Below are 72,089 nucleotides of genomic sequence, written 5' to 3'. Positions count from 1 at the left end.
CAGTTGGCCCCTCTTGAGGTTTCCACTTCCATGTCTTTTGTATCTGCCATGTTCTCTCCATTCACACAGCTGTTGGCCCATCACCAGTTTTCTTGACGTATGTCTTGCTGCTGGACCCCAGTGCTCCTGAGGAGAGAATGAGGCTGATGACCTTGCAGAGCTCTGTCTTGCTTAAATCCAAGTCACTTGCATGTCAAGACATCATCACCTTCCTAATGTCATTGGTCCTCTTTGAGAATGAAGGATAAACAATTCACATAACTATCCCTTATTTCAAGCTGTCATCACCATTCGCCTAAGTTATTGCAAGAACCTCTTAATTGGCCTTTGGGTCTCTAGTTTCTCCCCACTCTAGACTATCCTACCATTGCTGCCAAAGTAATTTCCTTAAGCACAGATCTGATCATGTGACTCCCAACTCAATCAACTCCAATTGCTTCTTATTACCTCTAAGATAAACTACAAACTCTGCTGCTTGTGCTTGTAAAGACCTTCATAAACTTCCCAAATTTATCTTTCCAACCACATTGGACATTGCTCCTCCTCTCATACTCTGCTCATACCAGTCAAATTGATCTCTGCTCACTAAACACACAGCAGATCATCCCCCCCAAGTCCCACATACATGGATTTCCCCATCATAGATTCCCTCTCTTCCTTTAAGGCAACTCAACTACTACCTTCTGGATGAAGCCTTTCTTGAAACCTCCAACCTTGTATCCTAACTCTCTGCATTTTCACCAACTTTCCCCCAGAACTGGAACTCTCTCCTGTCTCCTCCTGGCCTCTCTCACTCAAAACAAAGTAAAGTGCAAGTCATGCTATCGTTTTTCTCATGTCTTCTTCAAAAATGAAGGACAAACACAGATAGACAGACAGGCTTCCTACAAGTCTTGGCCAAAGTACTACCCTTTGCAAGAAGCCGTTGGCATTGTCTTTATCTCTGTGCCTTCCCTCTGAGATGATCTCCAATTTATTTTGTCCATAGCTTGTTTGTGGAGCAGTTAGATGGTGCAATGGATAGATTTCAATTGCAGAGTCAGAAAAACTCATCTTCCTAAGTTCAAATCCAACACTTACTAGCTTTGTAAACCTCTGTGACCTTGACCTCTCATCTCTAAAATGAGCTGGAGAAGAAAAGGCAGACCATTCCAGCATCTTTACCAAGAAAACCCAAAAAGTAGACTCACAAAGAGTTGGACACAACTGAAACAAGTGAACAACAACATAGCCTGTTTGTACATAGTTGTTTTGTTGTCTTTCCTTTAGACTGGGAGCAACTTGAGAGCAAAGACTTTTTTGTCTTTCTTTGTATCTTCATCAATTAGCATGATGTTTGGTATATGGTAGATACTTAATAAATGCTTTCTTATTTTCATTTATCTTCTTGGGAACTTGTAGGTTCCGTTTCCCTCCTCTGTGTTACAAAAGTACTTCCCAGGTCAGTATTTTCATTTTAAAGACCACATCTACATTAATCAATCAAAGCGGAAAATCCTTAATGAGCACCATACTTGTGGATGCTGTGGATAAAATAAACCATGAACCATATCCCTGCATCCAAAACCAATGGCCTTTTGCTATTGGATGCCCAGCTTCACTGCCACTAAAACACACCACTCAGGTCTCCCCTCTTCTCCCCCAAAGCAAGACTCCTTCCAGGGAGTATGATGTCTGCTACTAATTGTGCTCTAGTGGAGAGCCCTGAATGAAGCAGTAGAGGACCTCCTTGACTTCTTTTAAGCAAAACTCCAGGAATGGCTGATAACAGATCTGCTATTGTCTGTCCTTTAGTAAGGTTTTCTCCAGGAAATCCCAGATAGAAAACTGAGAATTTTGGCTCTTTTACTTGATACCTGGGCACAATTTTCTCAAGTTATCAGTTTTCTTATGTGCAAAAGGGGGTTGAAATTGATTTTAAAATTCCCTTTCAGTCCTAAATTGGTCTCATGGTTCATAGGTACCAAAGTATGTTAATGATCTTTCATGTCTTGCCACTCCAGAGGGAAGGATATGTGTATGCACATATATATATGTGAGTATATATGCACACATATGTATATGTAACCCAAATAATGAATATATAAACCGTGTACATATACATGTACCTGTGTACATGTATGATGTTTATATATGTATAAATGTGTGTATGCATAGACATACAGATATACAGATTTTTTATAGACCTTTTAGAACCATTTGAATTTTTAAAAAACTGTGTATTAGTGGAAGACCTGCATGACTGACAAAGGGACATTTTTCAGCCTCACCCTCTCCCCCTAGAACCGTACCATGAAGGCCAATTCTCCTACTTTCTTTAGGGAGGCTGCATGTTCATATGAACATGATGAGATAATCACAGCTCTATTATTATACTTTATAATTATATTATTCATATTTTATATATTTGTATATAATATAATATACTTATGTACTTCTATTTTTATATTTAAAATATTCATATTTCATATATTTATTTATACATACTTTATATTTATATTATACTGGAGCAAAAAGAGTTGACAGCATGAGATGCCAGTGGTTTGAGGGTGGGAACAGCCATCAGGTGGTTTAGGTCACACAATGATGGCTTGAGCTAGTGCTGAAATGTGAGGTGGAGTATGCTGGTGCCATGGGTAGAAAGCATTTGACCCCACTGCCCTCCATATAGGCACTCTGGGGCAAACCTCTGTTTGCTCTAGGCTAGTTATAACTCTGGAGGACCTTGAATGCCTAGCTGAGGAGTTTCGATTTTATTTAGTAAAGCTATCTATTATATATATATTTTTAAATCTTAAACATTACTACAGAGTGCATGCTGTGCCTCGGCAGGAATCAGGAGTGGTGTTTGCAAAACTTCTTAACGACTTGACTTTAGCATATATCAGCACTTAAACTTCTCCCCAGTGGGGTAAACTGCATGATAAGGAATCCAGGAAGTTCAACAACCTCCTGGCACCTGTACGTCACTATCCAACTTTGCCAGAATAAACAGAGCCTAGTGGCTGGGCTGGAAGAATGAATCGAAGAAAAAATGTTTCCTGGTGCCAAAGAAGGAATTGTGTTTTCTACAGAAGTGTATGCATTTGGGGTTGGGGGATGAGGGAGGGTGGATGGCCTGCCAACCAATCCTGCTACTTTGCGGGGGTGCTTTTCCTATGAAAGTCTGACATCCGCACTTACTAATATTTGGGCCTGCAAAAGGTTGGGTTTCTTCTTAGCAAGGAAAGGATTTTAGATGCATTACTTATAAAAGGAAATGGTAAAAATAACATAGGCAATGAAGATCTCCAAGATTGATAATGGTGAGTTATTGGGATGGCATTTTAAAGTTTCAAAATGCTTTCAGTACAATCTGGTTTGAGCCTCCTAACAGCCCTGGGAGGTAAACAGGTCAGGTATTACTAAACCTTGATTCAACAGTGGTTGGCCCTTCGCTGTTGAACATTTTGGTCAATGACTTTGAAAATTAAAGGGGCAGACAGCACTTTCATCTAATTTGCATATGACAAAGTTAGACAGAATAACTACCATACCAGATCACAGTAAAAGAGTTTAAGTCTAAAACACTGAGTCAAAATGAATAAAATTAAATAGGAACAAATGTAAAGTCTTAGGCATGGGTTCAAAAAATCAATTTCACAAGTACAAGGTTAGAAAGACAAGCGTAGAAAGATAGTGGAATATCTGAAAAATATCTAAGATCCTAGGGAACTTCAAGTTCAACAGGAGTGAATGGTGCAAGAGATATGAAATGTAATATGCAGAATATTGAAAATCATTAAATATGGGAGAGTGAGAGTGAAACTGATGACACTAAAATAGTAAACATGGGTGACTAAAAGAACAGTGTTGATCTCAACAAAAATAGGAAAGTTGTGGGAAGAGGTAAGTTTAGGGGGAAAGAGAATAAGCTCTATTTTGGATATATTGAGTTTACAGTGCCTATGGAGCATCCAGGTCATGTGTCTAGCTATCAGTGGAGATGCAGTGTTAGATCTCAGGAGAGGAATAAAGACTGATACGTAGATGTTAGAGTCAACTGCACAGAATTGGTCACTGAATCCAGGGATCCAATGAGATCACTAACTGAGAAAAGAAGATAAGGCCTAATACAAAACCCTGATAGGCAGCTACATGGCACAGTAGATAGAGTTCTGGACCTGAAATTAGGAAGACTCATCTTCCTGAGTTCAAATTCAGCCTCAGACACATAGTAGCTATGTGACCCTGGGCAAGTCCCTTACCCGGTTTGCTCATTTTTCTCATCTGTACAATGAGTTGGAAAAAGAAATGGCAAACGACACCAGTATCTTTGGCAAACAAAAAACTCCAAATGGGGTCATGAAGAATCAGACAAGACTGAACAGAAACAGCGGCTACTACTAATACTACAACACAGAGCTCTGAAGTACATCCAGGGATAGGGATATGCTGGAACCAACCTCAGCAACTCGAGAGCTGATAATTAAATTTTCAATGTGACCATTTCCACCTGGGAAATAGGCAAATATTACAAATTGGGGCTTGATTGGCTGGCTTAGAGTGATTAGTAACCGTTTCTCTTTCTCTCTCAGAATGATTTAGTTATTTTTTTCTTTTGTTCATTTCTTAAAGAGGTCTATTCACTCAATGGGCATTACCTCCCTCTAAGTGAGTACCTGAAAAAGCCAAGGTCTCCCATTGCATCCTGGACTATCTCCAGTCATCCTGATGAATATCTGGCCACTGGACCCAGATGACTCAGGAGGAGAAAGTGAGACTAGTGACCTTGCACAGCCCTCCCTCACTCAACATCAAGTCAAGTGCAAGTCATGTCATTATTTCTCTGATATCAGGTTCTTCTTGGAAAACGAAGGATGAACACAACAACCTTTTGGTTGTCTAGACATAAGAAAGCAATGGAGAAAATGTTAATGCAGATTAAACTTAAAAATATGTTGGAAATGCATTTTTTCCCCCAGAAAATCAGTTGTTAATGCAAAGTTGTTAAGATTTATCAGCATACAGCTAAATACATTCATATTTTACAGATAGGATATGGCTAAAAAGTGAACAAAAGACACTGAGAAGGATTGGTCAGACAGGAAGAAATAAGGTTGGGTTGCTGTTTTTTTAATTTTGAGGTACCAGTAAGTAATTAAAGTGGAAACATTCTGTAAGTAGTTGAAGATGCAGGTCTTGGGATGTCCTTTGGCAGAAGTGTCAGACACATGGTCCAAGGGCCTGGCCCACAACACTCCCAAATAGGCCAAACCAGATTAAAATGTAATTTGGACATATTTAAAAATAAATGAAACCACAATAAAATAGATATAACATTACCTTTTAAAATTAAGTCAATATGCAACCACCAAAGGTCTTTACATGTGGGTTGGTGAAACATAAATAAATAGTTTCTATGTCTTCCAGTCATCTAAAATTCAACATGTTCAAAACAGAACTCATTATCTTTTCTCCCAAACTCTCCCCTCTATTTCTTTTGAAGGCACTATCATTCTTCTAGTTGCCAATTGATAATTATCCCCTCAGTTTCCACTTCTTTGCTACCTCAAAAAAGAGCTGCTGTAAATATTCTGTACATTCTAAGTTAGTTTGTTTTTTACTCTTTTTCTACTTTAATCTGCCCTCCCTCCAGTTCCCCTTTTTCCCATCTCCATGATGTTTTTCTGTGGAGTAAAATGTAGTTCTGTACCCACTTCAGAGTGTGTGATCGTGTGTGTGTGAGTGCACGTGTGTGTAGAGACAGATACTGTATTCATCCCTCCTTTGACCAGTTCAGATAAGAGTGAAGTTCATGTGTCAGCTGCTCTTTCTACTTCATTTGTGTGAATATTTCCTTGGGCCCTCTGATTATGAGATAATTTTCCCTAGGGGGCAGCTAGGTGGTGCTGTGGGTAGAGCACCAGTGCAGGAGTCAGGGGGACCTGAGTTCAATTCTCACCTCAGACACTTGACACTCACTAGCCATGTGACCTTGAGCAAGTCACTTAACCCCAATTGCCTCATCCTGGGTCATCTCCAGTCATCTTGATGAATATCTGGCCACTGGATTCAGATGGCTCTGGAGGAGAAGTGAGGCTGGTGACCTGCACAGCCCTCACTCACTCAAAACCAAGTCAAGTGAAGGTTATGTCATTATTTCTCTGGTGGCATGGTCTTCTTCAGCAATGAAGGACGAACACACACACAAGAGACACAACCTGAATCATCTTCAACTCTTCACTCTCATTCATCTTTTAAATCTATTTATCTGCAAAATCTCTTTGACTTTATTTTTTAAATTTTAAATTTTTTTTTTAATTTATGGAATAAAACAAGCACCTCCATAACAGTATAATAAAAAAAGATGATTGGAAATGAAACTAAAAATCTATTATGTACAACTTGCTATTCCTTTAAATATATAATAGTTATCATGCAAGTTTCTTTTTTTTCCTTCCACCATCCCCCTCAAGATGGCTATCATTAGACACAGATATGCTTTCTTTTTTTGTAATATATAATTAATATATTTTTCAGTTCTCAACATTCACTTCCACAAGAATTTGAATTCAAAATTTTCTCCCTATCTCTCCCAAACCCCCACCCCAGGACAGCATGCACTCCATTCACCCTTTTCTCCAGTCTGTCCTCCCTTCTATTACCACCCCCCCTTCTTCCATCCTCTTCCGCTCTATTTTCCTGTAGGGCAAAATAAATTTCTCTACCCCATTGCCTGTATATCTTATTTTTCAGTTGCATGTTAAAACAATTTTTAACATTCATTATTAAAGCTTTGAGTTCCATATTCTCTCCTTTCCTCCCTCCCCTCCCATCCTCACTGAGAAAACCAGCAATTCAATATAGGTCATACATGTGTGACAATGCAAAATACTTCCATAATAGTTATGTTGTGAAGGACTAGCCACATTCGCCTCTGTCCTATCCTGCTCTCCATTTCCATTCTCTCTCTTGACCTGTCCTCCCACAATAATGTTTGCTTCTGATTATCCCTTTCCCCAGTTTGCTGCTCCTTCTATTATCTTCCCTCTCCTATCCCCTTCCCCTGCCTTCCTGCAGGATAAAATACATTTTCATATCCAGTTGAGTGTGTGTTATTCCCTCCTTAAGCCAAATCCCATGAGAGTAAGGCTCACTTATTTTCTTTCATCTTCCCTCTCCAATGGAAAAGCTCTTTCTTGCTTGTTTTATGTGAGATAATTTGTTACACTCTACCTCTTCCTTTTGCTTACTCCTAGTACATTCTACTCAATAGTAAATTTGTTTTTAGGTATTCTCCCTTCATATTCAGTTCACCCTGCAGTGTGTATTTATATACATACACACATCCATCCATGTACACATACAAACCCACATACACACACACATATATATATATTATACACATATATATGTACCCCTACATATATATGTATATGTATGTGATTCCCTCTAACTACCCTAACACTGAGGAAGGTCTCATGAGTTACAAATAACATCTTTCTGTGTAGGAATGTAAACTGTTCGACTTTAGTGAGTTCCTTAAGGCTTCTCTTTCCTGTTTATCTTTTCATGTTTCTCTTGATTTTTGTATTTGAGAGTCAAATTTTCTGTTCAGTTCTGATCTTTTCAACAAGAATGCTTAGAAATCTTCTATTTTATTGAAATTCCAAATTTTTCCCTGAAGTATTATACTCAGTTTTGCTGGGTAGGTGATTCTTGGTTTTAATCTTATCTCCTTTGACCTCTAGAATATCATATTCCAAGCCTTTCAAGCCCTTAGTGTAGAAGCTGCTAAATCCTGTGTAATACTGATTGTATTTCCACGATACTTGAATTGTTTCTTTCTGTCTGCTTGCAATATTTTCTCCTTCACCTGGGAGCTCTAGAACTTGGCTACAATACTCCTAGGAGTTTTCTTTTGGGGATTTATTTCAGGAGGTGATTGCTGAATTCTTTCCATTTCTATTTTACCCCTTGGTTCTAGAATATCACGGCAGTTTTCTTTGATAATTTCTTGGAAGGTAATGTCTAGGCACTTTTTTTGATCATGGTTTTCAGATAGACCAATAATTTTTAAATTATCTCTCCTGAAACTATTTTCCAGGTCAGTTGTTTTTCCAATGAGATATTTCATATTGTCTTCTATTTTTTCATTCTTTTGGTTTTGTTTTGTAATATCTTGGTTTCTTATAAAGTCATTAGCTTCCATCTGCTCCATTCTAATTTTTAAAGAACTATTTTCCTAAGTGAGCTTTTGAACCTCCTTTTCCATTTGGCCAATTCTGATTTTTAAAGCATTCTTCTCCTCATTAGCTTTTTGGACCCCTTTTGCCATTTGGTTTATTCTATTTTTAAAGGTGTTATTTTCTTCAGCATTTTGGGGGTCTCCTTTAGCAAGCTGTTGACTCACTTTTCATAATTTTCTTGCATTGCTCTCATTTCTCTTCCCAATTTTTCTCCCATCTCTCTTACTTGATTTTCAAAATCCTTTTTGAGTCCTTCCATGGTCTGAGATCACTGCATTTTTTTTTAGAGACTTTAGTTGCAAAATCCTTTACCTTACTGTCTTCCTCTGATGGTGTACTTTGCTCTTCCTCATCCAAAAAGATGAGAGAAAATAACTTTTCATCAAGAAAATAGTCTTCTATAGTCTTATTTTTTCCCCTTTTTGGGCATTTTCCCAATCAGTTACTTATGAGTCCTTTATCAAGTGGAGGGTATACTACCCTAGGCTTTGAAGATTTTATGTAGCTATTCTCTGAGATATTTCTAGGGATCTGTAAGTTCTCAGTTCCTCCAAGGTGGCACAATCAAGGGAAAGGAGTTACTCCTCTCCTGGCCTGCACTGTGGTCTGTGAGCAACCAAAAGCACTCTTTTCTGCCCTGGAACTGTGAGTAGGATTTCCTCTCCACAGCATCTACCAGCTCTAACATGCCAGCACTCCTTCTCACCCCAGGACCTCCAATTAGGACTGAGACCCAGATCAGTCATTTGATTCTCCCAGTGTCTTTAGGCTGAGGGCTCCAAAAGTGGATGCTGTTGTTGCAGTGGCTGCTGCCACCCTGGGGCCAGGAGTGAGGCCAGACCTTGCTCCCTCTCACCCAGGTGAAATGGCTTTCTTACTGACCTTTTGAAGTTGTCTTTGGTGTTTATGGGTTGAGAAATCTGGGAACCACAGCTGCTACCCATTATTTCGCACCTAGAGTCTGCTCCAGTCCTGTCTGTACCATGCAGCTCACACTGGGCTGTGCTCTGCTTCGAGCTGGCAAGATAGACATTTATTGCCAGTCTTCCTAGCTGTCTTGGGGTGGAAATCTGTTTCACTCTGTCATTTTGTGGCTTCTGCTGCTCTAGAATTTGTTTAGAGTAATTTTTTACAGGTATTTTATGGGCTATTGTGGGTGAGCTAGAGGATGTCCATCCTTTTACTTCACCATCTTGGCTCTTTTCCCCACAGATATACTTTCACAATATACCTAGGATCCATGACCTTTCTCCCTATTCCCACAATGACCACACTCTGGTTCAATTCGTTACGGTTTAGTGGAGAGAGCTAGACCAAGGCAAAGGAAACCTCACATTTTAGTGGCGTAGTATTGGGCAAGAGACTTAACCTCTCCCGACCTCACAAAATGAGAAGCTCAATCTTAAAGATACCTTCCAACTCTCAATCAATGATTCTACAAGTGAACTTCTCATCTGAACTATTGCAAAAATTTAATCTAATCTAATTAAAAATCTAATCTAATCTAATCTAATCTAATCTCAAGTCTCTCTTCTCTCCACACATCAGCCAAATTGATATTTCTAAAGCACAGGGTTGATGTCACTAATATGCTCTGGATTCTCTCTCATACCTATACAATGAAAGTTCCTCTGGCTTTTAAGTCCTTTATAGTCTGGCTCAACTCTGCTTTTTTCTGGCTTATTGATTACTATTCGCTTTCATACATTCTATATTCTAGCCAAAGTGGATAATTTGCAATTCTCTGTATGTGACATTCCCTCTCCCATCTTCATGTTTTTTTCCATAAGTTATCCTCCATGTCTGGCACACCCTCACTCCTCACCTATGCCTCATTGAATCCTTTACTTCCTTCAAGTCTGGGCCCAAGTGCCACTTCCTACAGAAAGCTTATCATGGTGCCCAGGTACTAGTACTTCCCTCCCAGGAATATTATCTTGTTGTGTATGTAATTTTCTGTGTTTAAAAGTTTAGTCAAGTAACTCCATTTAAAACAGAATGAATTTCCATAAAGAATAATAGCCCCACTCCAAGCTTCTATGGTTCATTGTTCAGATTTTGTTAACTTAGAATGAGTGTAAATAGCAATTGTTTTCTATTATGGCCAGAATAATTGAGTGTCCTACCTTCCCAGATTGACATCTTTGTGATATTTGCCATCTTTTGTCTCAATTTTAACCTAGCCTTTAGTCATGGAATGGGCACAGCCTTAGATAAACTGAGACTTGGGAAAGACCTTCATTTAGAAGGGCTGAAGTCACCCACTGCATCCTGGGCCATCGTTGATCTTTGTCTTATCTTTGCAGTCTTACCTTTGTCTTGTCACTATATTTGGATGACTCTGGAGGAGAATGTGGCTAAAGACTTTGCACAGCTTTGCTTCTCTGAAATCCTATATACAAGCTAGTCAAGACATCACCCTCATGATCCCCCAATAGAATGTTAGCTTCTTGAGGACAAGAAATGTTTTATTTTGTTTTTGTCTTTGTATTCTGGTGCGTAGTATAGTGCCATAGTGAACACTTAAGTCCTTCTTTTGGTCTCTTATTGTTATGGAAGTGAGATTGGGACTGAAAACAGAGAGTTGAGAACCATCCTCATAGATATTACAGTTGAAGTCATGAGATTCCCTAGAGAGAGAGAAAACAGAGAGAGGAGAGAATTAAACTCTGTCCCCTTAGTACAGAATCTTGAGGAATATCAACATTAAAAAAAAATTGGGAAGAGGAAGATGAGCCATTCCATTCCTGGCCCTCTCCTTGACTTTCTCTCAGCTTCAAAACCATGACCCCTCTAGTGCTAGCTGTATCAGCAAGGACCCCGACATACACAGGAGAGCCTGCTGTAGAGATCTGTTTTTCTAAAAGGAAAGCAACCTTTGAGGGGTCAGCAATCTCCTTTAATCAAGCATATATCATTCACTTAATTCAGGGGGAAAAGTCGGCACCCTGAACTTCAGGGAAAATATAAACAGAGGAAATATAGACCAACAGACAGGGCTTCCAACTGTCTGACCATAAGCAATATATACATCACAGATCAACAGACAGATCCACCTGTCTGACCATTACCTACATACATAGTTACCAGAGAGAGAAGTGCCAACATCTGGGTTTTCAAAGCCAGAGAGCTTCTTAGAAGCTTCCCAGAGTCTCTCACAAACCTTCTTCCAAAAACTAAGCCCCACAACAAAACCTCACCTCAGAGTATTTATACACTTTTCAGTGCCAGAGACCAGGACCCTCTGACCCAATGCCTCAATAGAAATTAACAAAAAGTATAGAAGTCTATTAATGGGCAGAGAAGATCTTAACTCTTTCCCCCACCTACCATTAACCTTAAATTACCATTACACCAGCTCATCCTGGAACTTTTCTTAGTACTTTGAACGTCTTCTCCCTAAATAGTCTGCTCATCCTGGTACATTCCTCTGAAAGGCCTGCTACCCTTCTCTCATTGTTGAACTACAGATAGATCCTCCATTTTATGGAGCAATCCAAGATGAGCATAACTTCATTCTCCTCCTGAACCTGTTCTTGACTTTCTCTGCACTTCAAAACTGACAAGTTCAGGGTGTACCCCAAGAATGTTGGGGTGCCACCAGAAAGGATGAGGAATAAACGGGAGGGTTCTAGTGTCCTGAAGAATTTGTTTGGACAGTCTCCAAGTTGAAGAAAAGTATTTATTGAGGTGACAACCCAAGAGGGCCCTGCTTCCAGGTGGGAAAGACAGAGTAGCCCTGCTTCCCGTAGAAGGCAAAGCGATTGGCCAGGTTAAAGATCTGGTTTAAATACAATTTTACAGAATAGGGGGAAAGGGAACAAGAGAATGGGAGTAGAAGTGAGCCCAGCTCTGGAATGCCTGGAATATTAGGTAGTTCTGAGGTGCCTTTGTCATACAGATAAGCAGAAAGAACAGGACAGGGGGAAGAGAGTCACTCCTCCCATGTCCATACAGATAAAAGAAGGGAATAGGAGGATTTATTCTGGAATGTCAGGTACTTGGGGGTGCTTTGTGAAAGCACACAAGTTAAGTGTTTGATGGAGGGCTTCAATGAATAGTCTTCTTTGAGCACTTTCCCAGTTGGTCCTATCCACTGTCTTATATCTCACATCCTGCATCCTGCTTGCTCCATCTGCCTCAAGCACTCCTTTCTACCCCATCAAAAACCATGTCCCATCTCTTTCATCTCTTCTACACATTCTTCCTCCAATTCTCAGCCCTCCTTTGTGTGTCTTCCCCCGTTAGAAAGTAAGCTTCTTGACGGTCAAGACAGTCTTGCTTTTTACTTATATTTGTATCCCCAGGGCTCAGCACAGGGCCTAACGTATAATTAGTACTTAACAAATGCTTGTTTTTTCCTTCCCTTCACTCCTTCTTTTCCTTCTTTCCTTCCTTCCTTTCTTTCCTTCTTCCTTCCTTCCTTCCTCTCTCCTTTCCTTCCTCCTTCACTCCACTGCTTCCTTCCTTCCCTTCCCTTCTCTCATTCCTTCCCTTCTTTCATTCTTTCTTTCCTTTTTTCCTTCCTTTCTTCCTTTTTCCTCCCTTCCCTCCTCCCTCCACTGTTTCCCTCCTTCCTTCCTTCTTTCTTCCTTCCTCCCTTTCTTTCTTCTTTCCTTCCTTTCTTTCCTTCTTCCTTCCTCCCTTTCTTCCTTCCTCCTTCCTTTCCTTTCTCCCTCACTCCACTGTTTCTTCCTTCCTTCATTCTTTCCTTCCTTCCTTCCTTCTTCTTCCCTTCCTTTCTTCTTTCCTATAAAGGATATAAAAAAAGAATCAGTTGGAGAGGCAAGAGGATAACCAAAATAGTGTAGAGTCTTTGAAGAGATTATTTAAAAGGAGAGGAAGGGCAACAGTGTCAAATAAGAAAGATGAGAATGGAAAGAAGATTCATGGATTTGATGATAATGGGGTCATAGGATTTAAAGCTACAAGGGACTTAAGAGATTTCCTGATTCGTACCCCACATTTTGTCAAACTGAAGTCCTGAGGAGTTAAATGACTTGCTCCAGATCACACAGGTACAAGCCTACCTCAGTTTTATTATATTTCAAAGATACTGTGTGTGTGTTGTTGTTTTTTTACAAATTGAAGGTTTGTGGCAACTCTGCATCAGAGAAGTCTATGGGCACCATCTTTTCGGTAACATGCTCACATAGTGTCTCTGTATCACATTGGTAATTCTCACAATATTTCAAACTTTTTAATTATTATTATATCTGTTATGATGATCTGTGACCTGTGATCTTTCATGTTACCCTTGTAACTGTTTTGGGTCACCATGAACCATGCCCTTATAGGATAACAAACTTAATTGAGAAATGTTGTGTGTGTTCTGACTTCTTCACTAACCTGCTGTTCCCTAGCTCTTTCTTTCCTCAGAATTCTCTGTTCCCTGAGACAAAACAATATTGAAATTGAGCCAATTAATAGCCCTATAATAGTTTTAATAAATGTTTAAATGAAGGAGAGAGTCAATTTTATTTTTAGAAATTTTCTCAGCCATTCCAACCTTCAGAGACCAACACCCTGATCAGTCAGTTGCCATTAACATCAAGACAAGAGCCTCCACAAGCAAAGAGACTACAGCCTGCTGATGGCACAGATGATGGTTAATACTTTTTTTTTTTAGCAATAAAATATTTTTAACTTAAAGTATGTACTTTTTTTAGATATAACACTATTGCACACTTAATGAACTACAGTTTAGTGTAAACATAACTTATTTGTGCTGGGAAACCAAAATATTCATGTGCCTCACTTCATTGCAATATTCACCTTATTCCAGTCTAGAACTGAACCTGCAACATCTCCAAAGTATTCCTGTAGTAAGAAGCAGAGCTGAGATTCAAACCAAGACTCTTTGACTTCAAATCCACTACCTTTCACCGATTACCTTGGAGAGAGTAATTTTTAGAAGCCTGGTGGGCACAAAGGACAAATTACAAGGGGTTGAAGAGAGGGTGGCTACTGAAGGAATGGAGGCACTGAGCCCACACAAACTCTTTCAAGAAATTTGACAAAAAAAGAAGCATTTCTTTTACAAAGAAGTTAAGTCAACCAGTGAGTCAGAAACAGGGACTTGGACTCACAAGTAGAATCTAGGCTCAGAACTACTCATGCCCAAAGGGGGAACAAGAGAGAAAGAGACCACACTGCATTGCCAGCTCAAGAGTTAGCTTAGTATAATATTCTCACAAGTTATCATAATAGTATCAGAAGCCTAGTTTGCATACTAATGCATTATGATAACGGTACATTTATGAACTAATATTAGTACAAGGGAGCCAGTGTGTGTTAATTAGGGATAATACTTGAGCTAAGTCATTCATCATAACAGATTCTTTGTGGCCCACAACAAAGTAATTAAATGCTAATGATGGAATTTATGCCCTCCAGTGCTCATTATTAATGAGAGTTAGATTAATTTCTTGTAAGAAAGTAGCAGGCAATATTTGCAACAAATCCAGAGGAAGAATATTATCAGTTGCTAGATGCATGTAGCAGAGAACTCATCAGCTCTTGCTTGTTGGTCAAGAAACAGCTGCGATACACCAACGAGTAATCTATCGTGATTGCCTATTTAATTAAACATTTAACAGTTTTCACAACTGATCCTTAAAGAATAAGGAGGCATTTGTGAGATAAAGTATTAAAGATTAAAAAGCCTGCTCACATTCTCCCTTATATAAGTTTATATATATATATATATATATATATATATATATATATATATATATATATATCCTTCAAATATACATAAAAATATCTAATACACACACACAAACACACCCTCTTTCATATACACACCTACTATAGGTGACCCAGTGGATAGAACCCAGGGCTTTGAATCAAGAAACTTCATCATCTTGAGTTCAAATTCAGCCTCAAATACTTACAAGCTGGGTGACTGAGAAAATCACTTAACACTGTTTGCCTCAAGTTTCCTCATCCGTAAAATGAGCTGGAGAAGAAATTAGTAAGCCCTCCAGTATCTTTTCCAAGGAAACCCCAAATGGGGTCACAAAGAGTTGGACCTGACTGAACAACAACATACCTCACACACTTCACAACATTCTTGTAGTTACTTCATACCAGAGCTATATAACTGGGAATTCTGGAATCTGGAACAAGAATGAGAGAAATCACAATGAAGGAGAAAAAGCAGTGGCGTAGAGTGGAAGGTACAGAAGAAGAACTCAACTACAGTGTAAGAAGGTCTTAGACTCCTTGCTCTACACTAGCTTTCACTTTCATGGTGCCACTTATAGTCAGATGAGGTCCTCCAGAGGGAGGAGCATCCCATCTCACCCCACCCCACCCCTAAGACTCTATATTACAGTCAAGAATTTCTGACCACAATCATCCCTAGCCCTTGGGAGGAAGATGGGAGATCAGTTAGAGTTTCTTATAAGTTAGGAAAGGGTGGGGGGAAAAGAGATAGGGTGAATGGAGGATAATGAACACATACATATTTATATAACATTCAACCAATACGGAGAATGAATTTTGCTGGGAAGGAGAGTGAAAATTGACATCTGGAAGTTTGCTCCCCAGTGGATAACTAAGCATTTATTAAGTGACTACTGTGTGCCAGGAAGTATGCTGAGTTCCTGAGTTTCAAAAAAGGGAGGAGGGGAGACAGATATTTTCTACTCTAAAAGACCTCCGTCTCATAGAGAAGAAAATATGCAAATAACTATGTACAGACAACTTATACACAGGATAAATTGGAGATAATCTCCAATGGAAGGCACAGAGATTAAGGAGGACTTTCTTGAAGAAAGTCAGATTTTAGCTTGGATTTGAAGGAAGACAGGGAGCCTAGGAGATAGAGATGAGGGGGAGAGTATTATAAGCATGGGGAACAGTCATTAAAAATGCCGAGTCTGATGATGGAATGTCTTGTTGAGGTGGAGGGAAGTAAGGTGTAAGTACATTGGGGAAGTAGCATATAAGAAGACTGGAAAGGTAAGAGGGTCTATGAATGCCAAATAGAGGATTTTAGGTGATGGGGAGCCCCTAGAATTCATCAAATGGGGAGTGACATGGTCATATGTGTGCTTTAGAAAGATTAATTTGATGGCTGAGTGGAGGATATGATGGTTTAGTATAATGGAAAAGTATAATGGAAAATGGGACTTTGGGTCAGGACACCACTAAAGGATGACCTTGAACAAGTCTCTTCATGTCTCTGAGCCTTAGTTTCCTTAGTTCACCATGAGGGGGTCAAATCACAAGATGCCTTCGGGCATCTTTCACAGTTTCCATGGTTTTAGGATAGGTCCAGATAGTCAGGAAGGGCTTCCCTGAGGAGGTCTCTGTAAACCTTTCTGCTAAGGGCCAACTTCTACAAGGTCTACATGACGTTGCCAAGAGACTGTCTGAGGGTAAGGAGGATGTACATGACTTAGATGACTCCATGAACCAAGAATGAAATTCACAAACAGCCCATAGGATTGTGCAAGCTCAGCGCTAAGCCTGACAATCAAATCTGGGCACGGAGGAGGAGGGCTGTTTACAATTGGCTAATTGTGTGCCCTAAAATTAACTCTCCCTGTGTATATGCATAACCAGCATGTACAGGCTTTGAGTGACAGGCCCCCACGTGTAGATTTCCATAGAGACACACAGGGCGATTTAAACATCTACTGTCAAAGGTGCCTATGTAAAAGTTTTACCTGTTGGGATTTTATTTACGTTTTCCTCCCTCCTTCCCTCTTTCCTTCCTTCTTCCTTGTCCTTTTTCTTTCTCTCCTTCTCTCCTTCCTTTTTTCCTTCTATCCATTCTTCCTCTCTTTTTTCTTTCCTTCCTTCCTTCCTTCCTTCCTTCCTTCCTTCCTTCCTTCCTTCCTTCCTTCCTCCCTCCCTCCCTCCCTCCCTTCCTTCCTTCCTTCCTTCCTTCCTTCCTTCCTTCCTTCCTTCCTTCCTTCCTTCTTTCCTTCTTTCCTTCTTTCCTTCCTTCCTTCCTTCCTTTCTCAGCAGCAGCCTGTGAGGTGACTATCATACCATATTCTCATTTATGGTATCTTCTTTTTTGGCTTATTAGGAAAAGAAATTACTGTTGTACAGGTTACTGCCTGCTTTAAAATAATAATAGCAATAACTTTAGTATATGGGGGGAAATTCAGAGAAACAAAGGAGACATATTAAGGACATTTACTTACATTTCTTCAGGCAACATGGCCTAGTAGATAGCCCGCCTTAAGAATAAGGGAGACTAACTCCTGTTCCCTCATTTATCACATACTTGCTGTGTTATACAGAACATCTCAGTGCCTCCAAGCAATTCTCTAGGACTATGGATTACAGAGAAAGTATTCATGATCAATCTGGAGAGAGTTCTTCCCTAGGAACTCTCTACACCAATGAAATCACAAGACTGGCCAAAGACAAAATATTTGGTTTTCATAAAAAGTCACTGGAGCATTGATGTCTGTGAACTTTTAAAAATAAAATTTTGATTATTTTATTTCAATATAATTAAATTCCTTTGTATTGCTATGTATTTTGTTTTATGCATTTAAAAACATCGTAGCACATGCCTAGAGCGACCTTAAGATTAAAAAAAAAGTTTGAGAAACTCTGCCCTGGAGTATTGCTTTAAGTAGAAAATTGTCTTTAAAGTATAGATCAGGGCAGCTAGGTAACACAGTGGATAGAACACTAGCCCTGGTATCAGGAGGACCTGAGTTCAAATCTGACCTCTGATACTTACCAGTTGTGTGATCCTGAGCAAGTTACTTAACCTAATTATCTCAAAGAAAAAAAATAAAAATATGGTTCAACTCATATAAAATCTACACACAGAATTTTCTGGAAGACAGGGCTGAAATAGATCTTTAGAGCTGGAAGGGAAGTCCTATAGTTATTGGATCTAGAGGTAGAAGGAGCCTCAGAAGCCATCTAATCCGATCACCTTATTTTACAGATAAGGAAACTGAGGCTCAGAGAGATTTAGGGACTTGCCCAAAGTCATATAGGTAGTAGTAGCATATCCATGATTCAAAGCCATGATCTCTGACTGCAAGTCTAGTATTTCCTATTAGACCACAATATCTCCATATTCTAAGTCCCCTCCTACCTAAGGGGAGACACCAAATCCTGATGATGTGACATTCTAACTGGATCTCAGCGTTGGAGCTCAAGATTGAACAACTGGTCAAACCAGGTGAAGAGAAAGAGAGGGAATATTTGATCTGGTTACTTGGCACTAACCAGACCTGATTCTGAGTGATTTTTGGCAATTTCTGAAGCCTAAAATCACTCTTGGAGGACAATGATTTGCCATCATTAAGATCATTCAAAAGGATGTTCCACAAACAGAACCTGAGGTAATCAGAACATATTATTAATTAGACAGCTTTTTGCCCTTGGCACTAGCCTGAAGACCATATGGACTGAGTCAAAATTACTATCCTCTAGAACCTTACAATATCAAGCTCTTTCCTTGGGATGTAAAGCCTCTAGATGGAAATTTTTTTAAATTCACTGAGTTATGCAGGTATTTCCAAATTCAGTGCATAAAAATCACAGGCTCTTGCCTTGAATTTTTCTGCTTTTATGCAACCTAAGTCCTGTTTCGATAAAACAAATGGCATGAAGACATAAAGACAATGTACAAGGCAGCTTGGTATGGTGAAAGGATCCCTGGGCCTGGAGCCAGCTGAGTATTTGAGGACTAACCCTTACATTTATTAGCTGAATGACTATAAACAAATCTTTTAACTTTCCTAAGCCTGGGCCTCATCAACTGTAAAAATGTTATATGCATTACACCATGTCCATGCTTCCTCATCATGCAGGTTGTTGTAAAGGAAACAGTTTATAAATCAAAAACACTACGTAAGAGTGAGTTATTATTATAAGGAATATGAATTAAATGAATGAATGCTATTTGCACTAAATAAAAGTCAGTGGAAAAAGAGGGTCCAGCCCTAATTTCCTTTGTAACTATTAAATGGGTATCTAGCAGTTTGTTTAAATTTAAAAATTATTTCTTACCCCCTTTCCCCCATGAGAGGATTCCAAAGATCACATAATATAAGAATCATTGGAATGAGTGTACCCATGTTGAGGTTACCAGTTCATATGAGGCAGCTCTAACTCTGATGACGTGTTAGATGAGTGGGTATTCCTACAGAAGGCCTGGTACTAGGTAAGATCTAATCTGAACTCACCAGAAGAAAAACTAGAAAGTGCTCTTAATTTCTCTGTAAATAACTATATGATATGATGTGATAGTCCACAATGATATTTCTAGGATTTAGCAGTTGGTCTCCAACTTAAGTGGAACTCAAGACTCCCAATATCCCTGTCCCATGGCCATAAAATTACCTTAACAGAGCATTTAGTTCAACCTCTTCCATCTCCCTTACCACCACCACTAGACCACCACTACCCTCTCCTCTTCATTTTACAGATGAGGAAGCTAAGGCACAGAATGGTTAAAAGAATTGTCTAGAGTCTCACAAGTTAGTAGCAGATGTTGGTATAGAACTCATCTCCTGTCCCCTAGTCTTCCACTATACTAGGCTTTTTCATGTGTGGTATATAACAACAACAAGAGGAAGTCCTCTCAATTCAATTTATTTGGTATAGGTAGTGTTCTTATAAGTATCTCACTATACCAGAGAAATCTCAGGTCCAGTCCCTTTCCCCTATACAATGAATATCAGGGCATATGAAGTCATTCTTTTAATGATAAGAATCCCCCCAGCTATTAGCACCAGATAAGCAAATTTAATTTAAATGCAAGAATAAGGCCTGTGCCAAAGACAATTAAAGGTCATTTTTAAAGTTATTTCTTTCTTCAAGGGAAGAAGAAAAGCAGATCAGAACTGCTACTGTTGGGGATGATTTTTTTCCCCAGTCCTGTGCTTCTAACTACTAACTCAGATGTCACTGGAAATCCTTGCAAAAATGTTGGCAAAACCAACCTCAATTTCCCCTGTCATCGTTTTCCCAAACAACTCTCTGGGCCTCCAGTTCCTCATTGGTAAAATGATCATGACTATAGATAATATATTTACATATGGTATCTTTTAAATTTGCCAAATACTTTACATACACAATCTCATTTGATCTCAGCACCACCCTGAGATGTGTTAGCTACCACCTTCATTTTAGAAAGAAGAAAACTGAGGCTCAGGGAGTTTAAAAGACTTGCCCCCAGCCATAGACAGTAAGTTTCAGAGGTACAATTTATACCCAGGTTGATCTGATGCTTTTGTAGCATACCATGCTGAGAACTGGACCAGAGGGTTCTAGAGTAGACCAGATATTCTCTAAGGTTCCTTCCAACACAAATATTTCTAGGAGCCTATGGAGTTATTTTGTGATCTTGGGTAAGTCACCTCTCTGAACGTCAATTCCCTCTTTTTCTTGTTCTACCTACTTCATAGGTAGATGGTATAAACGGATCAAATGAGATAATGGATTTGAAAATAAGGCCTCTACCCCTCCTTGTTCAATTGGCTGAGATCATGCCCTCTATGGCCTTAAAATCAATGAACTGGGTAGAATCAGAGACTTGAGTAAGTAGTAAGCCAAGAGACAACAGTCCAGTCAGGGAGGGAGGGAGGAGGCTCAGACTGAAACTGAAAATCTCTCTTAATTTTTACCTCCGCCTCTACCCAATTAATTTCTTCTTGAAGGCTGAGCTGGAAAACTTCCACCCTAAGCTTTGAAATGATCAGATCTCTCCGTTTTGGTACTGGCTTAATAGTTTACAAATCAATGATCAGGTTATTTCAATCAATCTGAACTGGGTGTTTGCCCAGGTCTTATTCACACCTAGTGAAAAATCAAGATGTAGTCTCACCTGATAAATATATCAGAGTATCATCACTCACTTCAAGTATGGTTGGTAATTATTTAGGCTTACCTCCTCCCTTATATTATTATCTTTTACTATCTATCTATTTACTGTTACTATCATTACTATCTCACTCTCTTTCTGGTTCAGTATAGTTCAGACAAATGGTTCTAGGACAAATTACTATCCTGCTACGATTCTCTTATATTTAATGTTTTACAGACTATTGCACTGCTGTTGTTATTCAGTCATTTCAGTCATGCCCTATTCTTCATGACCCTATTTAGGGTTTTCTTGGCAAAGATTATGGAGTGGCTTGCCATTTTCCTCTTTGCTCACTTTACAGATGAGAAAAATGAGGCAAACAGGGTTAAGTGACTTGTCCAGGGTCACACAGCTAGTAAGTGTCTGAAGCCAGATTTGATCTCAAGAAGATGAATCTTCCTGACTCTATGCCTGGTAATCTATTCACTACCACTTTGCTGTTGTGTTTTGTTTTGGTTTTTTAAATCAACCTCTGCACAGCTTAATTTTTAAAAAAACCTCTGTTTTTATAGTTGAATAAATATAACCCAATAGAAACTCATCTTCCGGAGGTTTACTAAAAGCATCCCCACTCCAATCTCATAAGCAGACAGGATGGTGAGGATGACATAGACCTCCTCCTGCTCCCACATGATTTTGATTTCTTCTGCTAAGTTTCTAAATTTTGAAGGCTTTTTCCTCCATGGAGCTTACAGATTATGGATGTTTGGTATAATGCATTCATTTTAAAAAAATTACTTTCACATTTTTATGGATCCAGTTACATCTGGAGAATTATGAGCAACCAGTTTTGTCTGTGGCAATAGTCCAGTACAGTTTATTGGTTAAGTCCTCAAGATATTTTGATATCTGCATTTATAGTCTTGGGATTTCCTACCTATCAGTCCATGAAAGATAGCAAATTTCAGACACAGAAATCTTTTCTTTTTAATTTATTTATTTTAGTTTTCAACATTCATTTCCACAAGATTTTGAGTTCCAAATTTTCTCCCCATCTCTCCCCTACCCCTACCCCAAGACACCATGCATTCTCAATACCCCTTCCCCCAATCTGCCCTCCCTTCCCTTATCCCCATTTTCTCTCTTTTCTTGTAGGGCAAGATAGATTTCTATACCCCATTACCTGTATTTCTTATTTCCCAGTTGCATACAAAAGCAATTCTCAACATTCTTTCCTAAAACTTTGAGTTCAAACTTCTCTCCCTTCCTGCCTCCCCACACATCCCCACTGTGAAGGTAAGCAATTCTATATAGGCTATACATGTGTAGTTATGCAAAAGACTTCCATAATAGTCATGTTGTGAAAGACTAACTATATTTCCCTCCATCCTATCCTGTCCCCATTTATTCTATTCTCTCTTTTGACCTTGTCCCTCATTGAAAGTGTTTACTTCTAATTACTCCCTCCTCTCATTTGCCCTCTCTTCTATCATCCCCCCAACACCCCACTTACCTCCTTCTCCCCTATTTTCCTGTAGTGTAAAATAGATTTTCATACCAAATTCAGTGTGCATGTTATTCTCTCCTTAAGCCACATGTGATGAGAATAAGCTTCACTTTTTCCCTCTCACCTCTCCCCTTTTCCCCTCCATTGAAAAAGCTTTTTCTTGCCTCTTTTATGAGATAATTTGTGCCATTCTATTTCTGCCTTTCTCCTCCCAATATATTCCTCTCTCATCCTTTAATTTTATTTTTTTAAAATATCATCCCTTCCTATTCAACTCACCCTGTGCCTTCTGTCTATATGTATATAATCCCTCTAACTATCTGAATACTGAGAAAAGTCTCAAGGGTTACAAATATTATCTTTCCATGTAGGAATGTATACACTTCAACTTCAGTAAGTCCCTTATGATTTCTCTTTCCTGTTTACCTTTTCATGCTTCTCTTGATTCTTGTGTTTGAAAGTCAAATTTTCTATTCAACTCTGATCTTTTCACCAAGAATACTTGAAAGTCCTCTATTGCATTAAATGACCATTTTTCTCCTGAAGTACACAATTTTGCTGGGTAGATAATACTTGGTTTTAATCCTAGTTCCTTTGACTTTTGGAATATCATATTCCAAGCCCTTCAATCCCTTAATGTAGAAGCTGCTAGATCTTGTGTTATCCTGATTGTATTTCCACAGTACTCAAATTGTTTCTTTCTGGCTGCTTGCAATATTTTCTCCTTGACCTGAGAATTCTGGAATCTGGCTACAATATTCCTAGGAGTTTTCTTTTTGGGATATCTTTCAGGAGGTGATCAGTGGATTCTTTCAATATTTATTTTACCTCTGGTTCTATAATATCATGAAAGATGATGTCTAGTCTCTTTGTTTCATCATGACTTTCAGGTAGCTCCATAATTTTTATTTTTTTTTTCTCTAATTTCTTTTATTTATTTGTTTGTTTATTTTTTTAAATGTTCTACAATCACTACCAAGAAGCCTAGATTTTTATCCCCCCCACCTAGAGCCCACCACCTCCTCCTTCCCCAAGACACCATACAATTCTATATAGTATCTACATATACTTTCCTATTGAATATGTTTTCACTATAGTCATGCTGTATATACGAACTACAATAAATGGAAGAAATCATATAACAAATCAAAACATAATACACACACAGACACACATATACAAACATGATCTGCTACATTCTGCAAATGAATTCCATAGTTCTTTCTCTTAGTGTGGAAGGCATTTTTTTTTTAAGTTCTTGAGTTATTACAAAGTTCCAAGTCTACCAGAAAAAACTCTCGCACGCTGTGGTTGTTGCTGTGCACAAAGTTCTCCTGGTTCTGCTCCTTTCAGTCAGAATAAGATCATATAAGTCCTTCCAGGGCTCTCTGAAGTCTTTTTGTTCATCATTTCTTATGACACAATAGTACTCCATTACATTCATATACCACAACATATTCAGCCATTCCCCAATTGATGGGTATCCCCTTGATTTCCAGTCTTAGGCAACTACAAAGAGTGCTGCTATAAATATTTTTGTACATGTGGGACCCTTTCCCATTGTTATGATCTCTTGGGGATACAGTTCTAGTAGCAATATTGCTGGGTCAAAGGGTATGCACATTTTTGTAGTCCTTTGGGCATAGTTCCAAATTGCTCTCCAGAATGGTTGGATGAGCTCACAGCTCTACCAACAATAAATTAGTGTTCCAACTCTCCCACATCCTCTCCAACATTTATCATTTTCCTGTTCTGTCATGTTTGCCAATCTTATAGGTGTGATATGGTACCTCAGAGTTGTTTTGATTTGCACCTCTCTGATCAAAAGTGATTTAGAGTATTTTTTCATATGATTATAGATATCTTTAATTTCTTCCTCTGAAAATTGCCTATTCATATTCTTTTACCATTTATCAATTGAGGGATGACTTGTATTGTTGTACATTTGACTGAGTTCTCTATATATTCCAGAAGTGAGGCCTTTATCCCTGAGATTAGCTGTAAAAATTCTTTCCCAACTTACTACATCCCTCCAAATTTTGGTTGCATTGGGTTTGGTTGTGCAAAAACTTTTCAGTTTAATGTAATCAAAGTTATCCATCTTGCATTTCATAATGCTTTCTATCTTTTCTTTAGTAAAAAATTCTTCCCTTCTCCATAAATCTGATAAATACACTATTCCTTGCTCCTCCAGTTTGTCCATGGTATCGATCTTTATACCTAGATCATGTACCCATTTGGACTTTATTCTTGTGTACGGTGTCAGGTATGGGTCTATACCTAGTTTCCGCCACACTGTTATCCAGTTTTCCCAGCAACTTTTGTTGAAGAGTGAATTCTTATCCCAGAAGCTGGGGTCCTTGGGTTTATCAAACAGGAGGTTGCTATATTCCTTGTCTACTGTGTCTTGAGTGCCAAATCTATTCTACTTGTCTACCCTTCTGTTTCTTAGCCAGTACCAAGTGGTTTTGATAATCCATAATTTTTAAATTGTCTCTCCTGGATCTATTTTCCAGGTCAATTGTTTTTCCAATGAGATATTTCACATTGTCTTCTAGTTTTCATTCTTTTGGTTTTATTTTATAATTTCTTGGTTTCTTGTAAAGTCATTAGCTTCCATCTGCTCCAATTTAATTTTTAAAGAACTATTTTCTTCAGTGAGCTTTTGAATCTCCTTTTCCATTTGGCTAATTCTGCTTTTTAAAGCATTTTTCTCCTCAATGATTTTTTGGACCTCTTTTGCCATTTGGGTAAGTCTATTTTTAAAGGTGTTATTTTCTTCAGCATTTTTTTTTTTTTTGGTCTCTGTTAGCAAGCTGCTGACTCGCTTTTCATGATTTTCTTGCATCACTCTCATTCCTCTTCCCAATTTTTCCTCCACCTCCCTTACTTGATTTTCAAAATATTTTTTGAGCTCTTCCATGGCCTGAGATGATTGCAAATTTATTTTGGATGTTTGGGATACAGAAGCCTTTACTTTGATGTCTTCCTCTAATGGTATGCTTTGTTCTTCCTCATCCAAAAGGGTGGAGAAAAATAGCTTTTCATCAAGAAAGTTACCTTCTGTAGTCTTATTTTTTTCCCTTTTCTGAGCATTTTCCCAGCCAGTTACTTCACTTTTGAGTCCTTTGTCAAGTGGAGGGTGTACTCTAGGGACCTGTAAGTTCTTGGTTCCTCCAAGGTGACACAATCAAGGGAAAGGAGTTTACTCCTCTCCTGTCCTGACCTCTGCTCTGGGAGCAACCAGAAACTTTTCTGCCCAGAATCTGTGAGTAGGATTCCCTGTCCAGAGCCTCCACCAGCTCCACCAGCTAATGATTTTCCTCAGGGCTGAGGATTTAGATCAGCAACTGAATTCCCACAAGGTCTTTAGGCTGAGGGCTCCTAAAATGGGTGCTGTGTGGCAGTGACTTCTGCAGCCCTGGGCCCAAGGGTAGGGCTGGATCCTGCTCCCTTCTCATGCACATGAAAGAGTTTTCTCGCTGACCTTTGAAGTTGTCTTTGGCATTTGTGGGGTGAGAAATCTCTGAACCGCATCTGCTGCCTGGGATTCCACCTGCTCCAGTGCTGTCTGTGCCTTATGGCGGAGCTAAGACTGGGCTGTGCTTCTCTCCAAGCCCGGTGCAATGGACCCTTTCCTGTTGGCCTTCCGGGCTGTCCTGGGCTCGAAAGCCCCCTCACTCTGCTATTTCGTGGCTTCTGCTGCTCTAAAGTTTGTTTAGAGTCATTTTTTACAGATATTTTATGGGCTTTGGGGGGTAGAGCTAAGAGTATGTCCACCATCTTGGCTCTGACCCTAGACTTAGAATTCTTTTCTTAAGATAAAATGTTGATACCTTTTGTTTTTATATCAGCTACATTTCCCACTATAACCTTCCTCTACTTCTTCCAAGAAGTCATCCCTTTTAATAGGGGATAGGGACTGGACATGACATTGTTTTGTAGAGGGAACTCCTTCTAGCATTGCAGGTTGGCACATTCTCTACAATTTTTAGTCTAAGAGTTGTCTGGGAGCAAAAGTAAGTGACATACCCAGGGTCACACAGCTAGTACATGTCGGAGTAACCTCTTTAAAGAGAAAGAGGGAAAATATTCAGCATAACTAATCAACATATGAAAAAAGTCTAACATTACATGCAATGTTCTGCTGCAAAATTGGAGCATGCACAGATGTGTAACTTTTTCTGATCGCCCAAAGTCATAGTGATTTTTGATTGGCTACTAAGCTAAAATTGGAGATCATTCAGAAGGTACCAACCAACCTAAATGAATCTTTTTTATTTTCTTTTCTGAGTGGATTTGAGTAAGAAAGACATACCATAAAGTCTCTGTAAGTAAGAAGCCTTGAGCCATGCTACCCCACTCCCCAGGGCTGACATGTAGCCTGGAACATTGGCCTCTACTCTTTGCATCTCTGTGTTCATTCTTTCCTGTCTTTAGGTGAATACGTATAAGAGACAATTTGTCCCCATTCTTCCCAAGGAACTAGGTGTTAGAGTGGAGCATGTACCTCCAGATATTGGGGGAGGAGAGAAGGGTTTGTACTGAAGTTTTTTCTATATCTTCACAGTAAACACATCTGTAAAACAGTAAATTATTTGTTAATTGGGTAAATGAAACTGTAGGTACTAATCATTGGTGGTAGATATTGTGGAGAATATGCTGGAATAGAGGTTTGAACTGACAACATTAGAGAAAGACACCCTCAAACTCTCTCTACAACTCTGTAGGTACAAATCACTCAGTTTTGCTGAGTGAGAGTTAGGATAAAGCTATCTCAGTGTCTATGTGAACTATACCCTCAGGTAATGTCTTCTTAAGTATTTGGTAGATACTAAATTATTATTCTTATCATTAATAACATCCTCATCCTCTACCATGGTGTATTTCTGTTTAAATCCAGCCATAGATCCACACTGCTAAGCAAAAGTCTCTATTTTCCCTTTAAATAAACAGCCTCTGTGAGTGAGGGAATGACTGACCTCTAATTCAAAGGGGTCAATGGAAACTGGTATCATCTATAATATAATGGTGGCTATTTACCTGACAGATTGTCTGCTTTCTTCTCCCCCTATAGGAAAAGGACTCCCACTGGGAGTCTCTAATCCTACAGCAAACAGATGACATAGTGGTGCCTTTCTCCGGTAGGTGCGGTGCAGGACTCTCTCCCCAACTGTGCAAACAGACTTCCCTCAAGGGATGGTTCTAAAATGATAAGTCCTGAAAAGAAGCCTAAATCTCCAATCCTGTAGGCCTTTAGGGAGACACAATAGGTTTTCTTCGGCTTTCCCTCTTCCTCCTTTTTTGTATTTTCAGCTTAAACTTGGAAAGGCACAAAAACAAGAATGCACAAAAGGTCGAGGCCAATTCACTGAGTTCATGCTGCAGGTGGAGATAAAAGGAAGGCACTGCTTTCGTCTTCACTCTGAATTTTTAAAAGACATTTCTGAGAATGTGGCATTGAAGGGAGTTTTACTGAGCAAGGAAAGGCATTGTGGGGACTTTAAGTAAGTCCTTTCCCCTCTCTGGGTCTCAGCTTCCTTTCCTGAAAAATGGGGAGCTGGGAGAGACAGGATACCAGTTATAGAATCTTAGAGCTGGAAGACACCCCAGAGGTCATGTCGTTCAAACCTAGGCTCAATGCATAAATCTAGGCTGCAGTATGTCTGATGTCCAGTCTTGGCTCAGAAACATCCAATGGCACAGAAAGTGTTATCTCAGAGGCAGACAATTCCATTTAGAGAAAGCCTTAATTACTGGAAAATTCTTCCCTATAATAATCACAACTCACATTTATACAGCACTTTAAGATTTGGAAGAGCACCTAGGTGGCACAGTAGATAGAGCACTGGGTTTGGAATCAGGAAGCCTCATCTTCATGAGTTCAAATCTGGCCTTGGACACTTAATAGCTGTGTGACCCTGGGCAAGTCACTTAACCTTGTTTGCCTTGGTTTCCTCATCTGTAAAATGAACTGGAGAAGTAAATGACAAACCACTCCAGTATCTCTCTCAAGAAAACTCCAAAACTGGGGTCACAATAAGTCAAACAGGATTAAAATGACTGAACAACAACAATAAATGTGCAAAATTAATTAAGTACTGCTATCCCTCAAGAGTCTGACCTAATGATAAAAAGAAAAAAAATAATATGTCAATGAAGGATACCCATTGTCCAGACCATAACTTGGAGTTTTTAGGATTGTAAATTATAGATCAAAAACAACTCAAGAAAAACAACAAAGATTTGGAAAGTACTTTTCTCAAAACCTGAAGCCATTGCAGATATTATTATCACCATTTTACAGATGAGGAAAGTGAGGTAATGAGAGCTTAAATAACTTTCTTATAGTTACAGTCCTAAAAAGTATCTGAGACAGGAATTGAAGGCAGGTCTCCAAACTCTAGGTCCACTCTGAGGCAGAAGTGGTTCAGTGGATAGAGTGCTGGGTCTGGAGTCAGGAAAATGAATTCAAATCCAAACAGCTGTGGGACCTTGAACATATCACTTAACCTCTGTCTGCCTCAGTTTACTTTCCAATTTTGCTCAACTGGGAAATGCGAACCATGGTGGCACTTACTTCACACGGTCGTTGTGAAGATCAAAAGATTTAGAGCATTTTTTCATATGACTATAAAATTGTTTTTATTTCTTCATTGGAAAACTGCCTGCTCAATGGAGAACGACTGAACAAGTTGTGGTATATAATTGTGATGAAGACTCCTGTGATATAAGAAAAGATGAGCTTAATGATTTTAGAAAAACATGGATAGACTTGCACAAACCAATGAAGAGTGAAATGGACAGAATCAAGAGAATATTGTATCCAGAACCATTTTAAGAACAGCTTTGAGCAGCTAGTCATCTTGACTATTATGAATACTCAACTTAATTACAAAGGACCTATGAAGGAAGGTGCCATCTGCATCCAGAGGAAAAAGTGATAAAAAGAAGTATGCGTAGAATGATTTCTATATATATATACATATATATATGTACATATTTGTGTCTAATAGTAACCATCTCTAAGGGTTGGGAGTGGCGGAAGAAAAAAAGAAAAAGTGATAAATTTACACAGTAATTTTATTATGTATTAAAAGGAATAGCAACTTGTACATGATAGATTTATAATTTCATGTGCGATCATTTTTTATTCTACTATGCTGTGGAAATGTTTGTTTTATTTCATAAATTAAAAATAAAATGAATACATTTTTAAAAAGATCAAATAAGATAATATTTGTATTTTTGTACTATACTTGTATATATATGTTTTATATACTTATATACAAGTACCATATTTATATATAGTATACAAACATAAGTCTTTGTATGTTTGCACGTGCCTGATGCATACTAGGTAGGCACTTAATGAATGTTAATCCCTTTCTTTTCCCTTTACACTATATTGCGGGGCAGCTGACCAGCTCAGGATTGTGTTCATCCTTCGTTGCCGAAGAAGATCATGCCATCAGAGACATGATGATGTGACTTGCACTTGACTTTGTTTTGAGTGAGGGAGGGCTGTGCAGGTCACCAGCCTCACTTCTTCTCCCACTGGCTCAGGAAATAGAGCACTGGACTTGGAATCAGGAAGACCAAGACAAATCTGCCTATCTGACCCTGGGCAAGTCACTTAAATCTTCTCTCAGCCTCAGTTTTCTCATCTTTTAAATGGGAGTGATGACAGCACCTAAACCTAGGATTATTGTGAAAGCAAAATGAGATATTTGTAAAAATGTTTTCTCAACCTTAAAGTGTTCTATAAATGTTAGCTATCATTAGTAGCAATAGTATTATTACTACATTTTCTTATTCCAAGTTTTCTCTCCTCCAGAGTAACACTGGATGTTCCTTCAATTGTTCTTCACAGGGCACAGTTTCAGGTCCTCTTATTTATCTGAATATTCTTCCAGCTCTGGACACACTCAAGCTTATCAGTGTACATTGTGAAGTGTGATGTTGAACAGAAAATAATCAAATAGGTGTGATACTCCAGCCAGCAGAATCATTCCTCACTTGCTGAGGAATGCAGCTATTAATTAATAGCTATTCTATTAATGCAGCTTAAGTGTGAATTGTATTTTTGATAGAAGCTGTTGACTCAAATAAAACCCCAATTCAATATGAATTCTTAACTAGCCTTATTAGCGGCTGTCTCTTACCCTCTAGGATCAAACACAAAATCCTCTGTGTGGCATTTAGAATCTTTCATAACCTCTTTCCTCACTTTCCAGTCTTCTTAAACTTTACCTCTCCTCCTCCCTCTACCACCCACCCCCAAGAACTCTGTGATCTAATGACATTGGCCTCCTTGCTCTTCCTTTGACCATCTCCAGGCATTTTCACTGGCCTGAAATGTTCTTCCTTCAACTCCTAACTAAACCTCCCCCCTCCTGCCCTCCACCCTGCTTCTTCAAAAAGCCTTTCATAATCCTCTTTGGGCAGCTAGGTGGTGCAGTGGATAGAGCACCAATGGAGGAATCAGGAGAACCTGAGTCCAAATCTCACCTCAGACACTTGACACTCACTAGCTGTGTGACCTTGGGAAAGTCACTTAACCTCAATTGCCTCATCCTCAGTCATCTCCAGTCATCCTGATGAATATCTGGTCACTGGATTCAGATGGCTCTGGAGGAGAAGTGAGGCTGGTGAGCTGCACAGCCCTCCCTCACTCAAACAAAGTCAAGTGCAAGTCACGTCATCATTTCTCTGATGGCATGGTCTTCTTCGGCAATGAAGGATAAACACACACACACACACATAATCCTCTTTAATCTTAGTGCTCTCCATCTATTCTCTCTAATTTATACTGTATACATCTTGTTTGTATATAGTTGTTTGAATGTTATTCTCTCCCCCCATTAGATTGTGAACTCCTTGAACGCAGGGACTATATTTTCTTCTCTCTTCATAACCCTAGTGCTAAGCTCAATGTCTGGCACATAATAAGCACTTAATGAATGTTTGTTGACTTATTTATGCTGTTGGTTTATACTTATACCTATTAAATGTCATTGTATTTGGTCCATTACTCCACCCTCTTTACATTTTTTATTATTCTCCCATCAACCAAAGCTATGCCTCCCTTTTACAAATTTGATAAACCTGACAACCAACAAGCATTTATTAAACACTTAGTATGTGGCAGGCAATGTAGTTAGCACTGGGAAAAAAAATACAAGCAAAAAGACAGTCCTCCCCTTCAAAGAGTTTACGGTATAATGGGAAAGATAACACATAGATGGAAGATGATGGGGTGGGTACAAACAGCACAGAGATGGAAGATGATTGAATTGGTGCAGACAACACAAAGATGGAAGATGATGGGGTAGGTAGAGACAATACATAGATGGAAGATGATGGGGTAGATAGAGACAATACGTAGATGGAAGATGATGGGGTAGGTATCCAACATGGGAACTTAATCAAGAAGTCCAGGGGACAGCCTGGTGAGGAATGAAGAAATGGCTAGCCTGGGTGGGAGGTTCTCAGTCTCAGAAGGGCAAGGCCTTTAGGGATAAAAATAACAGGGTATGGCTTAGTGCTAAGTCTTGAGGTTACATGTCAATATTCCACATGCTCTGTGATCTCTTCTATACGAGTTCTTCCTCCAGTGATTCAGATGTAAAACCCATCCATGTCTACTGGTCCTGTGCAATCACTGTACATTTTCTCCCATAAGATTTCCAGGAGAGTTCACTCAATGCCCTGGGGACCTTTTTTAGTTTTCTTGACATCTTGAAGATTCTAGTGAGTTGTCCATGGTTTATTCTTTACTCTCACCATGTCGTCAACCCATTTAATTTAAGTTTTTTTTACAGTGGATTTCTGTGATTGATATCCTCTGCACTGACTCTCCTACGGAATTCCTTGTTTGCAATGTGTACCATGTGCCTCTCCATGAACATAACAACAATTCAATCCAATTCAACAGATATACGTTAAGTGCCTATAATGTGCAAAACCAGTACTGCAGTGGAAACTAGATATGGTCTTTCAAGTGATTAATAATCCATGAGCTACATGATTATGAATTCTGGACATCAGATCAAGAGACCTGAGTCCTAGTTATGTCATTGACTAGCTGGATCAGTCTGAACAAGTTATTTTAATCTTCCTGAACTTCAGTTCCCCAAATTGCAAAAGGAAGATAATATTACTTATACAATTACATTAAGCATTGTTGAGAAGGTACTTTATGTACTGTAAAGTGTATGAGAGTTATTTCTATCATGGAACCTATTTTCCTTCATCTTCCCAAGAGTATTGTGAGAGACTTACAATGTCTTGGATGATATCAAAATGCACTTGTGCCTATAGCATTCCTTTAGCCTACTAGTCTCTCAACTCCATACAAATATGAAAGGAGGTGAGTTTGGCATGACATGTTCCTAGGGTAACCCATGCTGGATCCTGGTGATTACATTTTCCCTTTCTAATTCTTCCCAAATCAGCTGTAAAATAATATATTCTATAATTTTGCCAAGGATATCTCTCAAGCTCCTTGGTATATAATCTCTGGAATTTACCCTCTCCTCCTTTAAAAAAAATGGAACATTTGTCTATCTTCAGTTTTCTTCCATTCCCCCTTCCATAATTCCTCAAAAATTACTGGTAACAGTACATTCATCATATCTAAAAGTTCTTGCAGAATAACACATCTAGAGAAGGAAGTTTGAACTCTTTAGAACAATTTGAGTTATGTTGGACTTTAGCCTGTCTCACACTTTTTGTACAGATGCATGTCACTCTTTTGAAGATATCTTGTTTCTTCCTCTTCATATCTTGCATATGTGTTTGTCTTTTCTTTTTTGGAAGAAACTGGGGTTTAGTGACTTGATGAGGGTCACACTGCCGCTAAGTGTGTAAGGTTAGATTGGAACTCAGATCTTCCTGACTCCAGGACCAGTGCTCTTTCCAAAAGAATGCTAGACTTGGAATCAGAGGACCTACATTCAAATACCAGCCTTGCTACTTACTCCCTGTATGACCTTCAGGAAGTCATTTAACCACTCTTTATCTCAGGTTTTCCATCTGTAAAGTGAGAGATTTGGATTAAATGGTCTGCCAGGTCCTTTCTGGCTGTAACATAGGACCTTGAGAGCCTTCTGTGCAGCCACATTAATATCATTAGGTGTCACCCGTTTTTTTCCTTAATAAACTTCTTCACAATAATATTTTATATTAATTTATTTTTATTGAATATTTATTTTAATAAATTTATATTGATAATGATATTATTATCTTTTTTGAGAGATTTCCATCCCTCAGACTATTTCCAGTTTCTCATCCATCCAGATATAGGATCATGACTGTTATCTTTGAGCCTTTTGAATTCTGCTTTCCCAAAGTCAAAATAACAATTTGAACTATGCCTGATATTCTTCTTCATAACTAAGAAAGAAGCAGTTATTTTCTCCCAAGGTTTTATTTGCTTCTGCATCATCAACCCACTTCCCCTTACTGGTCAAAAATCAAGATCATTGCAATACTCCTTCTTATTGCTTCCTCTGCCTTTTATAAGGTATAACTCAGAAAAGATTAGAGAATCTTAGACAGAGTTAGAAGAAATGTTAGAGATTATGTTGTCCAACTCCCTGATTTTAGAGACAGAAAACCAAGACCCAGAAAATTTTGTATCAAATCACACAGTAGGTACATAGCAAAGCTGAAATTCAGACTCAGACCTTAGACTCCAAATCCACTGCTCTTAATCCAACATTTTGTCCCAGATATTTATTAACTGATTATGCAGCATACCTATTACTCCCACCCCAGGACTATTTCCCAATATGATTATTTCCAACAGAGGCAGAAAAATCTCCAGAAATGAGAAGTTCAGCATGCAGCAGATGATGATAGAAGCAGCCAATTCCCTGTGATCTCCTCTCTCTCACACCCCTTACCAAGAGTTGATCCCTAAACCTTCCTTTGGGAGCAGGCCAGCAGTAGATGGAGGAGGAAGTCTCCCTGTGAGTGGTTCTGAAGACAAGGCAAGAATTCATCAGATGCTCTGCTTTTAGCAGAGTGAGATTTCCAGCAGATGTCTGCATGGTGAGAGTCCCCCACTACTATATTTTGCCTCCATACCAGTCTGATGATGTGTGTCAGGAACTCATCATTCATTTCCTCCATCTCCAAGGTCCCTTCCAACTTTAAAAGTATATGTCTATGTTTCTGGGTCTGAGAGCCCAGCGTTTGGCATTCTTGGCCCCTAATGCATTATTATCTTTTACAGGCCACTTAAGATTTTGGTGCCTGTTTCCTCTTTGATAAAATTGATTTTGCTTGTATAGAGCTACCCCCAACCAGAACAGGGAACAGCTAATAAATGATTACAAAACACTTTGAAAAAATTCAGTGTCCTGGAAATTTTTAATGAATGATGCCTGAAATCCTTCAAAGTTACCCTCCAACTCCCCACCTCCCAGAAGAGTCATTGCTGAGACTGGAGAAGGTGCAGATGCTCAACCTAATTCAATGCAGTTCAAGAAGGGCAGCTACCATGTGCTGGCACTGTGGGAAAGCACAAAAAAAAAAAATAATAAAGCAAACAGCATCTTCCTTCAAGGAGCTTAGAATCTCTCGGAAGTGGCATTGTTGTTTTTCAATTGTGTTAGTTGTGCCTGACTCACTGTGACTCCATTTGGGGTTTTCTTGGCAAAAATACTAGAGTAGTTTGCCATTTTCTTCTCCAGCACATTTTATAGATAAGGAAACTGAGGCAAACAGGGTTAAGTGACTCACCTAGGGTCATAGAGCTAACAAGTGTCTGAAGCTAGATTTGAACTTGAGTTTCCTGCCTGTAGGCCTGGCACTCTATCCACTGTGCCACTTAGCCCCCTCCCCCCCACCCCCCAGGAAATGACTTAGGCAGGATCAATAATTAGGTTCATAGATCTAGAGCTGAAAGGGATTGTAAAGGTCATTTAGTCTCTCATTTTACAAATAAAGAAAAAGAGGATCATTGAGGCTAATCAGCTTTCTAAAGGTCACACAGGAAATCCTTATGGATGGAATTCAAACTCAGATCCCGTAACTTCGAGTTCAGCACTCCTTTTACTTCACAATGTTGTACTGAGTCTGATCAGTAGCCAAGGTTTATTGATTCTACCTTCACAACATCTATCCCCTTCTCTCCACTCAACTTTTTGCGTTGTTTAGCAGCTAGGTGGTACAGCAGTTAGACTGACAATTTGGAGTCAAGAAGACTAACTTTCCTTAGTTCAAATCTGGCCTCATACGTTTACTAGCTGTGTGCCCCTGGTCAAGTCACTTAACCCCATTTACTTCAGTTTCCTCATCTATAAAATGAGCTGGAGAAGGAAATGGCAAACTACTTCAGTATCTTTGCCAAGAGAACCCCAAATGGGGTCATGGAGAGTCAGACACAACTGAAAAACTACTTAACAACATTGATCCCAGAATAAAATACAATATCCTCAGTCTTGGAAATTAAGGCCCTCTACCCGCTGGTTCAGCCTACCTGCCCCATCTTATTTCATATTATTATTCTCCATTCCAGAAAAACTGTAATGCCATCTTTTCCCCTTCTACAATATTCCCTCTCCCACCTCTGAGATGCTTCAACCGTATCTCACCCCCCACTCTGTCTAGAAAACAACCCCTCCTCACTTAGGCCTCTTGGAATGCCTAACTTCCTTTCAAGACACAGTTTAGATGCCAGCTCATGTACGCAGCTCTTCCTGATCCCACCAGATATTAGTGGTCCCTTTTGAAGTTGTCCTGTATAAACACCATACTTGATACTTACCTATTTGTGTACTGTGTTATATCCTCCTAGGTAAAATGTAAGTTCTTTGAGGGTAGGGACCACCTTTTCTTTGTCTTTGAATTCCCCATGCCTAACCCAGTCCTTGAATATACCAGATGCTTAATAAATATCTGTTAAATTGAATTAAGTAAATGCAGTTAGTGTTTAAAGAAAAGAGTTCTATGTGGACTGGCATAATCATGGAAGCTTCATGAGGCTGTTGGGACTTTGGCTGGGCTCTGAATGATGAGGAGGATCAGGATGGTGTGAAGAGGAAGGGGGAGAACATTCTAGGCAAGAGAACAGCCTGAGTGAAGATATAAAGATAGGAAGAGCATATGATCTGTGTGGGAGACAGTGAGAAAACTAATATGACTGGAGCAGATAATTTATATTAGAAAACAGTAGGGAGAAAGATTGGAGAGGTAAAGTGGGTCCAAACCGTGAAGACCATTGAATGCCTATATGCCAATCTCAGTCATTATCTTTTACCATTCATCAGTGGGCAGATTCTTCTAGAACACCCCCTTCTCACGCCAGACAGATCTTTGGGTCCTTCAGCTTAAAGGAATACCGGAGAGGTTTTCAATGAGAGCCAACTTGGGAACCAAAAGAAGAAATCTAAAATAAATTACCTTAATGATCCTCTAGCCTAACTCTTTTATAATAGCAGGATTCTCCAGATAAGGTAATTCCATATATACATACATACATGTCTATATCCATATCCATGTACACACACATACATATATGCATATGTAGAGTATTTTGTGTATGTATATACATTTACATACATACATATATACATACATATCTAAATCTGTCTATCTACAGATACACACATAATGTGGGGTCATAAAGGATCAGACTCGACTAAAACATCGAGGGCCAGTCTTAAAGAAAGTGAAGCTGTTCCTCACATAGTTTGGGTCCAAGGGATTGGGAGTAAACTTGGGGCAAGCCTACTCGCAGATAAGATGACTCAGGAGTTAGCATTGTATGGTGATGAAAAAATCTTCTAATAGGCCACAGAGGCAGAAGAACTGATGACTCTGGGGTTGCTGAGCCAGAGCTAAGCACATATACAAAAGGGGCAACCACTCCATGTCTCACTTTCTTTCCTTTGTGGCTTCAGGTGATGTAAGAGTACTAGGAGCTACTGTCCCGAGATCTGAGTGGGGGGAAGGGAACCTATTCTATCTCCTACCTGGCCATGGCTGCCTCTGTTTCTTTGTGTTTACTTGAATGATCTGTTGCCCAGGCAGCAATCTTATGAGCACTGAAAGGCATTTTCCCCTTCCTAGCATTCAAGTAGAAAATGAAGAGTGAGTACCAACAGCGGTACCAATCCATCCAGAGAAATGCTGTGACCTTCAAACTGACTTCACTGCCCATGGCGCTGACTGATGCTATCTCTAGGATCCTCCACTGAGAACTGAAAGGGACTTCAGAGCCTATCTAGTCCAACCTCTCCATTTTCCACGTGAGGCTCAGAGACACTAAATGGCTGAGAATCGCAGATTTTTTTAAACTGGAAAAGACTTTAGAAGCAATTTGTCCAACTTTTCTCTCTACTGATGAGGAAACTGAGGTCCTCATTTAAACTGAGATTAGCATGAGGTAGTGAATGACCAAATGCCGGGGCATGACTGTAGTGGGGAGGTAGGGAGATGAGAAAGCAAGGAAGGAAAGCAAGGAAGCTGGCTAAAGAAACAATTAAGCAAGCCTGTGCTTACAGAATTACAATCGGTGCATCTATCAAAGAGTCAGCGTCTAGGAGAAGCATCCAGATGTTCCAGGACCAGTCCAGGTGGCAAACAAACATTAGTCATTTAATGACTGTCAGCATGCCTGGCTTCCTGATCTGCCTAGCAACTCTGACCAGAACAAAAGGATGTCCTTGCAATAACTCTTTCAGGTATTCTATTTAACCTAAGCCCAAAGCCACGGGCAAGGCTGACCCCCTCCCAGAGGCTGACCACCCACAACAATGTGGTCACTGTGCATGTGTGAGCACCTGTGTGTGTGAGTGTGAATGGAGGGAAAGACAGCTTGGTGATGAATAAACCCTCTTCATTCAGATTTCAGACCCCTTGGTGTTTCTCCTAAACTTTACCTCCCCAGGACTGGAGCTGCACCAACACCCCCTCTTAAACATTAATAATAATGACAATTGACATTTGCATTGTCTTTTAAAGTCTGCAAGCATTTTACATACATGACGTTGTCTGAGCTTCACAGCTGCCCCATGGAGCAAAGGCCATAGTTACTATCATTCCCATTTTGCAGGTAAGTAACTGAGGATGAGAAAGGTCATGTGACTTACCTAGTGTCACATGGCTAATAAGGATCTGAAGTAGGACTCAAAGCCTGGCCTTCCTAATTCTTACTATAACACTCTACCCACTGTGATACTATGGTTCTGGAGTCAAAAGACCTGGGTTCAAATCTTAATTCTGACCTTTTTTAACCTGTGACCTTGGGGAAGCCTTTTGACTTTCACACAGTACAGTTTCCTCTTGGACAAAATGAAGGTGTTGAATTAGATGACCTCTTCTAGTTCTAAGCCTATTATCCAATATCCACAATATCATTCTGCTAGTACAGCAGATTGAATACCACCACCACCTCCCCTCCTGGTAAAGGGGGTTTATGAGGTACAAAAATTCCCAGATCAAGAGAATTGTGAGAAACCATAAAGGATCTAGTCTAGTGTCCCCAACCCAAGCTATACCATGAGCTTGTCAGGTATCTAAATTCTTAGTGCCAGAGTGAGAGAAGGAACAAGCTAAAATGAGGAATTGTTGTTTTCAAGTTACAGTTTTAAGAAACAAGGACCTTTGGTAGTAAACATTTAGTGGCCCAATGCCATTCAGGTCACAGACCAAGAGTTGGTAAACACTGATTTGATTTAACCTTCCTGTTTGCAGATAAGGTAACAAGGTCCCACAGGGGTTAATTTAAGAATTTCTTTAAAATTTTAAAATAATTTTACTACTGTGGCTTACTATAGTTTCTTCCATCTGTGTAGATGCATTTTAAATACTACTAATTATGTGGCACAATGGATGAAGTGCAAGGCCTGGAGTCAGGAAGACCTGAATTCAAATTTGGCTTCAGATACTTACTATCTATGTCATTCTGGACAAGTCACTTAACCTTGTCTGCCTCAGTTTCCTCATCTGTAAAATGAGCTGGAGAAGGAAATGGCAAAGTATCTTTGCCAAGAAAACCTCCAATAAGACCACAGAGTCAGACATTATTAAACAACAACAGTTATAATTATACTTTGAAAAAATTTTTTCATCCTATGATCCTGTGTGCCAAGAACTGTGTCAATGGACCCAGCTTGGTTCTTCAAGGTCTTCTTAAATTTCAATCCTTCTGGTATTCTAAGTGACTTGTCCAAGGGCACACAGCAGCTTAGGAGAACAAGGAGAATCTTTGATCTCCTGAAATCTAGTCCTTTGTTCTTTTCATAATACTATCACTGCCTCTCTGCTGTTTCCTATTCCTATCCAGCAAAGTCCTGAATACATGAAAACATTGCATGCCTCCTCTGAAAGGCTTCCATGTCCTTTAAGAACCTTCTGACCTAAGGCTTGATAAAAACTGAAGAAGACCAATAAGGCAAATCACCAAGAATCCTTCCCTAGAGATGCAACCCATGAATGACCACCATGGTGGATCAGCTACAAGCTCCCTGGGGAAGAGGGTGTTCCTAAGAAGTCCCATCTAGAGAGAGCTCTAAAGTTTGCAAAACTCTCCCATGCACCGATTACCTCATTTGAACAGCTATGATTATCTCAGTTTACAGATAAAGAAACAAGGCAGCGAAGTAAAATGTCTTACCCAAGGTCACACAGCTAGTTGGTTGGTTGTTGTCCTCCATCTCCAAGAAGACCAAAATGACATCACTATGTTGGAGTCAAAGTATAGTGTGTCCCACTGTGGCTGATCAGACCAGCACAAGCTTGGAGGGGTATACCACAAGTCAGGCACAAATAGTCCACAGATGTTCCTACAAGTCTCCCTCCTCTCCAGAGGTGGTTGTTAAACATTTATTAGCACATCACTGTCATCTCCAGTACTCAGCCCAGTGCCTGGCACACAGTGCCATTCTTACTGTTTTTCAGTTGTACCTGACTCTCCATGACCCTATTTAGGGATTTTTTTTTTGGCAAAAATACTAGAGTGGTTTGCCATTTCCGTCTCCAGTTCATTTGACAGATGAAGAATTCAGGCAAATGGGTTAAGTGACTTGCTCAGGGTCACACAGCTACTAAGTGTGTGAGGCCAGATTTGAATTCAGGAAGATGAGTCTTTCTCACTTTAGGCCTGGCACTCTATCAACCATGCCACCCAGTTGCCCCAAATATGGCCATAGAACTAATAAGCTTCAGAGGCAGGATCTGAACACACATCTTCTTGACTCAAAGCACACATACAGTACCACTGTACTAAGGTTCCATTCAGGCCTGGAAGCTCATCAGTAATTGTCAATTTTTTTTTTTAATTCCTTCCATTCTCCCCTTTTACCCAATCATTATGCCACAACCCCTGAGGAAAGCAGCTGGGTGGGGTGGATTCCTTTGATTTGTGGTTTTCAGATTAAGGCCATCAGTTATGGAACAGTGTTCTGGCTCTTCTTTTTATAGGACATGCACTGGGCTGTGAGAATGTGAGTGAAAATCAGGGATGCTCTGCCACAAAGGGGCCCTTACCGAGCCTAGACACTCCTAGGTCTGCAGTGTATGCAATCATCATAATAGAAAAATCTAATAAGGAAGAACTCAGAAAAGAACACTGCGATTGGAAAAAGTCCTGGAGTCCTATTTTTTTAAAGTGCCTTTTACCAATTAAAGTCATTCCCAGTGATCCCTGAGCCAGTTGAGCATGGCAGAGAAACAATGACTTTATTAACTACATTCTCTGGAGGTCACCAGAAACTTGACCCCACCTTCCTCTGGCACTGGGAGCTCTGGGGACTTTCGTGAGCTTGAGGCCATGATTATCCCCCTTTCCCAGAAGAGGAAGCTGAGGCCTGGAGAAAGCTCGAAGGGAGCAATCAGAAGACAGCCTAGTCTAAAGCCTGTATTTTACGGATGCTGAAATCATTCACCCTGTCACAAGCATCAGGGGACAAGTTGCAGGGCCAGGATTCACACCTAAGTCTACTAAGTTCAAATTCAGGAGTGTCTCACTATGCCCCACACTATCATCCAAAAAATGGGATGTATTTTTCCATAATGGAGAACAAGAGTGCACTTATGAAGCGGTCAGTTCCAACTCCCCCAATTCTGAAGGCAACCCATTCTGGAGAGGCTGCCCATCATTTCTTTCCCACTCACCTGTCTTCTTCCCATCTCCCCTTCTGTTTTTACCCTACCTTCCTTGTGCCCCCCACTTTGTTTTCCAATTCCTTCTTTCCCCAGAAAAGCTGAAGTGTTGGGTAAAACAGGAGGTTGGGGAGGGTTCTTGTTGTCTGCAAAACCAGAACTGGGGAAATGGTATGCCTGTGGAGGAAGTCAAGACTAATGGTGAGGGCAAGGGCAACTTTACTTGAGGAAGAGACCAGGGTTGATAGGAGGGAGAAGATACATTTGAGGCTGTTTAGAAGTAAGCAAATGTTGGTTGCGGGAAGTCATTCCAGGCTCTTTTTCTTTTCACTCTTAATAAGATCACAGTCAAACCAGACTGGGGGCAATTCCATTCCTACTGAACACCACAGAGAGCTATCAATCTGTCAGTCCTTGCTGGGCCTAGGCCAGGTTTCCTTTAATGAGTCAAGCTAAGTCGAAGGCTCCACCCCTGGTGATGTCCTTCTGACAGTTCCTTTCCGTTTCTCTCCACCCACAGATTTTGGCTTCCTGGAGACAGTACTCATGGAAGAAGACCCAACTGTCATTCCCAGGGGCATCAGATTCAACTATACTCCATTCAGTTAGGAAGGTGGGGCAAGGCTGGCAGACAACCTCCCTACATGGCATCTTAGAGGACCAATATACAAAAAAGGGTAAAGAATCAGACTCAGAAGTTCTGGAGTCAACTGTCTTCTAGACCAGAAATAACTGATCCAACACCCCAACATACCAATGTATACCACTTCCAACTTAAATTCCACACTTCCAGTTGACTATTAGGTGCAGGAAATTTTCTTAGATTCTGGAAATACAAAGCTGAAAAATGGCAGTCTGTGCCCTCAAAGACTTCACTTTCTAGTAGTAAGGGAGGGGGAGATAAGACTAGCACAAAAATGGCTATAATGAGAGTTAAAATAGAATGAAGTATAGAAAAGCAGTCCAAGAGAAATGTGTGGAAGGAGAGATCACTTCTGGCTAAGGGAATCAGGAAAGCTTCATGCCTACCCCATCCATTGTGCTCTCTGAATGCCTTCTCCATAAATAACAAGCTCCTTTCCATCCTAAATCTTTTCCTTTCTTGCTCCCTCCATCTTCTGGCACTGACTGGCTACCTCCTAAGGACACTGTATCCCTGGCCACCCTTTCTGGGACAGTTTACATTTTAACTTCCAAATCTCTGGTGTGTGTGTGTGTGTGTGTGTGTGTGTGTGTGTGTGTGTGTGTGTGTGTGTGTGTGTTTGCCATTTCCTGATTGTCATTCTGAAGCTATCACTCAGCAATATCCTCTCTGAGTTTCATACGACCAAAATTTATCATCCAATCCCAGTATTTGTAGCCATTCATTACCTTCTCCTCCTCCCCAAGACATTCCTTTTTCTTCCTCAGGGAGTTTTATGCCTTGTTCACAATCTTTCTTACCCCTCCAGCTCCTACCCTTGTACTAGGAAACTTCAACATATATGTTATTGATCCTCGGTCTATTCAGTTGCCATGATCTTGTCTTGTATCCTATCTCAGCTACATACACATAGAGATATTCATATGCTTGATCTTGCTGTCACCCACAACTGTCCTGAAATTTTTTGTTGCTGTTTCAGACTCTTTGTGACCCTATATGAGGTTTTCTTGGCAAAAATCCTAGAGTAGTTTGTCATTTCCTTCTCTAGCTCATTTTACAAATGAGGAAACTGAGGCAAACAGGGTTAAGTGACTTGCCCAGAGTCACACAACCAGTTAGTGCAGCTGAGGCTGAATTTGCACTCAAGAAGATAAGTCTTTCTGATTCCAGGTCAGGTGCTTTATCCACTTCTTCATCTTCAGTATTGTCCTGTATCACTCTTACACTTCTTGGCTAAACTTGCCTAAAAAAGCCATTGCTATGAGATGATTCTAGTTCCTCTTCTTTCATGTAGTTCTAAGCCCTTTTCAGTGTGGCATCAATCTTCATCATTCAGTGGAAACCCTCCTCTCCAAAGTTACCAAAGATCTTGTCACTGTCCACTCTAATGACCTTTTCTCAGTTCTCATCTTTCTTGATTTCTCTGCAGTTTTTGACCTCGTGGCTCATCAGTCTTATTACAGTCAAGGACACCACCATTCTCCCAATCAATCAGATTCCTAATCTAGCTGTTACCCTCAACTCCTCACTCTCATTTACCCAATATGTCTGACCTGTTATCAAATCTTGTAATTTCTATCTTTTATACTTCATATATATACATATACATACACATATGTACATACACACATATATGTACATACACACATACATATATGTATATCTCCTTATATGTGATCTGTTATATACACATATGCATGTATGTATATATGTATGTATAACAGATCATATATATGTATAAATATGCACATACATGCATATATATGTCCCTTTCAATTAAGTTAAGTGAGATTATATTTGTAAAACTGCTCAGCACAGTGCCTGGTACCTAGCAGTGGCTATGTACATGATTATTCCTCTTTGCCCCCTTCTCTATACTCACACAGCCATATCATCCATCTCTTAGACTGCAGAAACAGCTTCCTAATTGGGCCCTCTACCTCAAGTCTCACTCCACACAGATTTTTCCTCCAATCAGCTGCCAAGGAAATTTTCCAAATCTGACACCAACTCCCTCAATTCAGTAAGCTCCAGCAGCTTCCTATTACCTCTGGGATCAAATAGAAAGTCCTCTATCTGACATTTAAGCCTTTCCCAACCTTGCCTTTTACACTTTGCCAGTCTTCTTACAATTTTTCTCCTCCAGCTACACTGGTCCGCTTGTTGTTGTTATACAGGACACTCCATCTCCTGACTCTGTATATTTGTCCTGGCTGTGACCCATGCCTGAAATACTCTTCCCTTTCACCTCTGCCTCTCCCTGGTTTCTCTTGTGTTGTGTGGTTTGTCCTTCATTCTTGAAGAGGACCATAGCATCAGAGAAATGATGACATGACTTGCAGTTCACTTTGAGTGAGGGAGGGCTGTGCAAGGTCACCAGCCTCACTTTCTCCTTCTGAGCCATCTGGATCCAGTGACCAGATATTCATCAAGATGGCTAGAGATGGCCCAGGATGCAATGGGAGATTTTTAAGCTAAGGTCTTTTCACGTTCTCACTTTGAATGAGGCAATACCCATTCAGTGAATACACCTCTTTAAGAGTGAATGTGAATAGTAACTTAGTGGCTTCTCTTAAGACCCAGCTTAAATCCTGCCTTCTGCAAGATGCCTTTACCAGCTCTGGTTGCTGCTGGTGCCTTCCTTTTGAGTTAACCTTCTATACACTCTGTATATATCTTATTATAATAATAATAACTCATATTCATATAGTACCTTAAGGTTTTCTAATTACTTTACGTGCCTTATTTCATTGGCTCCTCAAAAAACTCTGAAACAAGTGCTATTATCATCCCCACCTTACAGAAGAGGGAAAGGAGGCTAACAGACTTGCCCAGGGTCACACAACTGGTCAGTGTCTGAGGTAGGATTATCCATAGACATTGTTTTACATGTAGTTTCCTCTCTACTGAAACGCAAGCTCCTTGAGGCCCAGGAAGCTGGTGTTATCTTTCCTTCTGATCCCAGAGTTTAACACATATAATGGTAAGTGAATTTGAAGATCTTTTCTGCCGTTTAAGAGGCCCGTGTGACCTACTTTGAGATCTGGCCTAGTCCACAGCCTGAGTCACATGGAACCTGTGGTGGGAGGAGCTTGATGAATGGGTACACCAGGAAGAGAGTGAGTCAGAGCTGGGAGAGAGGGAGGCAGAGCTGAGGCAGAGCAGCTAGTGGGAGTGAGAGAGGGAGGAATTTTTGCATAGGGAAGCTTGTTTGTAGGGAGGCCTAAAGAGAGAAAGGCTTAGGGATGGCAGTGTTCTTTTTATTGGTAATGTGTACAAACTTCGCTGCTACCATGGAATTGGCTTTCTGGTATCTGAATAAATATTTTGATTTCATCTCTGAGGAAGAGAGTTTATATTTTGCAGATTTACCCTGGAAATACGCATGCATATCCATAGTGGCTGCTGTGGCTATTGCATTGGCATTACAGCCCAGTACCCAGAACATAGACCACAGAGAAAAACATTTTTTAAGAGCTTATAATGTGCCTGGCACTATGTTAAGCACCAAGGATTCAAATGGAAAATGTGAAATACAGTTATCCCTTCTACATAAGGAGATTAGGTGCTCTACACCCCCTTGATCTGGAAAATCTGCATAAAATTTTTGATCCTCAGAGAAATCTGAGTTATTATGGGATTAAAAGATAAAATAGGTTGATATTATACAATACTTTACATATATTTTATGCATTTCTGAGTTTCTAAACTTTTTCTGTGTTGTATGCTGACCTTCCCAATACTTACCCCAAATTCCCATTTAATTTCTTATGCAGACCCAAGATATATCAAAACCACAATTGGAAAAGTTGAGATGTGGAAAGTAAAGAATAGTTCCTGTCCTCAAGAAGCATACAGTCTAATGGGAGAGACAATATATGTATATATATGTATATGATTACTGTACCTAGAACAAGAGATGTAAAGGGAGAGGGAGGGAAAAGAGGAATATGCCCCAGGATTAGCCTTTAGTTTAGTTTGACTGGTACAAAGGCTGTAGGCAGTAGTAGTAAGAAATCACAAGACTGGAAAAGTAGGTTGGAACTAAAAGCAGAGTTTGCATTTTATCCACTGTTCACTGAGAAACCACCAAAAAACACTGCAGAGTGTGACTTGATCACACTTAATAAAATGACTGGCTGCCATGAGAAGGATAGAATGGAAAAAGTGAAAGCCTACTAGAGAAAGGGAGATTAGTTAGAAGACCATTATAACAATCCAAGGGAAAAATAAAGAAGGCCTGAGTTAGTTTGTTGACAGTGAGATCAGAAAGTATGTGTGTGGAGAGCAGGAAGAGGAATAATGAGACAGACAGAGACAGAGAGACAAAGAGAGGGAGAGAGACAGAGAGACAAAGAGAGAATGGAAATAGAACTGACAAGACTTGTGAGTAAGGGAGAGGTGCCAGTCAAAGATGAATCAAGGGTTCAAGCTTATAGTCCAGATCTTCAGGCTGATGGCTCCAAAGATAGGTTTCTAGGGGGAGAAATCAAGATTAATTGAAGGATGAAGAGATTGTATCATCTGGCTGAGAAAACAGTTCTAGAAAGTTGCTTTGAACACAGTAATAGGATCACAGACCTAGAAATAGAAAGGAACTCTGAGGCTATTTTAATCTAACTCTCTGATTTTATAGATGAGGAAACAGGCCCAGAGATACTAACTGACCCATCCAAGGTATCAGAGAAAATGAATATCAGAGCTGAGATTTGAACCCAGGGCATCCAACTTTAGAACCAGAGGGGGGGTTTTTTTGTACCAAAGTCATAACAGGGCCAATTCAATTTAATTCAACTAAATTTATTAAAGAGCAGCTAGGTGGTACAGTGGATAGGACCTGGAGTCAGGAAGACCTGAGTTCTAATCCAGCTGTAGACACTTATTAACTGTGTGACCCTGAGCAAGTCATTTAGCCCTGTTTGCCTCAGTTTTTTCATCAGTAAAATAATCTGGAAAAGGAAATGGCAAACCACTCCAGCATCTTTGCCAAGAAAATCTCCAAATAAGGTCACAAAGAGTCAGTTACGACTGAAATGACTGCTGTCTGGGACAAAGCAGAACAAACTCCTGCCTTCCTTTATTTGGCAGCTAGTGCACTGGGAATACTATTGAATTGGGAGTCACAGACATGGGTTCAAAGCCAGGCTCTACCACTTACTACCTGAGTGACACTGGGCAAGTCAGAGGGATATCATTTTACAACACATTCCTTCCTGAAACAGTAAGCCTCCTGAGCCATCTAGTTGGAACAATTCATTTTATTGAAGAAGAAACTTAGGAGATTTGCTCTGTCAGACATGGAACTTGAAACCAGGTCTCCCTAACCACAATGAAGCCCCCTTTATGGGCCTCAGTTTTCTCATCTGTAAAATGACTGTTGGATAAGATGATTTTTGAGGACCCTTGAGGTCAACTCTGTATCTATGACCCTAAGTACTTTAACATGACTGCCATTTCTTGCCCCATCCCCAAGTCTTATCTTCTCCAGGTTAAACAAATATGCAAGGCACTGTGCCAAATGCCTAGGATACAAAAACAAAATCAGGCTGATGGGCAGAGCCATCCTTCAAGTATGGCAGGTCAGTCCAATATCCCAAGGCCCTTCACTTGGGCTGTAAGGAGCTTTACAATGTTGGGGGCTGGACCATAGCTCAGGAATGGAGCCCATACGTAAAGGAGGAGATAGCTGATCTAGCTGATGCTTTCAACATTCACATATACACACACTAAGGAACATATGTATGCATCCCATCTGTCTATAAATCCCCTGATATAGACAAATGAGGCAAAGTGACTGAGATTGCAATCCTCATTTCCACATTCCCATGCTTCTTCCCTTCCTTCAAACTTCCCCCTCTCCCCCTTCAAGGATGTCCTGAGTACTTATTTTAACCTGGATCAAAATACTGGGAGGTAGTAACAGAAGGAGAAGAAAGTCTCTTTTCTAAGGGTCCCTGTACATACCCTTTGAGTGGCCCTGCCAATAGGGAATACTTTTGAGGGATATTTGCCATACTTGAAGGATGGCTCTGCCTATGGGATGAGAAAGTTTAAAAAATTCAGAACAGTGAAATAATCTGCAGGGGTTACAACCAGGGCTAGCTTCACATAATAGAATAAATATCTACCACTCAAGCCTTAGGAACAAAAAAAGACTCTTTTGCCCCCAAAACATTTTCCCCACAGGTCCAGTGAAATGTCTGATAACTGCATAGTACCCACTCTCTTGGGTTAAAACCTTAATGCAAATCTTTGGAAGGGATAGCATTGTAAACAAACTATCATCAGCCTGACCTGAAATAGATGATCATAGGATGTCAGAGGTGGAGAGGACTTTAGAGTATCCAAACCAATGTGCTCATTTTACAGACTAAAAAAACAGAGGATCAAAGAGGAAGAGATAAACTTGTCTAAGGTTACTCAGGGGCAACTAGGTGACCCACTGGACAGAATGCTGGCCCTGGAGTCAGAAAGACCTGAATTCAACTCTGGCCTCAAACACTTACCATCTATGTCACCCTGAGGAAGTCACTTAACCCCATTGCCTCAGTTTTCTCATCTGTGAAATGAGCTGGAGAAGGAAATGACAAACCACTCTAGTACCTTTGCCAGGAAAACCCCAAACTCATGAAGAGTAAAACACAACTGAACAACAAAATAAGTCACACAGCTAGTGAATGTCAGAGATGGGATTTGAATCCAAGACTTCTATTAAATATGAGATTAACTTGAGTTGCCTATCAAGCCTCTTAAAGATTGAGACACAACGTGAATAGGTTTTGATGGGGATAGAGAAAGAAAGGCCTGCTACATGGAACACCTTGGGGAAATTTAATTTAGAGTAGGGTTCATAATGAGTATTAATGGGCAGTCAGAGGGCAGTATGAAGGCTCTAGTTGGGGGAAATGGAAGTTTCAAGCAAAGATGAAGGGGAGGAGGAGGAGAAGGATGCTGGTGAAGATGAGGGTAAGGGTTAAAGAGAGGGTGGGAGAGGGACAAGAAAGCTTCTCTTTCCTAGTTTGGCTGACAGTTAGTTGGTGCTAAAATATAATTCCCATGCAACTGAAGAATTAAAATGGTGAAGTCTCAACTGTTCAGTCTAATGTTCCTGTGCCTCAGATTTCTTCATTTGCAATTTTAGACTGTTGGGCAATGGAGACCCAGGTGAAACCAAAGCAGTAAATCTGGGCTTCCTAAATCTGCTGACATTTATGGGAAGGGCTGTGTGCCAAATCTTTTCCTGGCTTCCCCATTTAGTGGGCACAACAGCACCAACTCACCTTTGTCTTCTTTGTTTAAGGTATCTCTTCCTGTCATCTCTGTGGGCAAAGCAAATGGGTCAAAGATCACTGGCTTTGCTTTCAAAAAGGAAAGATTTAGAAGGAAAAACATAAACACCACAGGCTATTTCAAACTTTTATATTGAAAAGCATTTAAGCAGCCACAAGAAAATCTAAACTGAGTTTCTCCTAAAGTAATTCACAGTTTACTTTCTGATTTATCCATGAAGACCATGGGATTTGTGATTTAAGGGCACTTTCAGCAATTCAGTGACATCCCTGAAATGACACATCTGTCATCATAGATTCTTTAAAGGAACTGAGGGTGTTTAACCTGGAGAAGATAAGACTTGGGAATAGGGGCAAGAAATAGCGCTCATGTTAAAATTCTTAGGGGCACAGATCTAGAACTGACGAAGACTTCAAAGATCATTTAACTCAATCACTTCATTTTACAGATGAGGAAACTGAGGCGCATAGAGGGCTTCATAGTGGTTAAAGTGCTAAAGTTAGGGAGACCTGGTTTCATGTTCCACATCTGACTCTGAGGAAATCTCCTAAGTTTCTCCTTCAATAAAATGAATTGATCAAACTAGATGACCCAGGAAGCTCGCTGCTTCAGGAAGGAATGTGTTATAAAATGATGGCCCTCTGACTTACCTAGTATCACTCAGGTAGTAAGTGGTAGAGCTTTGCTTTGAACCCATGTTCTGTGACTCCTAATTCAATAGTCTTTCCATTGTACCAGCTGTCAAATAAAGGAAGACATGAGTTTGTTCTGCTTCGTCCCAGATAGCAGAACTAGCAGCAATGAATGGAATGCATAGAAAGACAAGTTTCTTTTTGGTCTAAGAAGAAGCTTTCTGACAATTGATGTTGTACAGAGTGAATAATTCCCTCATGGGGTAGTGAGCATTCTCTCACACAAGCAGCTGGATGAACGCTAGTTGGAAGTTGTAAAGGATGTCCCTGCATGGGGTGCAAAGTTAGAAGAGATGACCCTCATGGCCCCTTCTAATTCTAAGATGATTGGAGTCTATTATATCCCTCCAAAGAATAGCAAAACTCACAATTCACTTGCAGTTTCATAGCTTTAGATTTGAAGAGATTTCAGAGGCTACCTAGTCCCACTTTCTTATGATATAGAAGAGGAAATGAGGCCTAGAAAAAGAAAATGACTTGCAATAATAATTAACAGAACCCAGATAAAAACTTGCTGCTCATTTCTCATTGTAGCACGTGCCTCGTTCCTTCATTCCTTCATTCTTTCATTCAATCACCCGACTAAAACTACTGAGTATTTATTTGTAACACACTGAGTAGAGGTCACAGTTTCTGGCAAAGCTTCATGAAAACAGGGTTCTAAGGCCATGGGATTTTACTCTTGTACAGAAATGTTCTCTAAACAAACCTGCCAACCCACTCCTGTTAAATATACTCTGCTCAGGGCAGCTGGAATTAACCTACAATTGCTTATGTGGACTTAAGAGCAGGCCACAAAGAATACGATATTTCTCATTCTTTGGATAGCATCCAAAACCAGGTAGTCATTGAGAGATGAAAGGTTGGCTAAATGTTGTACAATGTCAACTACCATTGTTTCTTAGGAATTATGTCTGAAGACCAAACAAAACCATTTTTTCCTTCATATTATATCACTATAAAAACGAAATTAGTTTAATTGCTCTACAGTGGGGAAAAGGTGATTTGAAACCTAACTTGGTTTTTCAATTGGCCAAAAAAAAAGACATCCCAAAATAATGCTTCCTCAATTAGCTCCTCCAGTAACCCTCCCTCAATGCCTCTTACTCTCCCATACCTAGATGTAGAACTTTAAATCCTATTGCCTAGGAAGCCTGTAACACTTGAACTTTTCATTAATCATATCAGTAAAATGTAAGTTCCCTGAAGGCAGGGTTGTTTTCCTTTTTGTGCTTCCATCACTAGTGCCTAAATTGGTACTCATTGAACTGAATCCATAGGCTGACAAATGAGAAGAGGGGAAGGTCACTAAAGGTCATCTAGCCCAACCCCCTTTGTTTTATAGATGAGCATACAGGTCCAGAGAAGGGACATAACTTGCCTCTTTAGCTTGGTGTATTAAGAGAGACATTTTGGAGTAAGAAGATAGGGTCAAATCCTGGTTCTGCCACTTACAAGATGTATGATCTTAAGAGAGTCATTTTTTCTTTAAGGACTGCAGTTTCCTTATTTGTAAACTAAAAGTATTGGACTAGATGTTAAATCTAAAATCCTATGACCTAATCTATTACTCACACCAAAATAGTCTTCTGATACATAAGTATGATCACACGCATCTGCTACCAGGCAACTTTCAATTACTCCCTATTGATTATGAGTAAGATCCAATCTCTTCAACTTGGCATTTAAAGGTCTTACATAATCTGGTCTCATGGTACCTTTCCAGCCTGATTTTCCCATAGTACCCGCAAAGCATTCTATGTACCAAACAACATAGGGTTTTCTGATCTCACTCCATGCTTCCCTGACTCAGAACAATTTTTCTAGGCTATGTCCCTGTACTATCCTTCCTCTTCATCTCCACTCTTTGAAATCTGCTCCCTTCAGTCCCTACCTGAGTAATGACCTCCTCCCTGAAGGTTCCCCTGATCCTTACCCAGTAGAAAATGATCTCTCCTTATTCATCCTATGTTTAAATATTTTGTCTAGGTTCTACCTTCCTTTGCCTTTATCACATATGAACTTGTCTCACAATTTTTGTGCCCAACTCTTATTTACACTTCACTCTCCTCCACTAGATTGTAATGGACTTAGGGGTTGTTATTGTTTAATCTTTGTATCATCCCTAGTGCCTAGCACAGTGTATTCCCCTTGGTTGGTGCTTAATAACAGTGTTTGGTAAATTCATCTGAAATGCCAGGAGGAAGACTTCTACCAGATGGAGGAGATCTTGTATGGAGAATTTATGGAAAGAAATGTCATGAACTGGCCTGCACAAGTTGATGAGGATGGGTTGCTACCTGCACAAGTAGAAGTATCCAAACCAGTAAGAACATAGTAACCACAAGTATGAAAGTATTACTGGTTGTTGCTGTGTTCATCATTCGTTGCCAAAGAAGACCATACCATCAGAGAAATGATGACATGACTTGCACTTGACTTTGTTTTGAGTGAGGGAGGGCTGTGCAGGTCACCAGCCTCACTTCTCCTCCAGAGCCATCTAAATTCAGTGACCAGATATTCATTAGGATGACTGGAGATGACCCAGGATGAATCTGATTGTCAGGAATCTAATTGTTAAGTGAAAGCAGCTATGCAAATAAAGGGTGCTGGCTGGCGCCACGGTGTGTAGAGGCAGGCTTGAAGTCAGAAAGATTCATCTCCCCCCTGAGTTCAAATCTGCTCTCACACGCTACCTGGGGAAGTCCCTTAACCCTGTTTGCCTCAATTTCTTCATCTGCAAAAATGAGCTGGAGAAGAAAATGGCAAACCACGCCGGTATCTTTACCTAGAAAACCCCCAGAAGGGCCACAAAGTGTTGAACGCAACTGAAAATGACTCAACAACAACAATGCAAATAATATCCCATCTGGAGAAAAGGCAAAGCCCACCATAATTTAATTAAATTTCACTTGAAAATCCAGCCCAGGGAACAAGCACCTAAGTAGATAATTTGTCCCAATAGTGAGCCAGGAGGATTAGCCAATACCTTGTTCTTCTACCAATTATTGGTTGTAGTAATTGAATGAATGTATATGTCTCCAAGGAACATTGTAGAAGTTCCTCCTCTTTTCATACAAGCTTTTGTTTTTTGGATATCATTTGGTTCTTGTCAGCTACAGATGTATTTCTCTCCCCCATTGGCTCTTTCCAATTAGGCAGACTCATACTTTTGAGTTAAAAGGTGCTGGATCCCTGAGAGCTATTTCCCAGACTACTTTCAGCCACAGATGCCACCAACAGAAGCACATACACTGATCATCCCTACAAAAAAATGTTCTTGGGACCCACTGGTAGATGATGACAACGACGACGACGATGAGGACAATGATGATTATGACGGCGACAACAACAACTACCTGCTTCATTTACCTGCATGAGCTCAGGCAAATCACTTAACCTTCTTATTCCTCAGTTTCTCATCTATAAAATGATGGGGGTGCACGAGACTTTGTGGACTCTTCCAGCTCTAAATCTATGTTCCTATGATATTTTGTTTTTACCTTTTTCTCACAGTGGGGCAGGTCTTAAGGATAATGAGAGCCTACAAAGCATCTGATATCCATCTGGTACCAAAACTGACAGTCAGTAAAGATTTATTAATCACCTACTATGTGCCAGTCACTGCACTGGGGATACAAAAAAAGTAAAAGAAAAAGTAAAAGACAAATATGTTGCATCTTGTCCCAAAATGGTGAAGCCAGTATTATTTGAATCCCTAGTGTAATGCAGTGGGAGAAACCATGGGGTCTAGAGTCAGAGCATCTATGTTTGGCTTCCAATTCCAAAGCCCTATAGCCCTTCTATAGTCCTTCCATTGCATTGTAAAGGATCCTGAACACTCCAGGATCCACCATTAATTTTCTGGATGATGTGGAACCTCATTTTCTTCACTTTTAAAATGAAGGTACTGGCATCTAAGGTTCCTTCCAATCTAACATTGTATGAGTCTTTAGTTTTGTTTTTTTTTAATAAACTCCTTTACACTAAACTCCTTTACACTAAGGGATATTTACTCTTTTACATTAAAGGACTTAATAATACTCTGTCTTCCAGGTTTTTCCATGTTCAACGACAACCAATAAATCAATTAATGAATGGCATCTATTAATCTATTATGAGATAGGCACTATGCTAAATTCTAGGAGTACAAAAGGAAAAGCAGCTCATATTATAATACTATAATAATGGTAAATTAATAAAATTATAACATAATTGACATCATATTAGTATAGTATATTTTAATACAATTAATAATATTCTATTATAATATTAAATTAACATAGTTATGATATAATTATTATAACAGGAAGACAAATTATACAAATTGAATACAAGGTAGTTTTCTTAACTCAAAGAAATGAATCCACTAGCAGATTTCCAAGTTGCTGTGGTTGATGAAAGATACTGTTGGGCCTCCCTGGCACACAGACAACCTTTTGCTTTGCTTACGCGTGAGGCCAGCCATATTGCTACCCCTTATTTGCTTCTCTGGCCCTGGACATAGCCAATCCTGTCCACCCCTTCCTCAGGACAGCTGCAACATTAGGAGCCTTGCTCCCTTGGATCCTAGCTCTTTACATAGGATAGTTCACCCCTCTTCAATTCCTCACACCCAGGGAGAACAAAAGGTACTTTCTACACTATGCCCAGGGCTAAGGCTTGTTGGTCTCAGTTGGTAAAGTGTGGAAAAGCACAGGAATGGGAGGTACCTTGAGAAGGTCTTTTCTCCCCTGAAGCAGGGGAAGGGGTAGGGATGGGGGGGAGGTCATGGCAGCAGCTACAATAAATCAGAGGAAGGAGTAAGGATCAGAATTACCAGAAAATCAAGAACTAAACACACATATGCACACGCACGCGCACGCACACACACACACACACACACACACACACACACACACACACACACCCGAGATCATAATTGGGAAATCGAATCCAATTAGGAAACTACTCAGCTCTGCACAGAAATAACAGCACTCCGTAAGGCATAAGATAATTGCAGTACAATCTTTTTCACGCTCTGTGCGCCATCCTGACATCTGTGGATTGCGTTATGAACCTATTTGGTGTAATTCTCTTCTCCCCTGGGGGGACAGCATCTTGCATGTGCCAGAGAGGCAGAGAAACATTGGGAGCAGCTTCCCTTCCCTCCCTTCCCTTCCCTTCCCTTTCTTTCCCTCCCTTCCCTTCCCTTCCCTTCCCTCCCTTCCTTTCTCTTCCCTTCTTTCCCTTCCCTTCCTTTCCCTTCCTTGCCCCAACAATCTTGCCCCAGTGTATCAGTCCCTAGCTCTGGTTGATGAAAAGAGTGACCCAAATATCTTTTCCCATTGCCTAAAGCTATGCTTTTTCTTCCAGGAACACTAGAATTCTTTGGGGAAAATGTCCAATGGACCAAATTTCCATGAATGAGAATTGGGGAAAGGAGGGAAGAAAGGGAAAGAGTAGTATGTTTGAATGGCAGGTGAAGTCTTCTTTTGGTATGGACTTCTATTCCATGAGCAGTATCCAAGTGTGGCTTAGGAATGGATACTAGTCAAGGCACATGTCCTTCTTCTTCCTCTACTCTAAGGCTAAAGGCAGGATCATATAGAGATAAGAACAATAACTGGGAAATTCAGGGACTACTCTGACAAGCCAGGCTGTCACTGACTAATTGTGTAACCTTGGGCGAATCATTTCACCTCTGGAACAAAGATTATTCATCTGTATGATGAAAGGATCATACTGGATGACCACAAAGGCCCTTTCCAGTTCTAAAATTCTGTGATTCCGTAAAGGATATCTTATGTAAATGGTACCAAGTTAATTCATGTGTATTCAATATTCTTTCTACAAACCTTAAAATTTAAATAATATATATTAAATATAATATATGCATGTGTATATATATATAATATATATATGCATGTACGTATATTTGACCCAGATCTATGATTTGATCCATATGAGGAACTCCTCCTTCTACAACTGGATTAAATTTTAATCCAGAGGATTAAAATTTCTACTCTTAGAGAGCTGTCTCAGTTTAAGTGATTTACCTGTGGTCAGTAAACTAGTATGCATCAGAAGCCTCTATGGCTGTTCTGCAACTAAATATATCACACTGACATTGTATAGTCCATACATTTTCCATTTATGTGAGGTATACTCTCCATTCTGCACCATAGTCCTAGACTTATGCTTTGCAGGCAAGGACTTGTCTCAATGACATCATAAAAGTTTGCCTTTGAAGCCCCCTTTCTGTGCTGATTTTACCTCGGATCCAGTACCTTGTACAGCTCCAAGTCCCTCTTACTACAGAGGAATTTGATTTAATGAATTAATTCATACTAGAGACTTACTCCATCTTGTTAGTATACTATATGCCCAGCACTGTACAAAGCAACATAGGGGATGCAAAAGATAGAATCACTTGGGTAAGTCACTTCCCTTTCCTGGGATTCAGTTTGCTCTTCTGTTCAATGAAAAAGTAGACTAGGTGGGCTCTAAAATTTGAAGACCTAGTTTTAAATCCTGTGATCCTCTGACCTTTGACCTTAGGAGCTTCCAATCAAGTTGAGGATATACATGACTTCTATTAAACAAAAATAACAAGAGAGTAAATTGTGAGAGGTTAAATTACAAAGCAAACAGCCTTCTAGGAGACACAGAGAACTCTGCAGAAAAGGGACTACAGAGAAGAGTCTGAAATAGGCATAGACCCAAATAATGCTGTGACTGGTGATGGAACTATTCATTGTGAGGTAGTTTGGTCTACCTGAAAGAATACTGGCTCTGACATCAGAGGAACTGGGCTTGAATCCTACCACTTCCAACTTCCCCTTATCAAAACTATGTGGTCCAGGCCAAGCCAATTAATCTCTCTAGACCTCTAGACCTCAGTTTCCACATCTGTCAAGTGAAGAGGCCTGGAGTGCATGATCTCTAAGGTTCCATTCCAGCTTAAAATCTAGGATCCTTGGTGGGAAGCATCAGTTACCTGGATTACTTTACAGAAAGGAGAAAGGGAATGGGGTATCATAGAATTTAGAAGTGGAAGAGACTTTTAGTAACTATTTCACCCCACTCTGCTTACAGATGAGGACCCTAAAGTTGAGAGAAATTAAGCAGCTTCCCCAAAGTTACACAGCTGGAGGGAGCAAAGCCAAGAGTCAAAGGCAGGTTATCAGTCTCCTCATCTATAAGATGAAGGGGTCAGACTCAGTGACTTCTAAGTTTCCTTCCATCTCTGAATCTAGGATCTTCTGACACTTAAGTGCATGATTTGACAGGATCTTGGCAAGTTAGCTGAGGATTTCAACTATGTTCTACAGATTAAAAATTATATATATTTTATATGTTATATATAATTTCACATATACATACATTTACACATGTATATACATATATACTATATATACACATAGGTACATGTGTATACACGTGTGTGTATGTATAGATAGATACAGATATAGATGCATATATATACATATATACTATATATACACATAGGTACATGTGTATACACGTGTGTGTATGTATAGATAGATACAGATATAGATGCATATATATACATATATACTATATATACACATAGGTACATGTGTATACACGTGTGTGTGTGTATGTATGTATAGATAGATACAGATATAGATGCATATATATACATATATACTATATATACACATGGGTACATGTGTATACACGTGTGTGTATGTATAGATAGATACAGATATAGATACATATATACTATATATACACATAGGTACATGTGTATACACGTGTGTGTATGTATAGATAGATACAGATATAGATGCATATATATACATATATACTATATATACACATAGGTACATGTGTATACGCGTGTGTGTATGTATAGATAGATACAGATATAGATGCATATATATACATATATACTATATATACACATAGGTACATGTGTATACACGTGTGTGTATGTATAGATAGATACAGATATAGATGCATATATATACATATATACTATATATACACATAGGTACATGTGTATACACGTGTGTGTATGTATAGATAGATACAGATATAGATGCATATATATACATATATACTATATATACACATAGGTACATGTGTATACACGTGTGTGTATGTATAGATAGATACAGATATAGATGCATATATATACATATATACATATGCTGGTTGCTGTCCTTCATTCTGGAAAAGGACCCAAATTACGTCACTATGTTGTGGTCAAGGTATAGCGTTTTCTGACTGTGGCTGATCAAATCAGTACAGTCTCAGAAGGCTCTACCATAGGTCGAGCACAAATAATCCATATGAACATTTAGAATGGAGATTTCTCTAAATTTGTGTATCTCATGTTTCTTTTGAGCTGCTGCAATCTGCTTTGCTCATACAGCACAGCACTTTCTTCAATGCGGGCATGCCAGGCTGTTTGGTCCTGTATCAGTGTCTCCCATGTCTCACAATCGATACCAAAGTTCTTCAGAGAGACCTTGAAAGTGTCCTTGTATTGCTTTTACTGACTTCTTTGTGAACACTTTCCTGATGAGTTCTCTGTAAAATTGTCTTTTAGACAAATATACATTTGGCATTAGAACAACATGGCCAGCCCCTAGAAGGTACACTCTCTGCAGGTATAAGTATACACATGGATATGTATGGATATAAATGTTTGCATACATTTATGTTTATACATATGTGTGTATATACACATGTATATGTGTGGATATGTGTGTATAAATGTATGCATGTATTTATGCATATACATATTTGTGTATATGTATATGAGTGTATACATATGTGTGTTTTCCAAATTGGCTCTGTGTTAAGGTCTATGTATGTTGGAGTCGAGGGAGGAAAGTGTTAATTTTCTTTTCTAGTTAAAAAGGAAAATAGATTACCCTCAAGTTGTCTCTGTCACCTTGGTCAACCCTGAAGGCCACCTGAGAAGTATCCCTAGCATTCTTTTCTCCCAGAGCCTTTCTTTGGAGTAGAAGTGAGGGAGAGGAGGGAGGTTGAAGCTGCTGACTGAATTCTGTCATTTCAATTTTCTTCTTGTCAGGGGAAATAGAAGGAAAGAAGGTAAATATTAGTGCTGAGGACATCCATGGATGGTTAACAACCAGTCAGGCAATCTGAGGAGGTCTACTTGTATGATGCTGCCCCATTATTTCTATGACAGAAGGTATACCAAGGGTGTGGATAAACTGACCCCCCTGCCACATGCTGATTTTTTATAATTAAGCTAATCTCCCTTAAATAGTATTTTCAACCTGTCACTCCCCTGCTTAGCAACCCAAAGTAAGCCTATTGAATCAGCTTAGATTCTTCATCCTGGCATTCAAGGCTTTCTATAATCTGATCCAACCTAACCCACCCAGAATGTACCCTTGATTCAAATCAGGTCAGTTCTAATCTAGATATAATCCCCACGACTTGTTCATTGCTACTTCTATACCTTTGCACACCCTCTCCCCCTCCCCCTCTTCCTCTCCCCCTCTCTCCCTTTCCCCCTCCTTCACCCCTGCTCCTCTCCCTCTCTCTTCCCCCTCCCTCTCCCTCTTTCCCTCTCCTCCCCACTTCCTCTTCCTCTCCTCTTCCCCTTTTTAGGAATATCCAATTCACTTTAATTCAACAAATATTTCTCAATTATCTACTATGTGTAAGTTATTGTGGTATAGTAGATAGGCCAGCATTAGAGCTAGAAAGACTTGGAGTTGGAAGGTCCTCTCCCTGATACATACAGTCTAGGTGACCATACTAGGTACATAATAAGTGCTTAATGAATGCTTCTCTATTCCATGCCAAGGAAAAATAACAACCTCTCAGCACCCACCGCCCTCTCCCTGGCAACTTTCAAAGACTAAAAAGTCAGTCTGCATTGAATTTCCCTGAAATGATAAAACCACAAATCCAGAACCTCTCCCTTAACTTCCCCCCTCCAAAAAAAATTGTCCAAAGCACCTTGCTAGCCCTGGGTGAACAAAGATGAAAAACCATATAGTCCCTGACCTCAAGGTTGAAAACTAATTGTTGGACGAGGCTGGGAGACAGACGACATACACACAAATAAATGTGTTTCAAGATAATGTGATAGGAGCAAAGGAAGGGTGGATTATAGGAAAGAGAGATGGATGTGGAGTCAGAGGACAACTGCCACAGTACTAGCTATGTGACCCTGTGTGAGTCACAATCTCTTAGGCCTAAGAATCCTCATCTAAAATAAGGAGGTCTGAAGTCCTTTCCAGTTCAAAATCTATGATCCTTTGACGATACATTCCAAAATATTCTGAAAATGTCAGGAATAAGAGATCATTTTCAATTTGGGGGTATGGGGGGTGTTTCAAGGATAATGCAAGGAGTGATGAGGAAAGAGTTCTTGATGAAGTTTACATTTGAGTTAGGGTTAGAAGGATTTTGACAGAGATGCAAAGGTGTTTATTTCAGGCAATGGGGAGCTAGGAGGTGTAGGGAGAAGGGGCTCTTCAAATACAATTGATGCAAGAGAGGATAGTTTGGTTGGATATAGAGGAAGAGGTGAAAATCTCACAAGGAAGCCTTATGGGGAGCCTTAAATGGCAGGCTGAGGAGTATGTGTAATGGAATTCCTTGAGCAAAAGACAGATCTATATTTTAGCAGCTTTGTGAAGGATGAATTAAAATCCAAGAGACAAGAGACAAGAAGGCTGGTGAATAAACTATCACTGCTATCCAGCTGAGAGGTGATAAAGGTGTCTGAACTTGAGTAATATCAAAATAAATGGCCAGGAGGAGATATGTGCAATAGAATTTGGCAAATAATTGGTAAGGAAGGGAGAAGAATCAAAGATGACTCCAGGGTTATGAGCCTGTCTGTGTGCCTGAAAGGATGATGGTGCCATTAACAGAAGTCAGAATTTAGAAAGAAGAACAGGTTGATAGGAACATATTTAGGTTGAGATATGGTAAGTGTGAGGTGCCAGAAATTCAGATGGAGCTATCTAAAAGGCAGAGGGAAAGGCCGCTGACAAGCCAGAGGAGGTCCAGAGGTGGGCAACCAGCATGGTGAGAGGACCAGAGGCCACAATATGCAACCATCACTGAAGGGACTGGGAAGCTTTATAAGGGAAAAGAGAAACCTTAGTGGGAGGTCATGATAGTGGCTTCAAGTATTTGAGGAGCTGTCATAGAAAAGAAATTAGATTTAGTCAGTGTGGCTTCAGAGGGTACAAAAGAAGCAACATGAGGATAGTTGCAAAGAGACAACTATCGGCTCAATATAAAAAGGAGAAAAGTAATTAGAGCTATCCAGAAGTAGAATGTGCTGCTAAAGATAAGGTAGTAAGTGCTCCCTTCCTGAAGGCCTTCACTTATTGAGGGTGCACGATGGTTCATTGCAAAAAGCATTGACTTTGGCATCATAAGACCTGAATTTACTACCTGTGTGAGCTTAAGCAAGTCACTCACCTTCCTTGGGTCTTCATTTTCCCATCTGCAAAAGAAAAGCTTTAGACTAGATGTGACCTGAAGTCCCTTCCAGTTAAGTGGCACAGAGGACAGCTCTGGTCATGGAGTCCGGAAGGCCTGAGTTCAAACTCAGCATCAGACACTTAATAGCTGTGTGACCCTGGGTAAGTCACTTAAAACATCTGTCTGCCTCATTTTCCTCAAATGTAAAATGGGGCTAAACCCACCTCCCAGGGTTATTGTGAAAAATCAAATAAGATGCTATTTATAAAAGTGCCTGGCACATAGTAGGTGTTTCACAAATGCACGTTTCCTTCCTTCTAGCTCTAAAACTATGATTATTTGCCCAAGTCACACAAGTCGGTCTCCCTTTTTAATATGTGTGTACATATACATGTATATGAGTATGAGTAAGAGAGAGAGGAAGAGAGGAGAGAGAGAGAGAGAGTCATTAAAAGAAGAGAATTTAGCCTGGAAATCAGGGGGGGAAAGAATCCCTAAAAATATTGTCATTCTCCATGGCCCCAAATGGAATTTTCTTGATAAAGATATCAGAGTGGTTTGCCATTTCCTTCTCCAGTGAATTAAGGTAAACAGAGGTTAAATGACTTGCCCAGGGGTGCACAGTTAGTAAGTGTGTAAGGCTGGATCTGAACTCAGGTCTTCCTGATTGCAGACCTAGCGCTATTCACTGAACCACCAAGCTGTCTCCTAAAAATCAGAGCTGCCCAAAAGTGGAATGGCTAAACATCCAGTTTAGAAGTATAATCCATCCTCCCTGCTTTGGGAGATGACAACTTCTCTAGTTTTCTAGGTTGTCAAACAAAAGATGGATGCCCCCCCTTCCCCCCACTCCCCTTGTCGGTGACCAACAAGATTATCTCGAGCTATAAAATCTGTGAGTCCGGGACAAGTATGGGTTGAACTTAAATGTATGGTCTCTCAGCTCCCTTCCAACTTTGAACTGCTATAATTCTTTGAGGAGAGGATGCCAGAATTCAGTGGAAATACTTGATCAACAGATCAAATTACCTTCATAAATATAGAAATGTGAGTCATGGAGGTATATGAGATCACCAAGGGTGAGCTCTTAGGGAGCATAGTGGATAAGCTGCTCCCTCTTCTCCCACTAGCCAAATCTTCCGCATCCTTCAAGACTTCATGCAGGTCCCATCTCCTCATTTGAAGCTTTTTCCTCTACTTTTATTACCCCAGTTCTTCCTCTGAATTTCCTATTAATTACTAACATTTGGTGTTGTCATTTCAATCATGTCTGACTCTTGGTGACCCTATCCGGAGTCTTTTTGGCAAAGAAGTTTGTAGTTTGCGATTTTCTTTCTCCAGTTTATTTTACCAATGAGGAAACTGAGGCAAAGAGGGTTAAGTGCTTGATCAAGGTCACTGGGTATCTAGTAAGTATCTGAGGCAAGATTTGAACTCATCTCCCTGACTATAGGTTCTAATGCTTTATCCATTGCATCCCCTAGCTGCCCTCCCAATCACCCACATTTATGTGGTGTTTAAAATTTATAAAGTACTTAATAGAGACTATTTGTTTCTTGCTCACAACAGCTTCAAGCCTCAAAAAAGTCCCTTATTATAATTCAAATACCCTCTTCTGGGAGGCTGGCCCTAATTTAAGGGAGATTAACTGACTCTACTATGGGAGCAAACATGGGGAGAAGGAAAGGGAGAAAGTGATACATTGGAGATCCGGGAAGGGGGGACAGGTGCAGAAAGGAGAGAATTCACCAGTTTCACTGATGGCTTTCTTCCACTGTCCCCCAAGGGGATACATAACCACCTATGATGCCCCCAAACTGGGCACACAGTGCCTAAACACCAAATATCTAGCAAATTCCCAGGGATTGACTGAGGCAGAAATGTAGGAATATTGTACTGGAAATGAAAAAAAACCACCTGTTATTAACTCTGAGACCTTAGGCAAGTCACTTAATCCACTTGGGCCTCAGTTTCCACCTCTGTAAAAAAGACTAGGCTGAGTTGGATGATCCTTAACATCTCTTTCATCTCTAACATTGTATGATCCTGTTCTATTTTTAACTATGTCAGCTTAGCTGCATGTAGAGACAATCTTTTTAAAACAGCCAGTTTAGAAGTACAGTCCATCCCCCAGCCCATTGTTACTGCCACCGTGCAGGGCTTGGGCTCTTGAACTGAGCTCCACGTAGGTAAACAAACCGTAGGTATGTGTTGAAACCTGCCAGGTGAGGCTGTGGTTTCCCCAGTATCTTTATCTTTGCAATGATCTCTGGGTGTTATTTTTTTTTGGTTCTTGGGTTGTTTTATTTTGTTGGGTTCCCTCCATCCCCCTTCCCCAGTTTGTTCCCTGCATGGGGGGCCTTGTTGCTAAGGCTAACTCACCTTTTAAGGTTATAGGAAGACAAGATGGGTCTGGAGTTGGAAAGGCCCTTAAGGGTCTTCTAGTTCAGCCATCTGGCTTTCCATCTGAGGGGCCACAAGCCCAAGAAGTTAGACGATGGGTCCAGGTAGGATGTTGCAGGGTTATCATTTCAATCCAAGACCTCTGAGTCTAAATTCTGGACTCTTTTCACTGTATCATATTGTCAAATATAGAATGGCACTAGATGAAAGACCTATTTTAAATTTTTTTTTAATTTATGGAATAAAACAAGCATTTCTATAACATAGTATAATAAAAAAAAAAGATTGCACATGAAACTGCAAATCTGTTATGTACAACTTGCTATTTCTTCTAAATATAAATTAGAGTTATCATGTAAATTTCTTTTTTTTTCTTCCCACCCCAGGCCCTAGAGACCTCCTATCATCTTTGTATGCCTTGTCTTCTCAAATAGACTACAATCTTTCTGAAGGCAGACTTCATTTTCTTCTAAAACTCCACCATACCCAGCATAAAATAGATGTTTCCTAAATACTCGATTATTAACTGGCTGATTGACTGACCAGTGAACAAGGCACCTGAATTCAGGAAGGCAAGAGCAGAGCCAATGGGCCATATGCTCTGGTTGCCTATGGATTCCACACAAGCCCTGCAGATCACAGGCTAGAATTCAAGATATCCACAGTACATTGAGAAAACCACTGGACTTGTAGTGAAAGGACCTACATTCATGTCACTTCTCTGTGTAATCTTGACCCCTTAGGCCACAGCTTCTCATTTGTAAAAGGACGGTATTGGATTAGATGATTTCTAAGGTCTTTTCCAGCCTTGAATCAATGATCAGTCTTCTGCTTTTCTAGTGCTGTGTTTTGAGGGGAATAACCATAAAAGATAGGGGTAGGTAGAAGTTCAAGGCTCATTTACTCATTTAATCAGGCTGAAAATTATATAGAGTTTGAAGTTTTGCAAAGTACCATATATTATCTCATTTTGTTTTTACCACAATGCTGTGAAGTAGGTGTCATTATTTTTATTCCCGTTTCACAGATAAGAAAACAGAAGTTAAACAAGATGCAGCTATTTGGCCAGAGTGATGCAACAGCTACTAGGTGTCTGAGCCCAGATTCCAAGTCAGGTCTTCCTGACTCCAAGTCCAGCTCTATACAGAATCTAGGGTAGTGAGCCAACAGACCTAGGCACTATTCTCAGCTTTGCCATTGACCTTGGATTCCTTGGAGAACAGTCAGGCCTTATCTTGGTATCTTCCCTGGTGCCTGGCATGTGGGAGGTAATTGGTGTTTGTTGAATGAAGACATGATGGGCTCTCTGTGCTTCAGTTTTCTCACCTGTAAAATGAGGGATTTGGACTCAATGACCTCCTAAGCTCCCTTCTAGGTCTAAAGGCGTATGATTCTGGGGTACCTGCTTTCCCAGTTCTTTGCACCCCTCCTGCTGCTGGCTGCCAGACCAGGTTCAATAACAATGGCAGTGATAGTCATAACAACACTCCAGTATTTGAGGAGCATTCTTCTTCTGTGATGAGATTTGTAGCCCTTCCCCACACCGTCCATCATTCATTCTGACAGCACACTGGTGTGGTAAGAAAGGAACAGGTGTTATTACCCTTCCCTTTGTATCACCCATATGTGTATGGAGAAATCTCTGCTCATTGGCTATTAGCCTGTTTAGTGGTGAATGGTGGCAGTCTCATGGTGGGGCGGGGGAGGGGGGTGTAGAGAGGAAACCAACCTGTGGCAAAAAGGGCAATGGCACCAGTTACTAGGTGACTTGGAAAATTGTCCCACACCCCCACCTTATTCCCAATCAACGACTGTTATATCCAAATGAAAAATTGACTTCCTCCACAAAGTCTCCTCTGAAAATTGCCCTTGAACAAAGTTGGGCATAATGTAGATTTGAGACTTGCCTCCTTGTTCTCTTTTTAATTTTTTCATTGTGATTTGTAAAGTAACTTTAAACTTAAAATGTAGTTTTAAATAAAGTTTGGACCTGTCTGTTTAAAAAAATAAGTAAAATAAAAATAAAAAAACTTTGCTGAATTGCACTGAAATTTAGGTCTGGTCTGGAAATTGTAGGTCATACTTCCAGGTCAGTCAGTCCCTGGCTGATTACAGATTCGCTGCTTTGATGAACCAGTGGGAAGCATCAGTCCCTAATAACAGCTTCTATTTCTTTTGACTCTGTCTCCCCTTCTTTTACCCCACTTAGTGTTTAACAAATTGGAACACTGCATTCTGGTCCCTGGTTTTCTGCAGAAAGAAACGATTCCTCTACCCTAGCTGAAAGTGATATCTCTCTCCTCAAGCTTTTTCAGAGAACCTCTCTTGGAAGCCTTCTTTGTCATTCTCAGAGTCTACATTGTATCATGCTTGCTTGTTCTGTACCATCAGCACCTTGAGGACAGTGCCTATGTCATTTTTTTCTCATTTGGTAATATTAGGGTTACCCCTATAGGCACCAGCTGACCCAGGGGTTGCCCTTCCTTTTTCCTTTCCTGCCAAGTAATTCAAAAGCATAGTATCTTTCCATTGTTCAGTCATGTCCAATTCCTCATGACCCCATTTAAGGTTTTCTTGGCAGAGATACTGGAGTAGTTTTCCATTTCCTTCTCTAGTGCATTTTATAGATGAGAAAACTGAGGTAAACAGGATTAAGTGACTTGTCCAGGGTCATCCACCTAGTAAGTATCTGAGGTTGGATTTGAACTCAGGCCTTCCTGACTGCAGGCCCAGTGTTCTATCCACTGTGCCACCTAGCTGTCTTGTACAATAGGTATTGAACTGAACTGAAAAAAATTGTCTTCTAAGATGGCTATAGTACCTGAAGATAACGTCCAGCCTTGAAAGTGTCTGTTGCAACCAGCCTTAGTTTTTCTCAGCTGTAAAAAATAAAAGAGGTGGGGGATAGGGAGTTGAGAGGGGGAAGATAATTCCTACCTCATGGATCTATTATGAAGTTTAAATTAGTTGATGTACATGAAATATATTGAAAACTTTTTTTGGAGGGGGAGATTAGTGTAGCACCTTTAACTTCATTAAAGTATGGAACTCTCAATGAGTCCTACTAATGGTGATGAGCCTCTGTTTAGCAAATTGCGTACAGTTGTAGTACTACCAGTGGCTATAAAAGGTTAAGTGACTTGCCCTGGGTTACAGAGATGGGACTTGAACCCAGGACTTCTTTCCTGAGGCTGTTGCTCCAGCTATTACGCCATGCTGTCTCTCTTATAAACCTTAAATTACTCTATAAATGTTAGCTGTCATCGCTGCTGCTGCTGCTGTTTATTATGAAAGAAGAACTGCTGAGCAGCTGGAGCTGGTGCAGAGACTCAGTTGGACTGGGGACTATCTATGGGTTTTTCCACTTTGCTGAATTTTGAAAATAGATTTGTTATTCCTAGGGCATTTTTTGGAAATTGTTCAAATATAGATTTGTCCTCAATCTGTATAAACATATAAGCTAGCAATATACAATTTTTGTACTGTAAATATGTCTCTCTAAAGTATACACTTGTTAGTCTCTATGAGTCCTTAAAAAATTATCTGTTACCTGGGCTGAGAATCTAATTCTACTCTCCTATGCTGACTTGATTATTGGACCAGGAATTGAACCCCTTTTTTTTGGTGATAGTGCAAGATAGTGGAAGGGGCATTGGACAACCATTCGAAGACCTAGGTTTTTATCTTGGCTCTGCTGCTAATGTTGATACTCACTTACTATTTCTGGTCTCAGTTTCCTCATCTATAAAATGGGGATCTGTCCTAAAATCAGAGTTGGAGGGAACCTTTGAGGTCATATAGGTCTGCCTCCCTCCCAGTGCAGCAATCTCCTCAATACCATCCCTTAATACCCCAATATGGTATTGAGAGCTGATCTGAGTCAAGAAAATGTTGACGCTTACATATAATGGCTGTGACCCTGGGCAAGTCATTAATTTCTCAGTGGCCCTACTAAACTTGTAGGTCTATAATTATTTAACCTGTTCAATAATTCATTTGAATTTTGCTGTCTCACCTGCTTCAGAGAGCTGTTGTGATAGTAGAATAAAATATTAGATATGAAAGCAGTTAGGACTACACAAATATGAAGCACTATCACTACCCTACTGGGTGTTGTTATTCAGTCATGTCCAACTCTTCCTGGACCAAACTGTTCATGGAGTTTTCCTGGCAAAGATACTTGAATGGTTTGCCATTTCCTTCTCCATTGGATTAAGGCAAACAGAGGGTTAAGTGACTTGCCCAGGGTCACACAGCTAGTATCTGAAATCAGATCTGAACTCAGGTCTTCCTGATTCCAGTCACAGTGCTCTATCCACTGGACCATATAGCTGCCTCTACTAGGGTTCAATATTCAAGAAGCCATTTTTCAATCACCTTAAACCTGATTCTCTCAATCAAGCAATATGACTAATTCCTACTCCAAGATGGGATTTGTAAAAGTTCTATAAGATGATGGGATCATAGATTTTGAGATGGAAAGGACCTCAGAAGCTAGCTAGTCCGACATTTTCATTTTACAGAGAAACACTGGCCAAGAAAAGGAAAGTGACTTATCAAAGCCTCTTAAATAAGTCTCATTAAGTAGGAGAATTATGATCTGAACTGAGGTCCTCATTCCAGAGCTCACCTCAATGTTCTTCCTAATGTACCATGCTGCTTATACTGTAAGAAAGCTGAGACCGGTGGACATATGGAACCATAAAAGGTTTGGCATGAGGAATGAGAAGTTGTTGTTGTGTTCGCCCTTTGTTTTCAAAGAAAACCGTGACATCAGAGAAATGATGACATGACTTGCATTTGACTCTGTTTTGAAATATGGTATTGAGGAGAGAGAGCTGATCTGAGTCAAGAAAATCTTGATGCTTACATATAATGACTGAGTGACCCTGGGCAAGTCATTAATTTCTCAGTGGCCCTACTAAACTTGTAGGTCTGTAAATTACTGAATAGTGGCTGATCTGCACTGGTAGAGAAAGTTTACTCTTCCAGATGTCTCTGAACCTATGAGTGAACATCTGCAATCACACACACATTCCTCCCCCTACCCCCCGCAAAAGAAACAGAATGTTAGAAACTTCAGAAACCAAAAGAAACCTTAGAAAAGAAATTTTAGAAAACATCAACAGTACTCCACCTCCTTCATTTTCTCTTCCTGTCCTCTGCTGGGGAAACAGAACCCAAAGCAATTGAAATCATCCAACTAGTTTATGATGGAAGCATGCCTAGAACTCAAGAGCACTGTCTCTCTACTATTCCACCAATGACTTGGAAGAAGGCCCTGGTAGTACCAAGATACTGAATTATATTGGAAAGGACACAGGCTTTGGAATCAGTCCAGGCTCTTCCACAAAGGAGTTGGGTGACCCTACACAAGGCATTAAACCTCTCTGAGCCTTAGTTTCCTCATCTGTAAAATGGGCTAACAATCCTTGACTATCGCCTTACAGGTCCTATGAATGTAGCCAACTGTTATCACAGACAACCCACAATCACACCTTCCTCCTCTTCCTGCCCCTCCAGGCTCATCCTCTCTCCTCTGCTCCCCTCCCCTTCACCCCCTCAAGGCAAGTGCTAAGGCCATACTGAAGACAGATGCTGAGGAGACAGCAAACAGTCCAAGGGGAGAATCTGGGAGCTTTTCTTCTTGATATCCCCCATTCCAATGGTAGTGCCAAGCCTACTCTGACCCTGGAGTTCCCCACCTGCAAGCCCCCTCTCCATGTCCCCTCCCCCTCAGGCGCCCTTCCGAAGGCAGAATTATTTCTCATTAGTTTTCACTTTCAATCACAAAATTATGTTGGTGCCCAGAACCCAATAGTGTCAGAAGATGAAAGCGTCCCTCACTGAGGAACATTTGGGAAGGATGATATCAGCCTAATTAAGTGGCTTAGTCTTTGCGCTGGCTTTTTTTTTCCTTCCCCCAAGGTCCCAATCCCCATTGCCAAAGGGCCTGGGTCCTAGGGGAGGGTCGCCAGTACCTACCGAGGGGGTTTTCTGGTGTCTTTTTGCCCCTCGCTCCCTCTGCACCCGTGCCCCCGGCCCCCTCCGGAGAGGGATCCGAGCGGATCCTCTCTCTCCCTCCGTCTGTAGTTCTCGGTCAGAATTGATTGATATCTTGATTAGCAGCCAGAAGGCACTGGACCAGGTGTTAACTCCGTGCAGATTGGAGGCAGCGTTCTGTGAACTTCACACCGTATCAAAGGCAGAGACATGCTCAGTCGGAGCAAGGATCCTTTGTTTGCTTTGGCAGGGTTCGCCGCTTCCCTGGGGCCAGCGCCATAAAGGGTTTCTGTTCCGAGCCGGAGTCGTCATTGTCGAAAAATTGTCCCTCGAAAAATTAGCATGGTACAGTGGAGAATGCATAACGCCAGCGTGAATGACAGCTGCTGCCCCGAAACAATGGCCAGAAAATGGCTTTTTTTTTTTTTGCGGGGCGCCCTCCTCATCTAAAAATAACTCCCTCCTTGCCCGAAGGGGTGCTGGAGCACCGGCCAGGGAGCGAGGGGGGCACAAAAAGGGGGGGACGCATGGAAAGGGTGGAGGGCCACAACCCTGTGGAAGGGGCGGGGGTGGGCGGGGGTGAGTCTTCAGTCCTGGAACTCAGGTGCCCCAACCTGCCCCTCACTCCCCGGGCTGGAAAGGTCCGAAGTGAGTTCTCGGGGATGGGATGGATGGGATGGATGGGATGGATGGGAGACCTCTGGTTTCGGAGGTCTTTGTATGGTCCTGAGCCATACCCCTAGAAGAAGGTCAGGCAGCAAGGATGCCCCCCACAAAAAAGATGCAGCCTGCGAGCCCGCAGCTTGCTTGAAAAATCGGGAGGGTGGGGGAAAGAGGAAAGGAGACACACACACACACACACACACACACACACACACACACTCACACTCACACACACACAGACGCACACAAAGGTTACGTGGTTAATTGAACATCAACAGCCACGGATACGATTATATCCCCTTTGTCTATTCCACCAAATGTGTTGACGGAAAAGTAACTAGATTAACAGCGCGGAAGCCTGGATTGGTGAAAAAGAAGGAAAAAAGGAGGGGGGCTCCTGAATTGCGCATCCAGGGCTACAGCAGCCTTGGGAAGGAAGGAAAATAGTCAATTAGAGAGGGGAGAAAAGATGGAGTGTTGTTTTGCATTTGCATAAGGGCTCCCAGTCTAACGGCAGGGGCACAATACAGCCCCCAGCTAAACGGGAGCAAGGATTTCAAAAGTAAAGAAGGTTGAGTGTTGTGTGTTCGGTTTCTTAGCCTGCCCTGTCATATTGTAACTGTTGATACTAGCTTGGGGGACGGGAAAACAGCCTGGCAGGGGAAGCGCTGGGGGCTGGGCAAGGGGTGGGGGTTGAAGAGGAATGAACAGTGGCCCAGAGTCATTAGAATCTAAAATAAAAGAAAGAATCCAGCAAAGCTATGGGGGGTACTGTCCCCGCCCAGGCCCAGGGAGAGCGTTTGCTTGTGATTGGCCGTTCAAACTCAAAGTCAAGGCCACAAAATATTCATAATCTTTTCGGGAGCGGGGTGGGGAGATGGTGGAGAAGCGGGGGGTCCTTGGATTTTTAGGGATTCTTTCCTGTGGCGTACCCATCACTCAACATAGAAGGGGCTAGACCGACTCAGGCTAATACCGCCTATTATAGAGCAGATGAAGCCTTGATTGAATGAACGGAGGCCAGGGCACCAGGGTGGAGTGTGGAGAGCTAGCCTTGGTAGCTGTAAGGAATCCAAGTCCGGTACCCATTTGTCATTCATTTAAGAATTCTGGAGTCTTAGAACTGCTGAATCCTCATGTTCTCCCCCTCACTTCTGCCTGCTTACCTATTTGTCCACCCCGCCAGTGGCTCCCATCATTCACATTTCCCTATTTTCTGATTCCTCAAATCATAAACCACTCAGATCTATTTCATTATATTTGTGTGATATTATTGTATACCTGGGTGTACACCTGCACAGATGAA

The sequence above is a fragment of the Notamacropus eugenii genome, chromosome 5 (genome assembly GCF_028372415.1).
Source record: "Notamacropus eugenii isolate mMacEug1 chromosome 5, mMacEug1.pri_v2, whole genome shotgun sequence".
In the NCBI taxonomy this organism is placed as follows: Eukaryota; Metazoa; Chordata; class Mammalia; order Diprotodontia; family Macropodidae; genus Notamacropus; species Notamacropus eugenii.
This window is presented reverse-complemented; position numbering follows the sequence as displayed.